The sequence below is a fragment of the Lycium ferocissimum genome, chromosome 1 (genome assembly GCF_029784015.1).
Source record: "Lycium ferocissimum isolate CSIRO_LF1 chromosome 1, AGI_CSIRO_Lferr_CH_V1, whole genome shotgun sequence".
NCBI lineage: Eukaryota > Viridiplantae > Streptophyta > Magnoliopsida > Solanales > Solanaceae > Lycium > Lycium ferocissimum.
Window position 1 is genome coordinate 49,605,894 of NC_081342.1, and position 72,089 is coordinate 49,677,982.

Genomic DNA, 72,089 nt, shown 5'->3' on the forward strand with positions numbered 1-72,089 from the left:
AGAGGAGAGAGCCTCCCGGTTCGAGGGTCCCCCGACCGTATCTATGCACGCGGAATAGACGAGGATGCGAGACCTCTCCCGACGTTGTGACGGGTATATTGGCGATATCTTCTTATGATGTTTATCGCATTAATTGATCCGGGCTCTGCCTTTGTCATATATTACTCCTTACATGTAGTCGTATTGGGATAAAACTTAGAGCCAATCAAACCTTTTGAAGTATCCACTCCGGTTGGTGATCCGGTGATAGCCAAGCAAGTGTATAGAAGCATTGTAATTGTAGTGTGTGGCCGGCCTTAACTTGGTGATTTGATTGAATTGGAAATCTTTGGATTTTGACATACATTATGGGCATGGGCTGGTTAGCTTCTGTTATGCAAATGTAGATTGTAGGGCCAAGGTAGTCTGGTTTGATTCACGGAGAACCAATTTTAAAGTGGAAGGGTAATACTGCATCTCCAAGAGGCAAGTTTATTTCCTACCTCAAGGCAAGAAAGATGATCGCCAAGGGCTATATTTATCATTTAGTTCGAGTTCATGACACAGAAGCAAAACCGTCAACTCTTCAATTTGTTCCGGTAGTAAACGAGTTTCCAGATGTATTTCCGAACGAGGTTCCAGGTCTTCCACCAGAACGAGAGATTGAATTCACTATCGATGTATTCTTTGAATGCTGACCAAATCTATCCTCTCCTACTGGAATGGCTCTGCCCAGGCCAGAAGAATTAAAGGCATAGTTGAAAGATTTACTAGGGAAAGGATTTATTAGGCCCAGTTCATCGCCATGGGGAGCACCTGTCTTATTCGTAAGGAAGAAATATGGATCCCTGTGGATGTGTATTGACTATAGGAAGCTGAACAGGGTGACAATTAAGAATAAATATTCAACAGGATCGACGATTTATTCGATCAATTGCAAGGAGCCAAGTGGTTTTCCAAGATAGATGCGAGAAGTCGGGATACCATCAAGTGAGAGTCAAAGAAGAAGATATTAGAAACGGCTTTTAGAACCGGATATGGTCATTATGAATTTCGAGTGATGTCGTTTGGCTTGACCAACGCTCCAGCAGTGTTCATGAACCTGATGAATGATGTGTTCAGGCTATTCCTGGATTTATTTATAATTGTATTCATCGATGATATCTTGGTATACTCTAAATCAGAGGGAGAGCACGCGGAACATTTGCGTACTGTCCTTGGGATTCATCGAGCTCGCAAATTATATGCTAAATTTTCAAAATGTGAATTCTGGTTGAATTCTGTAACTTTTCTAGGCCACATCGTCTCAGCCGATGGTATTCGGGTTGAAACCCAAAAGATCGAGGCTGTGAAGACTTGGCCGAGGCCTACGACGCCCACAGAAGTCCTTAGCTTTCTAGGTATGGCAGGGTATTATAGAAGATTTGTGGAAGGGTTTTCCTCTATTTCAGCACCGTTGACGAAGCTAACACAGAAAACTGCTAAATTTCAGTGGACAGATGCTTGTGAACGGAGCTTTCGGGGAGGGAAGACGAGTTGACTTCGGCCCCCGAGTCCCCGACACTTCGGAAGGATCGAAGGTTATGTGGTGTATTGTGATGCCTCTCGGTGTCGGAGTTAGGCTATGTATTGATGTTGACGTGGCAAGGTCATTGCCTATCTTCTACAGGCGGCAAATGCGAAAAACATGAGAAGAATTATCAGGCCCACGACCTTGAATTAGTACTTGGTCATTCACGCTTTAAAGATATGGAGGCACTATTTGTATGGTGTCCATGTGGACATCTACACAGATCATAAAAGTCTTCAACATATTTTCAAGCAAAAGGAGTTGAATCTGCGTCAGAGGCGATGGTTAGAGCTAATGAAGGACTATGAAGTAAATATTCTATACCATCCTGGTAAAGCAAATGTGGTGGTGGTGGCTGATGCTCTCAGCTGTAAGTCCATGGGTAGCCGAAGTGATGTTCCATCAGAAAGGAAGGAATTAGCTCATGAGCTCCACTAACTAGCTAGCCTAGGAGTTCGTTTAATGGATTCGGGCGACGCAGGAGTTAATGTGCTTAACCCGAAATTTCTTTCCCCAGACACGAAGTAAAGGCGTCAATACGAGGATCCCAAATTGAGGTATTATAGAGATGCACATTTCCAAAAAGAGAAGTCACCATTTGGGATTTCTGCAGATGGGATTCTCAAGTACCAAAACAGGTTATGTGTTCCGGATGTTGCGGGACTGCGTCGTCAGATTCTGGAAGAAGCTCATTACTCCCGCTATTCCGTTCATCCGGGAGCGACAAAGATGTATCATGACCTCAAACTAATGTATTGGTGGGAAGGAATGAAAAGAGATATAGCCGAGTTTGTAGCTCAACGTCCAAACTGTCAACAGGTAAAAATTGAGCACCAAAAACCAGCAGGGCTCTTACAAGAAATGGAAATTCCAACCTGGAAATGGGAGGCGATCAATATGGATTTTGTTGTTAGATTACCTCGTTCTCGGCATAAATACGACTCCATTTGGGTGATTGTTGACAAGCTCATGAAATCGGCATTTTCTCTACGTCGGATCTACATATTCGGCAGTAAGACTATGCTAGGTTGTATCTCAAAGAGATAGTGCGGCTTCATGGCATTCCTATATCTATTATTAACGACGAGAGCACAATTCACGGCTAAATTGGAAATCCTTTCAAGAAGGATTGGGCACTCCAAGTGAAATTTGCACTTCCATTCCACCCATAGATTAATGGACATAGTTTGAACGCACTATTCAAACCTTAGAAGACATCTTTGCGGAGCTTGTACAGGTTGGACTTTGGTGGAAATTAGGAGGATCATTTGCCACTTATTGAGTTTGCATATAACAATAGTTATCATGCCAGTATTCAGATGGCCCCTTATGAAGCCTTATATGGGAGGAAGTGTAGGTCGCCTATCGGCTGGTTTGAAGTGGGAGAAACACAATTAATAGGTCCAGAATTGATCCAACAAGCGGTTGAAAAGATTAAGCTTATCCGAGACCGGTTGTTAACAGCTCAAAGCCGCCAAAAGTCTTATGCGGACAATCACTGTAGGAATTTGGAATTTCTAGTCAATGACTGGGTATTTTTGAAAGTATCGCCGATGAAGGGGATAATGAGATTTGGTAAGAAAGGTAAGCTCAGTCCTCGATACGTTGGGCCCTACAAGATCGTACGCAGAGTGGGCCAAGTAGCTTACGAGTTGGACTTACCCCCAGAGCTGAACTCAGTCCATCCAGTCTTCCATATATCGATGCTTCGTAAATGTGTTGGAGATCCGACCAAGATAGTACCCGCAAGCGACATTCAAATAACCGAAAAATTGGCTTACGAAGAGGTGCCTGTTGCCATACTAGATAGACAAGTGCGGAAGCTTAGAAACAAAGAGGTCGCCTCAGTCAAAGTCTTATGGAGGAATGATAACAGAGAAGAGATGACTTGGGAAGCAGAAGAAGCTATGAAGTTTAAATATCCGCATTTATTTCCACCCCCAGAGGAGACTCAGGATGAAACATCAGTGCTCCCAGGTACGAAATGTTTTACTTTATTACTTCCGGGTCGTGTGTGGCCATATTTCTTATTGTTAATGTTGTAGCCTTGTGTGGCAATGTTATTTTGGGTTGCTGTGACAGGATGGTAGTGCCAAATTACAGGGAAAACTCTAGCAAAATTTTCACAGGATCCCCGAGAATTTAACATTCGAGGACGAATGTTCTTAGGGGGGGGGGGGGGGGAATGTTACACCTCAGCAATTTCATGTCGTGAATAGAATAACGTCAGTTAAGCCGAACACGAGACCTTCACGACTACAAGAGGGTGATTGGTAGCCTTAATGTATATACGATAAGATTTTTAAGTCATAGGATGTGGTAGAAACTAGGTTCGTCATCAAAGCGAAGTATAAGTTATGTTTGGGAAGGATTTCATGGTTATCGAACTAACGAATATTTAGTAAGGTCTTGAGGATGAGTTATAATGTCCGTTAGATCGTTAAGGATGTGTTACACAAGTACCAAGAAGGTTCCATAAGGATTCGAGATCAAACGAAGCGACGAGAACGAATTCGGAAAAACTGGGGATTATACGGTCATATATACGGACCGTATATTTTATACGGCCCGTATACCTGACCGTAGAACCCTTCCAGTGATGGGTGGTTTTCTGGAGGAAACATACGGTCCGTATAGTGGACCGTATATTTCGGGTCGGGTTCGAACTTCATTTTTATATATGCACGGTTTCTCCTTCTTTTTCTCATTTCCCACTTCTCAAATACTCTCTAAACCTCTAGAACTTTCTCCATATCACACTAATACATATCCAAGAAGAGAAATCAAGGATCAACATCAAAAGTTGGTATAATCAAGGGTGTGAATGCTTCCTAAGGGTTAATAGAAGTTGAAAATCTCTTGGGTATTGAAGTGGAGTTCTTTTCAAGCGGAGTATTCTCATCCAAAGGTTATCTCTACATAAACAAAGGTGAGTTTTACAATTATTTCATGTTAGTAACGATCTTGAGGAAGTATTATGTAAATGATAAGCATGATGTTGTGTTATAATTGTGGTTATGGAGGATCTTAGGGATGGATTTAGGAATGGAGTAACATCTAGCCAAGGGAATTTATGTGTTACGATATTATGGGCTTTGCTATGATGTTTGGGAGCTGTTTTATTATTTGAGGGAAAGTGGTTGAAACAAACGAGATGCTGCCCAATTTTCGTTAGCCTTATTCGCTTTAGTTTAGGTCTAAGTATACCTTCAACAATCTAACCTTCGTATGAACCTCTTTGTGTGTAGAATTGTAAGCCGGAAGGAAAGCTTTTTGTCACACCCTAATTTCCGATAGGGCATGACGGGCACCCGACCCTTACTTAGGGCCGAGCGAACCCGCAGACTCTCGAATACACACAATCATACTGGGCCCGCAAAACATGTAAAAATGCGTAAGGAAATTTTTTTCGGAAAACAAACATGCCTCTCATCTTTTTCAAATCAAATAAAACCTGTACCCACATGAAATTCATAACACAATACATAATGATACATCGGCTTACATAGCCGCTTACAAACAGACATCTCATACACACGACACTGTCTGCAAAGTCTCTACCATAACTCCAGATACCATACAAAAGGACTCCGAAGGAAATGGAGCTCGCCAATCCAGCTGGAGCATCTTCTGCTAGCATCACCTACTCATCGGTGGGTACCTGCGTGGCATGAAACGCAGCCCCCGAAGAAAGGGGTCGATGCGAAATATGTGCGAGCATGTAAAGCATAGCATACATCAAACGAGGTCTTAACCGAAGTAAGAAATGCGAAAGTGAGCACAATAACCGGAATACTAAGGGCTTATATCTGAAACACAAATCGTATCCGGCCCATAACGGGACTGGGTGACACACGCAAATAATCATCATACTCATACCGTACACGTCATATCCTGTCATACGAGATAACATTAACCGATGTGGGATTTGCCTAGACCAATGTGGGATTTGCCTCATCATTGGTTTTGCCCCACCATCGGTGAACAAACTCATCATACATCATCACATATCATATGCGGTCCATAGGACCCGGCGGACAGAACGTGGTCGCCACCCTATCTGGCGCCACAACACAGCATAACACCAGAAGTTTCAAATCTCCGTATCCCCATCACACATCATAACGCCAAACACAGCATAACACCAAATATAAACGGAACCCGGCCCTCTAGCGAGAGGCTCGGTGAACCGTAACACAGCATAACACCGGAGTATATCATAGTGCGCACGATCACATACCGGCCCGGGATCCGGTGAAAGAGGTAACAACGAACGCACGAGCGGATCGTAAGTATCCATAATCATACAAATCATCATTTCAACTCAACCGAATAACCAAAGCGAACTATTAGTTCAAACCAAAACAATGAGTCAAATCGGGTTTTCTTCCGAATCTCTCTCGGAAGCATATTAAACCGAACTTCAAAAACCATAGTTGCGTATCAAAATCATAGGCATAAAATCCTTATTTCCAACTCGACAGACAAATAAATAATCATGCTTGGGATCGGAAAAGTGGTCGTATTAAGTCCCTTTTAAAAAAATAGGTCATTTAAAACCAACATAGAAAAGTCGCGGGACCCACGGACGAGCGTCAACCCAATCCGGGCCCGCCTATAAAAATTTAAGTCCTTACTCGTCATGAAAACCTTTGCGAAGAAATCGAAGCGATCCGAGCTCTCTCTTGAAAGTTACGGTCGTTCGTAGTTTCGAAATCGTTTAGGAACATATCTCTTTTGAAAACAAAACTCTTTTGAAACAAAATTCTTTTGAAAATATAACTCTTTTTAACCTTAGAATTTTAATCATACAAAAGACGTAAGGATCATAACTCGACCGCATTAAGGATACAAATAACAAGGAACATATAAGAATCGTTTACACAACATTTCAAACTCAATCATATCAAAGACATACGAACCATAGCCTGACCATACTAAGGATACCAACATCAAAAGCAAATACGAATCACAAACATACTCGAAACTTAAGAATGGAGTTACCCGAGGCACAAATCATGTCATACCTTAATCCCGTCTAAGACATGCCAAAAGAAAAGAAGGATAAGCTTCACATACCTCACTTGCTTCCTAAGCTAATCCAAACGTAAGTCTCGTCTTCTCAAAATCTACAACAACATCAATAGGCATCGAACATTAGCCATAAGCGTCGAAGAATTCAATTCCAAGCCATTACTTTATTTACGTAAATTTTAGCAAAGACTTCCCCTCATGAAATTCAACAACCCCGAGATTTCAACTCGGCCAAATTCATCAACAACAATACCAACAAACATTCTAACAACATCAACCATTCAAACATGATTCAATAACATTTCCAACAATCCACAAAAATATTCAAACAATCCAAATAATATGCCATAGAACCCAAAACCTTCCCAACTCAACATGACCAACCATAACATATTTCTTCCTTCCAAATTCATAATTTACACCAACAACAATTCCAACAATACCAACATTAACCATAATATTTCCAATTTCAAAATACTTCATAAACATTCCATATGGTATTTGTCCCATATTTCCATCACAAAACCATTTTATAACGATTTTACAGCTCCTTCTCCGTAAATAAACCAATATTAACACAAATAGAAAGAGATTCATACCTTTACCTCGATAATAATGCTATATATTTACTCCTCCACCTTGAACTTAAGCCACAAAGCCTCACTACGCAGTTTTGAAGCCGCAACTATACGCTGTCTGGACCGAAATTTGAGAATTATACCTTTCGGGCTAAAAGTTAGTGGTGAAAGGTTGGGGAATTTTCTAGAGTAATTGGAATGTTTTTGGTCTGATTTTTGGCTGAAAATGAGGGGTTAAGCCCCTTTAAAAAGCTGCCCGAAGTCACTGTAGCAGTACTGTAGCAGCCGACCTACTGTAGCAGTCACTGTTCATCCGCGGAAATTATTTCGAGACCTAAAACTTTTATATACCGATCTCTTTATTTGCATACCTGGATATGTCCAAAACTCCATACAATCTGTATAACTTATTCAACATCCCAAACTTTTTCTTATTCCCAATTTACCCTTAACACTCCATACCAATGAAAAGATGAATATGCAACTTGTGCATTAAAACAAAAATAAAATCGGGAATTAAAAGTCTTATCCACAACTTGTCGCAATCCAACTTAAAATATTCCAACGTGCAAAATACGGGATATAACATCCTTCCCCCCTTTAGAATATTCGTCCTCGAATGTTCAACTAATCGCATAAGGTCTTATAAGGGTCTCGGAGGGGGTTTCCTTTATTACCATAGCATGCACTCTCACCTACCAATCATATTTATTTTTCATCTCTTCTTCAACTTCTCAAATCATTTCCTCCCCGTTATTACACCGCCACGATGCCTTATTACACGCTACGCACCTTAACAAAAGCCATGTCTTTAGTACGTAACCTTCTTATTTTACGAACAACATAACAAGGTCCAATACATATTGGGTTAAACCTTTCCTTCTCGTAATTCCCTTTACTCAACTTGTAACATTCTAGGCACATTATCTCGTGTAGTCTCTTAATCTTTAACTCAAACCCTTCCTTTTTCGTTCCATAGCTTGTTTTTCCCGTTTCACACTTGCTGCGTATTCTAGCTACGCGGATCACATCATAGCCTTGGCCACTTTTTCACTAGACTTCACTTATTTTCATAACAACCCTCATTGTATAACACTTAACCCTTTACTCTTTTCGATCAACTTCTTCCTCTCGTACTCTTGTCTTAATCATACTATTACTTCTTTCTCGAGGTCGCCCATACTCGCAACTTACTCAAATCTTACCATTACGGTGAACGCGGACTTTCAAGTCGCATTACAAACCTACATCTCATTTTTTTTTTTTTAAAAAATTTCGGCGAGTTTCGTCTATATTTCTTACTATCTCAAAACACACACACAGAAATACCAACAATGCCTCACGGGGCCAACATATATATACGCATATCATATCATATCGCAGCCATACAAGGCTCCCAATATCATCAACAGTACACAAATAATAAACATACCTCATATGCCCAACTCAAACGGCACCTGTTACACTTTCTTGTTTACTTTCCCCCTTTAGTCTTCAACTTGCGTTTCAATTGCAACCGCAATATCTTTCCCAACATATATCTTTCATACCTTTGCTTACCTGTGTACTTTGTGACTTCCAACATCTTCACTCACTTTCTTCTATCAGTGTCATTCTTCAGCTGCAATCACAAATCAGGGTAAGGAGTCCCATCTCCTATGACTTGGCTCTATGGCACGATCTCAGATATGAAAGAAGAGTAACCATCCTAAATGCCCCGTAGCCTCCTGTTTATAAATGTGGCGCGCAACACACCATAAACAAGACTCTACTTGACACGACTTTGCGTACAACCCCTAGGACGAAGCTGCTCGATACCAATTTGTCACACCCTAATTTCCGATAGGCATGACGGGAACCCGACCCTTACTTAGGGCCGAGCGAACCCGCAGACTCTCGAATACACACAATCATACTGGGCCCGCAAAACATGTAAAAATGCGTAAGGAAATTTTTTTCGGAAAACAAACATGCCTCTCATCTTTTTCAAATCAAATAAAACCGTACCTTACACGAAATTCATAACACAATACATAATGATACATCGGCTTACATAGCCGCTTACAAACAGACATCTCATACACACGACATTGTCGCAGTCTCTAACTCCGTATACCATACAAAAGTACTCGACTCGACAAAGACTCGAAGGAAATGGAGCTCGCCAATCCAAATGGAGCATCTTACGTTAGCATCACCTACTCATCGGTGGGTACCGCGTGGCATGAAACGCGGCCCGAAGAAAGCGGGTCGATGCAATATGTACCGAGCATGTAAAGCATAGCATACATCAAACGAGGTCTTAACCGAAGTAAGAAATACGTAAAGTGAGCACAATAACCGGAATACTAAAGGCTTATATCTCGAAACACAAATCGTATCCGCCCATAACGGATCGGGTGACACACGCAAATAATCATCATACTCATACCGTACACGTCATATCCCGTCATACGAGATAACATTAACCGATGTGGGATTTGCAGACCACGATGTGGGATTTGCCTCATCATTGGGTTTGCCCCACCATCGGTGAACAAACTCATCATATCATCATACATCATCACATATCATATGCGGTCCATAGGACCCGGCGGACAGAACATGGTCGCCACCCTATCTGGCGCCACAACATTGCACAAGATGCTAGAATTTCTGACGTCTCATGGAGTTGGTCGTATCCAGGCTGATAGCTCCGAATAAAGAAAGGGTAGTGTACCTGAAAAATATAAAGGGTTAACAAATATATATATACGATGGTTGATTTAGTTCATAGCTCCGAATAGAGAGCGGGAAAGCATTAGTTAATCCAGCTCAAGTTGTCTAGTGTTATTCCGGTTCAAGTTTTCAAAGGGAAAAATTACCCGTTCAAGTCATCCGATATTCCAAATATACAAGATTAGGTCCTACTAAGAAGTTTCCCATAATGACAGAGACTTAAACGCGTGGAAGTTAAGCCTAGGAAGGGTAAGGTTTACCAGATTGCCAAAGTGTAAAAGAGAAGCTCGTTTCAATCGGAAGGAAAGGACGAAGCCAAGTTATTTAGCAATGGGAGCCTCGACCGTCTGAAGCGGAATTCCTTTTTAAGGTATGTTTTTTCATTTTAATAAGTTTTTACTATCTATGCACTAATAATTTTTGTAGGGAAAAGTTAGTTTTGTCTTTGCATGGGAGAGAAGAAGAAATATTTGAGGACCGTTCGCGAAATACTGAAAACACGTGCTACATTCTTTTTCCCTTAGACCGGTTTTTATCCCAAAAAAGGTTTTTTCCGGCAAAGTTTTTAATGAGGCAGCAACATAAAATGTTTATTGAATTATACTGTCCTAATTCTAATCCATAAATATCCTTCACCATTCTTCATTTTCCCACAATTCTCTACTTCTCTCTCTCTACTATACTCTACTTCTAAGAGTCGAAGTAATTCTAACTTGCAAGTTCCAACTTTCGACATTTACATGGATAATCCTTCTCCTCCTCCTCCTCAAAGGTATTTTGATAAATCAGAAGAAGATAAGATTCGATGTAGACTTTGTGGTTTAACTAAAAATCATAAGTCCAGATCGGGACATGGACCGATTAATCCTTTGATTCGACACTTGAAGGATAGGCACCCATATGCATATGCAAATCTTCATTAGAATTTGAACTTTCAAACTTCTCTTGTTTAAATTTATGAAGTTTATTAAATTTGTAATGTTAGTCGTTTAAGTTTGTATGTTTTTGTTAAATGTAATTTTTTAGACTCGTTATATTATAAACTATTTTTTTAAACTTTAAGTTTTTAATTTATAAGTTACAACTTACACATTTCATAACATTCATTTAAAAAAAAAAAATTATTTTAATAAAACCCAGCCCGACCCGGACTGGTAGAAACTGGCCACGTGTGGGACAAAGAATTCCCAACAAAACCTAGACTGGTTGGAATTAGTCCCCCCAACACTGACACTGGACCAGACGAGTTGTTTTTTCTTTGAATCGGATCGGTCTGGCCCCTTAACAGACATAGTAGCTAGTGGTGATGACACTTTTGATTCATATTGTTTGTTAATGGTGGTAGTTAGTGGTGGCGGCTGATAATTGTGATGGTTGACAATGATAACTAATGGTGATGGTGAATGACGATGGTGGTTGGCGATATATAATGGTTGCTTGGGGTAGGATTGTCTATAGTGATTAGTGGATGTAATGGTGGTTGGTGGTGAATAATTAAAATTTAAAACATTCACTAAAGTGCAAACAGACTAAAGTTTCAAATTATGTACTTTCTCCATTTCAATTTATTTGTCTTACTTTTCTTTTTAGTCCGTTTAAAAGAAATGTCTCTTTCATTTTTTGGCTACTCTTTAATTCTAACCTTCACATAAATGTTTAAGATTAGAAAATTAAAAATGTATTTTGGAACATTCTATATATCTTTAGTTAATAATCCCCAAATTCAAAAAGTCATTTTTACTCTTTTAAATTAAATATCAAGTTAAAATCAGACAAACAAATTAAAACGGAAGCAATAATGACTTTTTCGTGTGATACTCCCAATTTCACCTTTGAAATTATCCGTGTGATCAAATGAGAAATTGAGAAGGTTTAGTGTTTGACTTCGGAAAAAAGAGAGAAAAAAAAAAGGGAAAAGGAATGGAAAAGATGATTTCAATCCCAAAAGTAAAATCAAAGACCTAAAGAAGAAGACACCCTTCTCTCTCTCACAGAATAATACCTTAATAATCTGCTTTCATCAAATATTCCAGCAAGGAGAGAGGTCAAGGGTTTCCACAAAGCAGCTGCTCTGTGCAATTTTAATGACGTAGGTTGATTTTCCAATTCACTTCTCCTTCCTATCAAAATGAATTACTACTCTTTCTGTCCCAATTTATGCAGTCACCCTTTCTCTTTAATATGCGGCACACATTTTTTGATATTATCCTTGGGCGAAATTTTACTTGAATTAAGAAATAGATTCAGGTTCAAACTGAATTAAGAATTGTTATCTGTTAGGATTGAAACAAACAGAAGATTGAAATAGTCCTTTATGTTTAGGGATATCTGCGATGCACCGTGTAGCAAGTTCAGGCAACACATCCAATTCGGTGAGGGCTCGGAAGGAGAAGAGGTTCACTTATGTTTTAAATGATTCAGATGACACTAAGGTGACTTGTTCTCTTACTCCTCACATTTCAATTTGTTTGTCTTACTTTCCTTTTTACTCCGTTTAATAAAGAATATGTCTCTTTCCTTTTTCGGTAACTCTTTAACTCCAACTTTCCACATGACATGTTTAAGACCACCGGATTCAATTGGTACATTCTACGTATATCATTTGTTTAAGACCACAAGATTCAAAACCAGACAAATAAATTGAAATGGAGGGAGTATATCTTTTCCTTTCTTGGTTGCCTATGTTGCTCGAGCTCTTCAAAAATACTGTTAAGAAATGTGTGTCGGATCCTCCGAAAGCTATGCAATGGACGATGCAACATGGGCGCGCAGAGGCGAATCTAAGATTTCTAGAACATGGATGCACCACTAAAAAAAAAAAAAAAAGAAGAAAAAAATGTATTATGTGAGAATTGATCCCTAGTCCTCTAGGTAAGTAACTCAATCTTCAACCAAGTGTAATATTTAGCCTTCTTGTAGCATGGGTTCCAGCTGATAACATTATACCATATTAAGAAGATATATACATAAAATACCTAGTTTTACAAAGAGACCATGGATTCACGTGCCCCAAATTTAGTGTGTAAATTCGCCCCTGCGGGCCGGCAACATTCTTGGAGGGTTCGAGCAAACATAGCTGTGCAGTAGTAGCTGCAAAAGCTGAACTCAGCAGAGTGGAAATTAGTAGAATAGTGAAGAAACAGTTATAAAATGGGACTTTTTAGGTTTCCCTCAATTTGCTTACCATTTGTTTGTTCTTTTTGGAGCATCACCCATGTGATCATCAATTGTCTTCCTCATTGAAGTTGGATGCTTTTTTTCTGTAGAGTTATCCAGATGATATCTTTTAAATCTTTTCTAGAATTTGTTGATATTTATTGTTTCGATGTGATGAGCCATGACACTACAAGGCGAAGTATCTTAGTTTAGGTTTTACATTCTTAGCAGCTGTCCTATATATATAAAAAACTCAGATCTTTCTTGGTCCGAAATTTGGCAGAGTGGGTTTGCTTCACTAGCCAGGATTCAAACTCATGACATGCACCGCCACTGACCACACATTCCACGTTGTACTACATTTTTATTCTTTAATCAAAGCCTTTTGGGCAACTTCTTATGTTACTTAAAACTCTAATAGCGTCTAGCACCGTTCACGTAAAAAAAACAAATGTGCATCACGCCTCTAGGAACCTATGGGTCTGGAATTTCATTTACAGAACGTAAAACAACATACAATAACTCTTTCTTTCTCTCTCTCTCTTTGCGTGTTCTTATCTATTTCATTTAGACTGATGGCCAATCTCTCGAGGAAGAGAGAAAGAGAAAATGAAACTGTGCAGTAGAACCAATGTAAAATAAGTGGTAACTCCTTGAAGCTGGTTCAAGTTTAGCTTAGGTTATATGAGTCCTTTGCATTTAAGTGTTTATGTCGTTAGTTACTGTTTGTAGGTCTCTAAAGAGGTTTTTCCCCCTCAACTTTAGACATGACTTATTGTAGTAGGTATTGGAATGAATCTTAAGTTGATACGTATTTGGCATTGTGGTAGAGTTGGATGATGTTGACAAGTCAAGAGTGAGTCTGTCATTAGAGGACAAGTGTCATGACCCATTTTCTGATCGAGCCGTGATTGACACTTAGTGCCATTAGGTGTCTGAGCGAACATTCTTAGCTTTTATACCCTCTTTCTAATCATGATATGCGGTGCAATTTAATACAACTCTTAAATTAAAGATTGTTATTTCATATTAAAAACTAAATTATATTCTATCTGTATTTCTGTAAACTGAAATTGTTCTTTAAGCAAAACGTAAAGTTGTTCTCATACCATATAAACTGTATGTGGGAATGTAACCATAATCCCAAAAGTAATGTGAACTGTTTATGAAGCGTTTAGATGAAAGTAGGGCGGAATGCATATGGCATGAATTCCCTGGCTATTCCTCAAAATAAATTAATCAAAGAAATAAACTGGATGAAGAAATAATGAATTTCCACGGGTAGTAAAAGCAGAGCTCGCCAATAATCTTTCTGGAGTGAGGGAGATCCTAGCCTGTAGTATACACGTCTCAATACCTATCCCTACGATGACAAAGTCAACGTAGGTTCCCAAAAAAGTGAACGTAGGTACGACTTCCTTGCCGCGCAGTAAGTATCATTGACTCCCTTACTAAGGCTGGAGCAAGACTTGATAAAAAAAAATGAATACATATTTGGAAATTCTAAAAGTACATGAAAATATGAAATTTGGCGTGCTGTTGATTATGGGCTGGAATAGTGGCAACGTGCTGGAGACAATCAAGGATGCAGTTTCTTCTTGATTTGGCTGTTTGGTTCCATTTCACCCGCTCTTCCAAAAGTTAGAAGAAGTTGGTCAAGCTGCCCAAACTTTATCTCCCCTGTCACGCTTCCTTCTAAAGTAAGTCTTCAAAGGAGGGGTTGTATCAGACTATCAGTGTACTCTCCTGAAAAGACACCTTGTCCTCTTGGCGGAATGAAGGAAACTGTCCAGCAAGTCATAGTCTTCCCAACCCGCTTCTTCAGCAGTATGATGATGCCATGGAAAGAGTAATTCTAGAGTTGGAATCCCATATTCTTTCACCCAACTGTGTGACAACACTTTATAGGTTACACCGTGAATTCCAAATCAACAGAAAGCAGTAAAGGTCCCACATCGGATGAAAAAGGGATGCGTGGTCTCCTTATATGGTCTTAGGCAATCCTCCCCTCATGAGCTAGCTTTTGGGTTGAGTTAGGACCAAGATCCATTTCTTTACATGCCCATCCCAATTCTTGTTTACTTATGCTGGCCCCCATATTAAATTGTCCATGCTCCAGATGTCCAGCCCTGGGCGTGAGGTGTGGTGTTCAAGAGGACCACACCACATCGGATGAAAAAGGGATGGTTGGTCTCCTTATATGGTCTTGGGCAACTTCCCCTCATGAGCTAGCTTTTGGGGTTGAGTTAGGCCCAATATCCATTTCTTTATAGAAGGGATAGAATATCTAAATAGCCATGAATGAGACATGGAAATTGGATGCACCTTTGCAGAGGTAGCTGCAGTTTATAGGCAACATGACCTACTTTGCAAACAATTTTATATGAACCAAAATACCGAGGAGAAAGCTTCTCATTAGGACATTTCACTAGACTCTTCTGACGATTAGGCAGTAGATAAAGTAGAACAACATCACTCACACTAAAAGGCAAATCACAACGCTTGGAATCAGATTGGGATTCCATGTGGGATTGAGCCTTCAGAAGGTTGGAATCCAATAACTATAACATCTGGTCACAGGCCAAGAGTTGCGCTTAAAGATCAGGAATTTAGTTTGACTAGGAACAAACGGATGCAATTGTACACAACCTGGAAAGGAGTCATAATAGAGGAATGGTAGCCCGTGTTGAAAGAACGCATGGAGTGGACTCCTTAGAAATACTCTTCTTCTTGCAAAATTGTGAAGTGCTAACTTCTAACTAAGTTGCTTGAACTCGGTGCGGGTATCCAATACGGTTACAGATCCGAGTGTCGGATTCGGCAAATCTAAATTTTAAGATTCGGGGGTGCGAATCCAGGTATGGATACGGATGTTGGGTTCGGCTAAGAAAATTCAAAATTATAAAAATAGAGCTATAAAGATATTCTAAATTTTGAGAGATATTCTGTGAAAACTTATATGTATATTGTCGAATTCAATCTTTCATCGTCCAAGATGGGCATTCCATTTCCCATGTCTTAAATCTGTTTTATCTTTTATTTTGAGAAATCAAAATCTCAATTTTTTCCCCAAATTTTTCCATGGACTCTTGTCAAAGTATCCGAAGTTGGTTGACCGAATCCGAGAAGTATCTCGCACCCGCACCCGTCCCAGTCTCGTGTCGAGACGGGTTCGGCATCAAAAATGAAGAGTCCGCGCAACTTAGCTTCTAACCATAACTTCTATCACTCTGGTGACTTGGATAAAGACAAAAGAAACTTTTCCCTATTTATTCTTGCGTCTTGTGGAAAATTATTATTTTCATTTGCTATATCTCCCTTGTCTCTTCTCTGCGTCTCATCTTGTTTGTAGTAAAATATCTTTTTTTTTTTTTTTGGGGGGCGGCGGGGGGGGGGGGGGAGTGAAGGTTCCTGAACAAAAGAACCAAATTTTTTTTAATGATATTTCACAGTTGGAGCTTCTGTTGATGAAGAGGTACTTTTAACTTTACCAAAGATGTAGTGCCTCTGAAATATAAGTTATTTTGGCAGCCTGTTGAAGATTGTTCACGTTTGCTTAAGCATTTCTGGTTAGTTCTCATTCATGATTATATCCGTCAGACTTTATGAATTTTGCATCTATCTGTTATCTCAACAAGCCTCCTACTATTCTTTTTACTTGTGGTTCTTGTGAATCACGAACAAGTTCTTTTTAGGTCATTCATTTTTAATACTCTGCTCAGTGATTGCTATCCGTGGTTTCTTTGCATTTCTGTCTCAGCATTGTGCAGGTGTAAATTGTTTGGCTCTGTTGAAGTCATCCTCACCCGATGGGTCTGAGTACCTATTTACTGGGAGCAGAGACGGCACATTAAAGAGATGGGAATTGGCTGAAGATGGTGCCACCAGCTGTGCTACATTTGAGTCCCATGTTGATTGGGTACTGTCCTATTTTTTTCCTCGCTAGGTCTTGTATTGTACTAGCTTTTTGACTCCCGCAGCACTAGTAGCAGTTTAATGACATCTACTAGATAGAGTCATATGCACCATATGGTACGTAAGAATCAGTTGACTTTGACCAGGCTGCACCAGATAGTTTCTTTTGTTCTTTTTGTTTTCCCTCTTCCTCTAATAAAGGTCCCCAAATATTATTTCAAGTAATTTATGCAGTGGCCCGTCTTGGTTTGGATTTCGGTTTGTTAGATGGAAACTTCTCGTTCTCTTGGATATGCCTGGATGTGCTATTGATCAGTCCTCCTAATGCTAAATCTTTTGTTGTGTAACTAGCTGTTGTCATATTTTGTTAGTTATGTTACTTGTGCTTAACTTATCAGTTGTATTGTGATTTGTGTATTGTGCAGGTAAATGATGCTGTTCTTACAGGCAATAACACTTTAGTTTCATGCTCCTCAGACACCACTGTCAAGGTATTTATATTCACTTCTAAATTTAATATTCCTATTTGCTTACAATTTTTTACACGCATTTCTATTACTTTTCATTAAGCAACTTGTTTTCTGAAAATATCTGTTGGACCATCAGGTATGGAATGGCTTATCTGAGGGATCTTGTATCAGGACACTTCGTCAGCACTCTGATTATGTCACTTGCCTTGCTTCAGCAGAAAAAAATGTAAATTCTTCTGCAAATTTTTTTTGCCATTATAAAAATTGCACTGAATCCTTAACTTCAATTGTAACTAGGGCTTCAATAGTCAGGCTGAATGCGGACTTAAATAACTCTACTTTCTGACTCATATGTCATTGTCATGAATGATAGAGCAACGTTATTGCATCTGCTGGACTTGGTGGTGAGGTTTACATATGGGACCTTGAAGGTGCACTTGCCCCTACATCTAAGTCAAGTGATGCAACTGAGGAAGACTGTTCAAATGGTGTCAGTGGTTCAGGAAGTTCATTGCCCATGACAAGCATCCGCCCTAATAGTTCGAGCAATAACATTTCCTTGCACACCCAGTCTCAAGGATATATTCCTGTGTCTGCAAAAGGCCATAAGGAGTCAGTATATGCATTGGCAATGAATGACAGCGGATCCCTTCTTGTTTCTGGTGGAACTGAGAAGGTATATTCTGGTAGTTAGGTTAGTTTTTAATCTTTCAAAATGTGCAGTTCCTAAATTAACAAAGCAGCAGTATTGATAACAACTTTCTGAGTTTCTTTAAGGTTGTGCGTGTCTGGGATCCAAGAACTGGTTCGAAGACCATGAAGTTAAAAGGTCATACAGATAATATTAGGGCGCTACTTCTTGATTCTACTGGCAGGTATGTTGGAAAAATTGATGCTATAAAGATACAAGATATTTTGATTGGTATATTAGGCTCACATTGCGAATCTTTATTCATCTTGAAGCATTTGGCCTCCATCTATTATATGTAGTTGATATACTCTGGTAAGCATGGTGGAAGATGGATTTGGACAGCCAAGTATCTTTGATGCTAGTTGCTTGATATTCGAGCAATCTAAATAGTTGTCCTTGTTAATACCTAGTTTCTGGTTGAGTTGTTAGCTGGCCAGTACATTGAGTGTTTGGCTCTGTGCTTGGTCAATAGTATTAGCTGAGTCCAATTTTGTAAGCTCTGGCTCTAGAGTCCAATAGAGCTGGTCTGTGTATATTTGCATACTTGGTTGAACAAAATCTTTTAGTTTGACCAAAAAAAAAAGGGAGCGAATGCTGTTCATTTCCTCCAACTTATGAGGGTGGCAGATAGTGTTTTCAAAGGCTTGCTTAAAGCGCCTTAACCTTGAAGGTCACTGAAGCTCAGATAGTGCGCTTTGCCTCGCTCAATTGGCGCTTTAGTGTAGACGTCAAAGTGCTAAGGCATGTGCGCCTTCACTAATAGGTGCTTTCTTACACACACACACAATTAATCAGTTGGGCTCTGGACGTACTTTATTTGTCTTTTAGTTAGAAAACTTTGTATAAGTACTATGCTGGCCAGAGAAAGATTGTTTTTGATGCATGTGCCAAATTGCTTTCTGTTTTGTGCTTTATCCAACAAAAGTCGAAACATAGTTCTCATATTTTTTCCTTTCCTTTTATCTTTTGATAGAGACCAAATGTTTTTCTGTTTTCACCTAAGCCCTCAGAAAGTAACATCTTTATTTTATCTCATGTGGGTTATTAGCTGTTTCTTCTTGGTTTTGAGTTCCCACACTTGTTGGCTTTTGACAGTTCATTATTCATATGAAGATTAAGCATTAATGCTTGCTGTATTTTGTAAATGTGATTTGTTGGGTTCTTTTAAATGATGGCCTTATCCTATATTTTTTGTAGGTTCTGCTTATCCGGGTCATCTGATTCGATGATTAGGTAAGGATTGATTGCATCATCCAAGGAGTGGGGGGTGGATAGCCGAATCTTTAAATTCTGCCAAGTTGATGAGAAACATGCAGTAAACCATGCCTGGCTTCACTATATTCATCATATGTGTCATGAGTAGTCACTCATTGCTGTCTAAATCTTGCATTTGTTATTTGCACATTTTGTGTTATGTTAGAATTGAATTTTACTTTGCCTCCAATGATTAGATTATGGGATCTGGGTCAGCAGAGGTGTGTGCATTCGTACGCTGTGCATACCGATTCCGTATGGGCACTTGCCAGCACTCCAACATTTAGTCATGTTTATAGTGGTGGAAGAGATCTCTCTGTAAGTGGGATACAACTTATCGAACATGCTTTCTCTTGCCAATTTCTTTTCCCAACTTCTTAGACTTCTATGCTTGCTAAATCATCCTCTTTACAAAAAGTTGTTTGTATTTGCAGTTGTACTTAACAGATTTGGCAACAAGGGAAAGTGTCTTGCTTTGTACAAAGGATCACCCAATTTTGCAGTTGGCATTACATGGTGATAGCATGTGGGTGGCCACAACTGATTCTTCTGTTCATAAGTGGCCAGCAGAAGTGCATAATCCCCAGAAAGTTTTCGAAAGAGGGGGTTCGTTCTTGGCTGGAAACTTGTCCTTTTCCAGGGCAAGGGTTTCATTAGAGGGATCTACCCCTGTGAGTTAACTTCGACATACCTTTATATCTTTTCTTGTGGTTCAAGCTAATGTTCCTGAATACATGTGCAATTGCAGTCGTGGGTTCAAAATAGTTTCTGTTTTTCTGTATGGCCATTATGATGAATTGAGCTTCTGAGACTTGGAAACTGGCGTCTGTTAAATGAGGAGGACATGTTAAATTTTTTGTTGTCAAATGTTTTATTCATGTGGAAGTTGCCAGGACTCTGAGGACTGAAGTTGCTACGGTTAAATTGAAACAAAACTACCTATAGGATCATCTAAACCTGAGCATCTGTGATTGTCAGGGATACCTAGACGATTCTCAAAACTGAAAAGGTGATGTGATTGTACATGATAAAAGAAAAGGATCACAGGGAAAAGGAGGGGGCTGAAGCTATGGAATTCAGTTGTTCAACATTATTTGTCATATTGTACTAGTTTCCAGCAATAGCTCAGTAATGGAACTAATACATGCACAGTAATGGAACTAATACATGCACTCTATGACTATATTACTGATGCGTGATTGATGGTGCTACAAGGTTTTCAGTGAAAGTCGTATGCGTGGTGTCCATGCTAATCTAGTAAAGTGGGCTTACTCTAATCTTGTCAGTTGGTGTAGGCGGAGGAGCTACTGGGGAAGAATTGTACAATGAGTCAATGAATTAATTTGTCCTTCTTACTCTATTTACAATTTGGGTAATTTTGTAGCCATGTTTCCTTTTCTGCATTCCACAGTTTTACTCTTTGCTTATGCAGATGAGAATTTGTAGTCAGATTATAAGTTGACTATTCATTTTTGATGTGTGCTCCTTTCCAAAGATAATACATTAGTATTAAGAAAATTAAGATTTGGATAATTTTTCAGGTACCTGTCTATAAAGAACCTTCCTTTAGCATTTATGGAACTCCAGGAATAGTGCAGCATGAGATTTTGAACGACAGAAGACATGTCTTGACCAAGGTAAAATGATCTTTTGCATTAAATTGCATTGCTAATGGCGTACTGTTCTTAATGAGGTTATATTATATTATATTTAGAAAAGTATGATTTTGTAATCTGATAGTGGATTATGTCTTTGAAAGGATACTGCTGGTACAGTTAAGTTGTGGGAGATCACAAGAGGGGCTGTAATTCAAAACTACGGAGAGGTTAGAATGAAATGTTCTGAGATCTATTAAGCAACAATGGCATTGTGGAGGCTATATTCTTATTTTTCTGAAATGATGACGATTGTCCTCTTCTGCTTTTAATTTTTTTTTTTTTTTCCTGGTGTGGCCTACCTCTTTGTTGCGTGTTTTTACCATGTCTTCCTTTCTTTTCTTTTTTACCTGATTATTTTTGGTGTAGGTTTCATTTGACAAGAAAAAGGAAGAATTATTTGAGATGGTAACAACTAGAATCCCGCTGTAGCGATTCTCCTATTTGTCGATGAATTTTTCTGATACCTTTTGCTCCTTCAGGTAAGCATCCCCGCATGGTTCACTGTGGACACAAAGCTCGGAAGCTTGGCTGTACATTTGGATACTCCACAATGCTTTTCTGCTGAGATGTACTCCACTGACCTCAACATCCCTGGGAAACCTGAAGATGACAAGGTATTTCCTGACATGAACCTTTTGTTTACAGTTCACTATAGTGGTTCCAGTTCTCATATCCGCATTCATTTATTCACCTTGCTCCCATCTATTACCTGATTTAGGCTCCTCTAGTTCTTATTTCCTGTAAGTTTGTTTATTACGAAGGACTGCGAAAGATGAAAGTCCAATAGGGACAGATACTTTCAGTCCACTTGAGCAATTAGTCTGCATCAAATTGATTTATTCCCTCCGTTTAATTTAAGTGAACCTATTTGACTGGGCACATAGTTTAAGAAACAAATGTAGACTTTTGAAACTTGTGGTCTTAGTCTTAAACATACCATAACATTTGTGTGTTTATAAGACTTTAGAAACATGTGGTCTCAAACATGCCATAAGATGTGAGCTTCTTATTAACAGTAAGATGGGAGTTTTAAATTAAATTGTTTCCAAATTTAGAAAGGGGTTATTCTTTTTGAAACAGGCTAAAAATGAAATAAGTTCACATAAATTGAAATGGAGGGAGAAAAATTGCTACTATATATAAGGGAGACTACCCATTTTTTGTAGTCTTCACATGATATTTTTTTTTTTTTAACTCTTTTTACCCCTAATTAAAATTTTAATAGCTTTGTGAATCTTCACACATTTTGGTAAATTTTGAGAACTTTAAGGACTTTTTCATGGCACTAAAAATGATGATGTTATGGAAAAGGTTATAGAGGCCCCACAAAGCATACTCATACATATTTGAATCTTTTATGTAGAAATATTATTAAACTTGTTTCAAATTATGTTTTTCCTTAAGAATTTATTATAGACACATAAAGAATTATCATGTCATTCAATTCTATCTTAATATAGGCTTAATTATTGAACTAAAATATTATTCTTATAATACTATTTATTATTTATTAATGTTGTTTATCATTTGCTATTTTAATTTTTTATTCGTCCATTTAGTAATTTCTTTTTAATTTTTCCCTACAATCTTATGCCGTACATGCTGGCGAACATAAGTAATTTATAAGGATTTCACTTAAGTTTGGATTAAATTTTAAATTAAGAACTTATATCATTAAATACTTCAAAAATGTAAATTACAGTCCCTCCGTCTCAATCGAAAAAATGAATTCCGAAGTTACGTTTTTACGTGCGCACTCAGGTAACATAAAATTTATTTACTATATTAAAAGAGTAACTATAAAATATTATTTTTATATATTCTGAAATTTTTTGAAAAAATAATTTAGTTAAAGAAAATACAATTTGATTTTCAAATAGTAATAACACTAGACAATTGCAAAAAATATATCTTTTACTTTTTTCTTAAATATTAAAATATTTTGCAAAATATCGCATATTCAATATTTATATAGTTTAGGATAAAATAGTTGTGTTTAACATGAAAAAGGTATTACAATGTAGATTTCATAAAATGGTTTATCAAATTAAGAAAAGGTAAAAAATATTATTTTTTAACATGCATTTTTTGGAAGGTAAAAGAAAGCTTAAAGTCAGATCTATTGACTTTTCAGTATTTTTTTGTGATTAATTTGAAAGAATCTACAAAAATTCTTGTAATATCAAGGCTTTTAATTAGTTATATTTATTTGTGAGTTAACTTTATTGATTTCATCTTGCAACAATATGTGCGCATAAAATATATTTGACATAAATTGAATACTGTAATATCTTTGGTAAAAAAATAAGTTAGCCAATATGGATTCAGTTCAAAGAAACAAATGAAATTAATTGAACATATGAAAACTCAATTTGGATCATTGGACACTTTAATCTCAGAAAATTTAAGTAAAATGGAAATTAGAAGAGCCTTTAAATGTTTTTTATTAAAAAAAAAAAATCTAATATATAAAGTAAGAAAAATACTTTCCTTTAATTTTCAGGTACGCTTTTGTACTTTAATATTTTAGAAGTCTTTCGAAGTATCAGATTGATGTTAAAAAAACAAAGCAGAAAAAATTTAAAAGATACCTACAAATTAAAATTTTAACGTCAGTTTGGGTCCGGGCTTAGCATGGGCCAAATGACACTAGTTATGAAAGATAAATAGATTGGTAGCATGTCTGTATAGATGAAGGGGATAGTTCGTTAAAAATGGAGACGGAGCCACTCATACACTTCCTAATTAGTTTTTGAAACCATCTAGGTATGACATCAATGAAATGACTTTGATTTATCAAAAAAATTAAATTGGTGAAAACTTATCTGTTTTTAACATTTGTTTCGTCATTTGTTGTCAAGCCTAAATTATTCAGATCACTGGAAATATTTTGATATTAAGGTGTTATTTACCTTCTCTTTCCATGAGTATCTGATTACTTCAGTTACCACAAGATAGGTCTGATAAGAACGTTAATTAGAAATTTCTTTTCAATGCATTTAGCTGTCTTGTGTTTGAATGTCAGGGAAACATTAATAAGTTATATTTGCATTTGCTGAAATAAATATTGCAGCATAGGCGCCTTGGAGACATTCTTGCTGTTCCATAAAATGTCAGTAATAGCTTAGAAATCTTGCAGTCCCTAAGACATCTTACCTGAGGCCCTGGAGATAATGCAAATTGCTAAGATTGCTAAGTATATTACAAGGCATTTCTTGAAACAAACCCCTTCTCCCTCCACTGTCCCCCCAAACCAAAAGCTAAGGGAAAAACAGCTACCTTCTCTTGCAGACCCTAAGACATCTTACCTGGGCCCAGGGAGTTCGCAAATTGCTAAGAATACTAAGTAATATACAAGGCATTCATTGAAACAAACCCCTTCTCCTCCGCTCTCCGCCCAAACCAAAAGCTAAGGGCAAACAGCTACCTTCTCTTGCATAACAACCTACCCAGTTTCCCAAAAAAAAAAAAAAAAAAAAAAAAAAAACACCTGCCCAGTTAAAAAAAATGCACTGAATTGAAATTTGAGGATTCCTCATCCTAATTAGTTGGTTTATAACAGTGTTGTGAAAGGCGAGAGGCGTGCCTCTGCCGCCTTTTAGGGCTGTGGCGAGCTCACCTTCAAAAGGCGAGCCAAAGGCGCTAATGGTGTCGAGGCGAGGTGGCGAGGCGACAGTGGGTATTTAAAAAAAAAAAAAAAAGCAATTAAAAGTTGAAGACTTAAATGAAAACACCGGCTAGGGTTTTTTTTGCCTCTCTTCTCCTTCAAGCTTTTCAGGTACGCTCTCTTTCTCCTTCTTCTTCTTCAGTTCTTCTTTCTTCCTCCTCTGTTTTCTTCTTCTGTTCTTCTTTTTTTTTTCCCGGCGACTCCTCTGTTTCCGGCGACTTCTGCAATTTTTTTTTCCTCCTTCTATTCTCTTCTTCTTTTTCTACTCTGTTTTCTTCTCCTCTGTTTTTTTCTTTTTCTATTTTCTCCTCTGTTTTTTTTTTCTCAACTGCCAGTGAGGCAGTGACTGTATTTTCTCCTCTGTTTTTTCTGTTCAATAATTATTGAGTCATTGACTCATTCAAGTTCTAAACTTTTAGAATCTACTATCTACTTTTAATTTTTGAATTGAAATATTTGCTAATATGTTATTGCTAGTGAGATTTTGATTATTTATATATGCAATTAAATATTTTAATTTTTTGGTATTTATTGGCGCCGCACTTCAAAAAGGCGAGCGCCTCGCCGCTTGCTTCGCCTTAAGGCGAGGCAGGCCCTTGTCGCCTTTTGTCGCCGCGCGCCGTCAAAACACTGGTTTATAATTAGTTCTCCTAATTATTGGGCATGTTTGGTCTGTATAGCAGCTATAGCTAAATAACTCCTCTTCATGTATCTTCTTCAGTGATAGTGGATATCTTGAATGTTTTGACTTTTTTTTTTTTTTTTAACATAAGAGTTTTCATCAAGAAAATAGCTAAAAGGTATGTGATGGTACTTATGGACTCTGCAATTATCTTAGAATGACCTGAAATTTTGCTTATTTTGTCTCATTCTGAAGTTCCCGCTTTTGATTTCGGGTTGTTGGTATTATTCCCTTATTTGATTTTTTTGCCTTGTGGATTTTCTAAGTGGTTTTGACTTCTTGTGTACTACCAAATGTCCGGGGGGGGGGGGCGCACATTTAGGTTAAAACCAAAAAAACTGACTGATCCGAAATATTGACTTTTTCGGCCAGTTTCGGTGTGAAATTTTTTATTATTCTTTTAGGTGATTGGTTTCTCAAAAAAAAAAAAAAAAAAAAAAAAAGAGAATTGGGTAACCGAAAAACCAAAATTGTGAACATTTTATTATTCAGATTTTTCCCCACTTCAAGCAAACCAATGCTTCACTTCTTTCCCCACTTTAGACATGCCCATTCCGCACTGCTGCAGCTCAATTCTTTCCTTGTCTAGGCATTCAAGCCTAGTAACGAAAGAACCAAAGACCCAAAGTGATGTAAAGATATTATTATTTATTCATCATCTGGTATATGATTCGGAGGATGGTTGCAACGGTGAGGGATCGGAGAACGGAGATAAAGATGAGAGAGGAGATAGAGGTCGAAGGTGTAGGTAGAGAGAGGACTAGGAGCAAGTTAGGACATTGAGTAAAGAATGAGTGAGAAACCGAGTCCCATTTCCAGTACCAGTTTCTCAAAAAAAAAAAAAATGAGTTGCTATTTCTGGTGCAAAACCATAGCTCTTTAAGGAGAAAATCGAATGGTGAGTCAAAGGGTTTCTGTGGGGTTTACACCAAGTGCCAAACAATTACTAAATGAGGGGCTTTGGGTTTATCAATTGTGGCTGAAGTTCAGTTTCGATCTCCTTAGAGAAATGGTACTTTCATTAAATATGTTGAGCAAAGAAAGATACAATTACCAGTTTCAAAAAAAATAAAAAATAAATAAAGAAAGATAGAATAAGCTATATAGAGAAACACTTTTTTTTACAAGTCTAGGCATCATTTTTAAGCCCATTTTCTGATAAAAAGGTCAAAAATCCAAGTTTAGGGTCTTTAGTGACAAGAAAAACTTGAAAAGAAGATGCTTTCAGCCCTTTCTTTTTGTAGAAAAGTCCAAGTTGAAAAAGCCCAACAGAAACCTTAAAACGAATAATGCAAACAGTCTAACTGAAACTTAAGACAGTGTTGGTTTGTACTTTTCCAAACCGAAAAATCGAAAAGCTGAACTGAATTTTTAAAAAAACCAAACCGGCTAAATGCCGGCCCCTACAAATGCTTGTGCTTTGCATGTTGTATTACACGTGGAATGGATAAATGTTTGAACCAATGTTGTGATTTGTCAGTTATACCAATAAAGTTTGATTGATTCCCTTACACAATTTTGTTCGTTGTCCCGTTTTAATGATAGGTCAATTTGGCACGAGAAACACTTAAAGGGCTGTTGGTGCATTGGTTAATCAAAAGAAGGCGGAAATTTGGATCTCAATCGTCAATTAATGGAGAAGTCCCATCTGGAAAATATGTATCTACAAGGATTTTGACTGCATCTAGAATGGAATTAGATGGTAATGCTGATAATGATTCTGCAGTGTTTCCCCCCTTTGAATTTTCAGCAGCATTTCCTCCATCCATCATGACTGAGGGCTCTCAAAGTGGTCCTTGGAGGAAAAAGATCACCGACTTAGATGGAACTGAAGACGAGAAGGACATTCCATGGTGGGTTATAGACTGCGTGATGAACAATCGGCTGCCTCCCAGGGAAAATACCAAGTAAATCTCCAAAGCTGTATATTTATTTTCTTGACAATCCTTGAATTGCATGTTTGAATTAAATAGTACTTAAGTTTTAAAATCAAGTCTTTCAGGATTGCAATCTCACTTTTTAAAGGAGCAATGTGCTGCTAATTTCCGTTATTTCTTCCAGTCGCTTGCGCTACACATATGCTTAAAGAAGAGCTATTGATATGTTCCTTCTAGCTGTGATAAATTACTTTGACATAACCCCTTTTCTATAAAATGGTTTGCAGATGTAGCTTTTATTTGCATCCATGTGAAGGTTCTACTGCCCAGATCCTTACCCAAGGCAAACTGAGTGCACCTCGCATATTAAGAATTCACAAAGTAAGCATCTTTAGTTTGATATCAATGTGGAATCAATTTACTGTCCTGATGATAGTGAGTCCTTGTTGGCTACTAATTACACTTCGTGTTATTGTCCATACTATTGCGAGACTTGCACTTTTCCTTTTCCTGGACACCTCCTACTAAAACGCCACATGATTTGGGAAAAGCAAATATACCGAAGAATATCTGAAGGAAATCACAATAAAATATGCCCCGAGTTACCCAAAATGATTTTTCAACTTTTATTGGGTACAACCCTGAGTTACCTAAAATGATTTTTCAACTTTTATTGGGTACAAGACCCGTACCATGGTTATCCTTTGAGATGTTGACTCCATATTGCTATAGTCTTTTTTTTTTTTTTTTTGACAAGGTAACATACTGTATTAATAAATCATCAGCATAAAGTGCTGGAATCCAAAAAATAACGGCTTGAATCTACATCCAAAAGAGTAAAAACAAGACTATCTCTAAATCCTATTTCATCTTACAAGGATCCTAGGATGTCCACTATAGAAACAGGGTCATCTATATACTCTGAAATACACCAATAACAAAAACTTATAATGCAATTCATTTTAATCCTTTGCAAGGAGCTGCTATTGCCTTCAAAACATCTAGAATTTCTCTCCTTCCATATGGTCCACCAAATTACTGCTGGGACAGTTCTCCATCTGTCTTTGTTTGTGCAGCTACCTCCCTCAGTATTCCAACTTAATAGAGCCTCTCCTGTTCTTCCAGGCATAGTCCACCTAATACCCCTGAAACTGGTGAAGAGATTCCATAGCTGACTAACCACTTTGCAATGAAGAAACAGATGGTTAATTGTCTCTGCCTTTCCCTCACAAAAAAAACATCTTGAACACATATGTGTGTCCCTCTTCATGAGATTCTCCTGGGTAAGAACAGCTTCTTTCACTAGCTGCCAAGTGAAATCAGTCACTTTTTAAGGGATTTTGACTTTCCAGATAAGCTTCCAAGGCAAAAAAACTGATCTGAGATCCCATCTGATTCCTGTCCTTATAAGCAGAACTTACTGTAAATATACCTTTGCTGTGACATTTCCATCTCAAAGTATCTTCTCCTTCTTGCAGCCCTTTACATTGATCTAAAGTGCCATAAAAATTAGCCAATCTTTCATCTCCCAGTCTTGCATCAACCTTCTATTTGTCAAATTCCATCCTTGATTAGACCATACTTCATGTAGAGTGGCCTCCTGTTGTTGATTCAAAATGTAGATATCAGGGAACAGTTGTTTAAGACTAACATTCCCTAACCAATTGTCTTCCCAGAACAAAATCCTCCTGCCATCTCTCACATTAAAACTAGTTCTTTCCATGCCACAAGTTTCTGATTGATCTCCACAAACTAGTGCCATATGTGATGTTAACTTCTTTGTCTTCCAGAATCCTTCCTTTTCATATTTAGCTTGAATCACAGTGCCCCATAGAGTTTGATCTTTCTTAGGAAGTCTCCGAAGCCATTTCATCTGGAGACTTCTGTTCTGCTTCCTCAGATTTCTGATTCCTAACCCTCCATGTTTCTTGGCCAGAATTAAGGTTTCCCATTTGACTAAATGGTAACCTTTTGTCTCCTTGTTTCCTTGCCACAAAAAATTCCTCCTAAGAGCATCAAACACAGAATTAATCAGTACCAATCTCCCACCCAGATATAAATAATTCGATTTCCATCTAGTAAATCTTTTCTCACATCTTTCCAGTAGATCATTCCATATTTCTTTGGATTTGCTTTTAGCTCCCAAAGGCACCCCCAAATAAACTGTTGGAATCTGACCTATCTCTCCACCCAAAATTCCAGCCAATTGTTGAATCCTGGCCACCTCATTAATTGGAAAAATAAGACTTTTCCTCCAGTTAATGTGAAGCCCTGAAGTGGCTTCAAAGAGTATAAGAATAATCCTCAAATACTTCAACTGACTTTCCTCTGCCTCACAGCAAATAAGTGTGTCATCTGCATATTGTAGGTGTGTTACTTCAACTCTTTCATTCAAATCCTCTGCTACATTGAAACCCCTAATCCAACCTTTATTATGAGCAGTCTTCACCATATTGTTCAATCCCTCCATCACTAGAATGGATAAGGGGTCACCTTGTCTCAAACCTCTTTGAGAAGGGAAAAAAACCTTCAGGAGATCCATTTATCAAAACAGAGAATCTGACAGTGCTAATGCAAAATCTCATCCATCTAATCCATTTCCCTCCAAACCCCATCTTCTGCATAATTCCTAGCAAAAAATTCCAGTTCACGTGATCATATGCCTTCTCAATATCCAATTTACACATATTGTTATAGTCTTATGTCAAGTAAAATCCCAATAGTCTCTGTAGTCTTCGGAGATCTTAGTTAATATTTGACGATGCATCAGATAGCGAAATGAAAAGCTGAAAAGGACTATGGCTGCAAAGGCGATGATTGTTCAGTCAGTTAATTGAGGATGGGATGTGTATGTGAATGAGTAGTTCTTATGGTACCATAAGTTGTTACAGCTTAAAGTGCGATGGGTTAATTATCCTGATAATACTAGCGGTTACCAGGTAATATCTTATCTTCAAGAACATGGTTGATATCTCCAATCTGGGGGAGTGTCATCAAATGGATAAGTGAACTGACTTTTGATTACTACTTGGATAGTTACGTCTTTTGTAGCCACACAAATGTTATGGCTTGTTTTAGACCACAAGTTTCAAAGCTTTCTTTCTTTCTTTCTTAAAATCCGTGCCCAGTCAAACGGTAACACATATATAACTCAAAGTGGTAGTTATTTTCCTTCTCCAGGTTATCAATTATGTCATAGAAAAGATGGTTCTCGACAAGCCTTTGGATAGCGTAAACTCGGATGGAACTTTTGCTCCTGGTATGCATGGAGGTACTGGAGGAGATGGCTCATTCCAGACTGGGCCGAAGCCTTGGCAAAAGCTTAAGCCATCTATAGAGATCCTGTGCAATAACCAGGCAAGTTCAGGTTTCTGTTTCTGGGTTTGAGATGCTTCACATATTAAGATCTTAATTTCACGCACCGTTGTAGTTTTCTGCTTCATCTTTATACTCTAGATCGGAGCTTCTTGAACTTAAATTTTTAGCAAATATTCCGTTACATCAATACTGATTCTCAAAAAAGAAATATTGACTTTGCCACATCAATCTTTGTATATGTTGCCTTCAAACACAATTTCCCAAGTGGGGATATTTTCCAGGTTCTGCTGACACTGCTTTCTGGTTAAATGAAATTTTATTGCCTTACCAGGTTTTATCCCCTGATATGAGCTTAGCAACTGTCCGGGCCTATATATGGAAGAAACCTGAAGATGTTGTACTTAATTACCGTGTGTTGCCGAGCAAGTGACAGGACTGAAAGTTATGAGGTATGCTTGATTATTTTTGTCTGTTTCGAAATGGTTCTGTGTTGTATCTTTTCCTTTATACACTATTTCATCCTTTCGAGCTATTCCTTTTCTTGTGAGAAAATAAGAGACACAGGAGAGAACATCGAGAGTGCTTGAAGACTAATGTCTTACGCCCATATCCTTTTTTTTATTTATTTATTTATTTATTTATTTTTTATTTTTTTTGATTTTTTGAAATTACACCCATATCCTTTTATACACACACTTTACAATATATGTGATACTTTCTACTCAATGTGAACATTAACACTATATTACATCAAGCCTAACTTTCTACAACTAACCATTTTCAACTATCTAATCCTCTAACTATACTTGTATGTACCGAGCTTGTTGTATATGTAACTAATTCTCGAACTGGTGAGAGATTTTGTAAATATATCAGCAATCTAATCATTCGACCTTATGCACTTCATGACATTGTCGTCTTAAAATATACTCTCTATCAAAGTGACATTCAATTTCTATATCCTTGTTTCTCTCATTCAACACTATATTTGATGCAGTGTGAAGTGCAACTTGATACCATTACTAGTTTGAAATGCATTTGGTTAATCTTTTCAATCTTTCAATTCTTTGAGTGGTTGCTTGATCCGTATGAGTTGAAAAGTTTCCACTGTCGTGGCCGGATATTCAGCTTTTGCACTTGAGCTTATAACCGCGTTCTGTTTCTTGTTTTCCAAGAATCCAGATTACCCACAACTAGAATGCTGTTTCTGGAATTAGAACGTCTATTAGAAGGAAACCTAACCCGATCTGCATCCGTTTGTCCAAGTATCTTCTTGTCCTCGAACCTTGTAAAATAGTACTTTTTCTTAAGCAGATTTTAAATATCAAAGGATTTGAACCAGTACGTCCCAAAAACCACCAAACAGACTATCATGTCGAGTAACTGCGAGATAGTTCAACTTTTCAACCAACCTCTTTGATCACCTTGGATCATTAAATGTGTCCCCCTAACCGTTACTTTTAACATTCAGATTCATAAGAGTGTAAACGAGTCCACAAGTGATCATTTATGTCTCTTCAGGAATGCTAAGAGCATACTAACTTTGTGAGATGACAATAGCTAAACAAGATTAGGCGACCTCCATACCTGGAAAAAACCGCACTTTGCCTAGGTCCAACAACAACATATCCTGTCTAATCCCAGTCCCACAAGTGGGGTCCGAGGAGGGTGGTGTGTACGCTTCCTTACCCCTGCCTAGGTCCTTGGTCTAGAATTGTTGAGGAGATATTATTCGAGACTAGGAGACCTCCATGCCTGGAAAATACCTACTCTGCCTAGGTCCTTGGTCTAGAATTGGTGAGGAGGTATTATTCAACTTCAAATACTCGTTTTTCTTAGCTTCAACCAAATATTGTCCAAACGGGCAGTAATCAACTTTTAGTCATGCCAAACTCTTGAATAACCATGCTAAACTTGCCCAACCATGCTTGAGAAGACTAGATGGACAGATCAGTTATGGATTTTTGTCATCAATTTGAGGAAAATTATGTGGGTGATGACAGGAAGCATAAAGGAGGTATTAAAATGCGGGAATAGAGATGGCAATGCAACCAACATGGAGGAGAGATACAAGATTGTCCCACCATGTATTTGGTGGTCTGTTTGGGCAGAAAGGAACCAAAGATGATATGAGAACAAGCAATGCAACATTCAGAAGTTCAAGATGAATTGCTTAGCCCTCTATTATTTTTGGCGTAAACGGGAAATGTTAATACAAACTGAAGATATTTTTGTTCTAGACAGTGTGGAGATCGAGGATCAGGATAGAAGGCTAGTGGTAGGACTAGTATTATTTTCCTTCCCAGTAGGATAAGTATTATTTTCGTCATTCTACTTAGTATTCTCAGTTTTGCCCTATAGTTTCTTGTCCTTGATTTTCTGCTACTATCTGTTATTTCTTGTACTTTGAGTATTTTATTTATCTATTCCTTTTTCCAGATTGTTTATCATGGTCTTTGATCTTGCACTATTTCATTTTCATACTGCTTTGAATTGCTTGTCCTTATCTGACCTTTTTTGCCATGCTTTCTCTTGAGCCGAGGGTCTTTCGGAAACAGCCTCCCTACACGGTAGGAGTAAGGTCTGCGTACACTTTACCCTCCCCGGAAGGGTACGTTGTTGTTGTTGTTTTTGTTGTAGATAGTTTGTAAATTGCTATGTAGATACGATCCCTTTTGTAATTGGCCTTACTTTTGAGGGGCACTGCACAGTTTGTGTAGAAAAGACTACGTCAGACCATATACAAATCAACCTAAGCCAACATACGAGACCACTAAACTTCCCTGAGTAAAAAAACATGGTATTGCTCCAAATGTGTTTTATCCTCAAGATGCTTGTGAATATTGTTGATACTAACTCGTGAAGAAGTCAATGGTCAACAACATCCATGACAAAAAGAAGTGGTTGGAAGCAATTTTTACCATGGGATAGAATGTATCACATAATCAAGTGAGAAGATCTTAGTATGGCCTTCACAAGGAACATGCCTCGAGCTAATTAATTTGATCGCCTACCCCAACTTTGACTGTATACACTCATCAACATGCAAGAACATATTTTCTATAGAGGCATAAGAACAACCGCCCAAGTACCAATAGAGTGTAAAACAGGCATCTCCAATCATAGCTTGTTATTAGCCTGATCTGAATGAGCTACTCCTTTAGATTCAAGAAAATGAATAAGACAAGATCAACACAAAAGCATAATATGGTGATGACAAACAATGATCACCCAAGCAGGTATATACGTGGTGAGGATTATAAGTAGGACAAATACCTTTTTGAACGGTCACTAGAGGGCTATTTGGGGAGACAAATTCGGAACCTGCGAAGGATCTGTTGCAGGGCATGAATCATATGACCCTGGTGTGCGATACCGTGGCAGTAATAAGTCCAAAACGGTGGTGCTCTGGGAGGAGATGTAAAGAGGTACTAATAAGGACGACATTGCTGGTACAAATAAAATAACAAAGATGTCAAGATGGTTAGAAGAAGGTGCATGATCATTCTGCATTAGGAAAAAAGGTGGCACCGACTGACTTAAGGTATTGGTGAAGATCAAGAGTAACAACAATAGTCCTTTTAAACTCTAGAGTAAATGGAAACTACACACTTGAGAGAATGAGGGTCTAGTCTGTCTTGCCCAGGCGTCAGGTTATATAACAAAAGAGGAGCAAGAACGCATGGACGAAGGGAATATAGAAGTGAATATGGAAATAAAACAAAGTTAGTCAAGCGGTGACACAGTGGGAGGAGATGTAGGAGAGGTACTAATAAGAGCCTTACTGTTGGTACGAGTAAACAATAGAGATGTCAAGATGGTCAGAAGAAGTTGCAAGTTAAGATTGAGCTCCGAAAAAGTGCCATTGGCTGACTAAAGTTATCAATGAAGATCAAGTGAGTGGTAATGATATCCCTTCTAAGCTCGAGAATAATCAAAAAACACTCTTGAGAGCATAAGGGTCTAGTTTATCTCGACCAGATGTCAGGTTATAACAAAACACGTGCTATCAAAGACACGAGGAGCAACTGAACATATTGGGAATGGGGAAAACAAACAGAATAAGGAACCTGGTCCTGAATAAAGGAAAGCATATGATTTATCAAAAATATGCTACCCGTGTACTGTTTTGTGTTTAATACATACAACAACCCAGAGGATACTATATCTATCCTACACACATTAGGTTCCTGTTAGAACTGTAGACTGGTTTTACTCTCTTTTGCTCACTTGTATATATGGTTTCAGTACAACCCATGTACTGTTTTGTGTTTAATACATACAAACATGTTACCTTCTCAAAAAAACAAAAAAAAATGTGCTATGAGATGTTCCCAATCTTTTGGATGTACTTCGTGTAGCATTAACTTTTTGCTGACTTACATCGATAATATACTTCTCATTACCTTTCGAAAAAATAAAATAATGTGCTGGGAAAATCGCATCACAACAAAATCGCGCGGAATGGAGAACTTCCCAACTTCTATCTAGATGCAACAGAACCTCAAAGCCAAACAGAAAACTGAGAGTTGGTAAGCCGGATGTCCGGCTTTAAAAGAGGTGGGTGAGAAAGATTCCAATAGAGCATCTCCGTGACATGTAGAGGAACAATGGCACAACCCTTCTTGGGAACTAGAATTTGGAGTTAATACTAGCATTTGGGATTAGCTTTTCGGTTTGTTACGTACCAACACAGAACTGACTGAACTCGGTGTCAAATTGTACAGATTCTTAAAGCATTAACTGGAAAACAAGACAGAAACTCGTAACCCTGCTAAACCAAATAGCAAAAATTACCATATGGGCCTTATATAGCACAGGTAGGGATCTAGTTATTAATAATCCTTTGCTGGACTGGAGCAATTCCTACTGGTCCACCAACCGCAAACGGTTATCCAATCCAAAGCATAAAATGGATGTTAGATAGCTGAATATGGTTACGCATAAATATATATACTTGAAATAATATAGTATTGATGTCTCACAGCTAGTATATAGTGATGTAAATTGGAAGTATGTGTATAAAAGGATATAAGCTTCAAGAACTTTTGGGAGACAGTTCTTCCGACGAGCTACTATTCTCTGTTAAGGTCAACTTCTTTGTCCGAAGCTACACATCATACTTTTGGCTCTATTCAATCAGTGAAATTTTTAGAGGTCTTACTAGTTAGAGTTCAACGTGCTTTTTCATTTTATTAGTTTTTGGGTCAGATTTTCTCATTACTTTTTAGACTCTAAGGATGGACTCGACTTTGCGACCCATCCAACAGGTTTCAAGATTTCCCAGTAAATCTTTTCTAGATTCTTGCCAAAAAATGGGATTTGGTATTTTGAATGGTCGGCGATTCCTCAACTTGACTATATTAGTTCCTTCAAGATAAGACACGTAAGTTCTCAATCCTTAGCTCTAGTTTGGCCATAGATTTTGAAGTTGAAACTTGAAAATTGAAAATTTGAGTTTTTGAAGTTGTGTTTGGACATGCATTTTACTTAGAAATGCTTTGAAGTTTTGCAAGTGGACGTGAGATTTCACCCAAAAATTGGTCTATATATATATATATATATATATATATATATATATATATATATATAAAGACTACACAAAACTGTTTAGTCCCCCCAATTACATATTACAAAAGTGTAAGCATCTGATCCTGTGTCATCTCACAAAGATTCTAATATTTTGAAGATAAATCTTCAAAATATGATAGAATTTCATGACCAAAGAGATATCTGAATATAAATTTTCAAAATCTGATCCAAACTCTATTATCTATGGCCAAACGCTAGCTTAATCTAGGATCCTCGGTCATCAACTCAAGCTCCTCCATATTCGGGTAATAATGTCTCTTTTCTCTACTCTTTTTCTCCTAATCTCTTCCAAGGGTTACATTATCAATGGATCGCAAACCATGCAACTGCAGTAGGTCAAATTACTTCACTTCCTTCTCTGAATTCAGTCCTTGACATCTCTGCATGCCTTGTCAATCTTATATCAATTAGTCGCTTATCCCTCTTAACTATTTTTTATAATAATATTGTTATATACGAGCAGTATGGGACGGATTACTGGCATCCATCATTAATCTCATGGACTAAACTGCCTCGATCTTCTACTATCACCCATAGTTTTGCACTGTTGCCGAATCCCTTGAGATACTTAATAAACGGTTGGACATCCTCATTTATCGAAACTTCAAAAAGGGCACCTAGCACGTCTACATTGTATTTTTTAAAACGTAATCATATTCACCTTGCTAAATACGCATTGTCCCAAGGATCGGGCATAGTTCTCCTTAGTACTTTTAAATGTTAGTGGTCCTAGTCAATTTAGTTCCAATTTGGGATTCCGATATTTGTCACCTTCGTTGATGATCATTAAAAGTATAGTTGGATTTTCTTAATGAAATAGCGTTATGAATTGTTCTACCTTTAACATACCTTCTGCGCTAAAATAGAAAATTAGTTTGGGGCTCACATTCGCATAATCCCTAGGAATAATGAGCCAAATAATCTATCCCCTAAATCTCAGCATTTTATGACTCTAGTGAGATTATTCATCAAATGTCCTATCCTTGTACATCTCAACAAAATGGGATAATAGAGAAGTATAGGAATTCTATTGAGACCATTCGGACCTAACTTATATAATCACATGTTCCGAACAACTGGATTGCTACATGCTTCCCAGCTGCCGCTCCTTGAATATCATATATTTTGGACAATACTGTAAAAGCCTTAAGTAGGGCTCCTATAGCTCTTACCTTCAAATAGACTCATTCTCTCCACCGTACTGGATAGTCTTTCTATCTCCCCTTTCGAATTAAAAAAACCAGCCTTATCTACTGTCTTATTCTATCCATTTTGCCCCTTATTGTCATGCTTATTGGCTATTAGATTAGTTTTATTAGGTAACCTTGCTTCACCTGGCATTAGGGTATTCATCTTTCTCTTTATTTGGTTCTGGGCCAAAACCTGAAACCTAGCCTGAAAGCGAACACTTTGATTTATTGCAAATCAGTTCTGTTGCTTCCTTGGTTTCGATAATTGGTGTTCATTGTCAATAGGAAATGTTGGATTCTTGAGAAGCCGCTAACTGAGCAAATAGCAAACGTAGGTTTTGAAGTGTAGGCAACAAGATATGTTTTTCTACTACATGATCTATGAGTAAACTTTTTTCTGAAGACTAGTGGAAGCCCCGTTAATATGAGATGGGTAATTTTATTTTAATATATGAAGGCCATGCTTGTGCATCTCTTCTCATCCCATCCCTCCTTGTTTCGTGCAGGTTCAGAGTGACTTGAGGTAATGGAGCTGTCCATACAGAATACTTCAGAGGGTATGCAGGTGCTTGCTGCTGGCATTATTTATTGCTTGTACATCCGGGAACCAGGCGGTTGGATTCATTTGCAAAATTTCAATGACAATCCAACTTTTACCATTTGCCTATTGAATGATGGCAAATGGTTGTCGGACCCTTTAGAAGAAATGTAAGGTTTTTATGGCTAGTAGGTCACTGCAAAGTTTATATAAGCTGAGTTTGCATGTGGTACAGGTTGTCAGTTTGGAGGGTACAGGACATGAGATCAGAAAGAATTTTTATAAATTTGTTCTGGTAGTCTTGCACGAACCACAGTGTAGGAAGTGAATAATTTATATGGAAATAAAATGTTCTTTCCAGCTAAAGTAATATACGTATTTCATCTCTTTGCTGTTTCATCTATACTGTAAAAATCAACTCTTTTATCAGTATTCTCAATTTGGTGCTGAGGAATTGGTGCCGAGCTGTTATATAGGCCAATTGATTTTGATGCAGAACCAATGAAACAGTAACAAAGAAGAAGAAAGGAAAACAGAACAGGCAAGAAAATAAGCTAAGGAACTAAGCAAATAAGATTTCGTGCATTGCTACTAATTGTATTGACAAGGACTAGAAAGGAACGCTATTATAAATTGACTTGCCAAATTTATAATTAACGGAAAGGGGCCAAAAGTATCCTTAACTATGAAAAATGGCTCACAAATACCCCCAATCTATTTTTTTTTTTTTTTTTTTTGGCTTAACAATACCCCTCAAACTGGCTTATTATGATTGGAAACATATACTATTATTTAATTTTAAAAGTAAATCCACCCATTCCAAGTTCCTGGCTCAATCCTTTGAATTTTTCGTTTCCAGCAAGCTGTTCTTGCAGAGCAGTTGCTAAGGGGTCCGTCAGCTCCTTGAAAATGCATGAAAAGGTTTTTTTTTTTTTTTAATGAATTTTTTGATATGAGATGAAATTCCATTTGGTGTTTACTTTGCTGACCATTTTTTTTTGTTAGCTTTTATTATGCAGGAGTTTGTTAGATGAAGAACACTTTATTACTAAATAATTTGGATAAAATAAGTAGAGGCGAAGTTAGGGTTAGAGTGTATGAGTTCTGAATCACGATTCAGGATAAAATATATATTCATATTAGCTTTAACAATGGAGCTTGGAACTTGTTTCAATGCCTCAAATGTCAATCGAACCATGTTTGTGGGGCCCAAAACTTCAATCATCTTCAAAGTTCTTGGCTCAGTCGCTTGAATTTTTCGGAAACTAGAAAAAGCTGTTCTTGTTGAGCAATAGCTAAAGGGTCTGTCTGCTCATTGAAAACTCAAGAAAAGGCTACTTTTTTCTTATTGGATTTTTTTCGTATGAGATGAAGTTTCAATTGTGCTTTCTTTGTTTAAACAATCTTTTTGTTTTGTTAGTTTTTAATGCTGGAGTTTTTGTTATGGGTTAGATTAAGGGAAATAATATATGTGGTCAATCATAACAAGTCACATGCCTTTTCTAAATTGAAAAAAGCCGTCGAGTTTAAGGTGTTAGTTTAAGAGGTATTCTTGAGTCAAAAAAAAAATAAAAAAAAAATAAACTGGGCTATTTTTCAGATCAATAGATGGATAGTGGGGTATTTGCGAGCCATTATTCATATGTTCGCGGTATTTTTGGCCCTTTTCCGTTGATCGAATAAAGAGATACCAATTGTATGCTAAACTGTCCAAGTGTGCTTTTGGTGTGCCTAAGAATATTTGAGCCATTTCATTAGTGCCGAAGGCCAGGAAGATTATGGGAGCTGATCAGCAACTAAGGAACTCTCATTAGGTTATGACTTGCTGCCACTCAAGGTGGTCATTCTTGGATGGATGAAACAATTATTAATTAAGAGGCTACAGGTTCTGTTGGAAGACTCTTATTCAAGATACCAGGGACTTCATTACCAAATGTGACATTTGTCAAAGGCACAAGTATGATGCAGCTTCTTACCTTGGTCTATTACTCTTAGAATAGTGCTAAATGACCCAATTCGTTTTGGCATAAACTGACACATCACGTGTACAAAATTTACTTTACTCTTAATGAAAAATGGCTCTAACAACTGGTATTTCCCTCCAAGAAAAAGTAATTATTATGCTTAAGTTTTTCGTTCTTCCAACACCTAGAACCCACAAATTGATCTTGTGTAAAGATTAACTTCAATTTTTTCCTCTAAATTTTTTATATATTTATACACACACCTAGTTTAGCTATACGGTCAACCTATTTATACGGTCTACCAATACAAACTGCATGTTAATGTACCCTATAAATATCTTATAAACAATAGGAAAAAAACTAAATTGCATACAAAAGTTGCCTAATTATTTGACGAAATTCCATTTATTTTAAATAAAAGAAAATTGAATTGACTCAAAACTTAGTAAATTTTTTTACTCAATTATAATATTTAGCTAATTAAAGTAATTCAATATTTCAATTACAGTCAATCATAGTTTTGACTTCTTGTTTCATCCATTTTTTGTTTTTTTAAAATAAATTAAATCAAAACTTGTTAATTGTTCCTCAATCATATCTAATACTTATAAAAAAAATTGCTAAATAAAATATTTCATTCAAAATCAACCATAGTATTGACTATACTTGTTACATCCGCTGTTTTTTAAAAAGAAAATTGATTGAAGTAAATCAAAACTTGCTAATTGTTATTCAATTCTATCTAATACTTAGCTAAATTAAGATAATTCAATGTTTCAATTAAAGTCAACTATAGTGTTGACTAATTGTTACATTCATTGTTTTTTATTTTTTCAAAATTGAATCAATAATTATCAATTTGTTTTACTCAATCTTATCTAATACTTAGATAAATTGAACCAATCTGATATTTCAATTAAAGTCAACTATAGTGTTGAGTACTTGATACATCCACTATTTTTTAAAATTGATTAAATTAAATCAAAACTTGCTAATTGTCACTCGATAATATGTAATGTTTAGCTAAATTGAGATAATTTAATGTTTCAATTAAAGTCAACAAGTCATGGCAGCCATGGCTGCGCCCTCAAGCTTCCATGTAGAGAGAGAAGAGAGCATTAGAGTTTTAGATTAGATTATGTTCTAGTTGATTCTTTTTTTCATCCCAACCATAGTGTTAACTATTTATTACATACATTTTAAAAAAAAAAATAGACAGAATTTAATCAACACTAGCAACTTTTTTTTTTTGTCAATCCTCTCTAATACTAAGCTAAATTGAACTAATTCAATGGTCAAATTAAAGTCAACCATAAAGGAAGAAATTGAAAAAATAAAAGATGAGGAGGAAAGATGATAAATGAAATTTTGGTCATCAAGGTTAAATATGAACTCGTTTTCGTGAGACAATCTTCAAGAAAAAAATCACAAAAAGAAATAAAGAAAAATATAATTTTCTCCGGTCTGTATTTTTATGACATTAAGACATAGAGTTTATATACATGTTAGTATGTACATTTATAAAATAATACGTATAGCTAATGTACAAGAAAAAAGAGGAAAAATTAGGCATGCAAAAATTTATCTAAAAGTGAAGTTAGATGTACACCCCCACCGCGCATAGTATAATTATAAATGTGAACTTAAAACCACAAAATCACAGCTCTAAATCTTTTTTAATAATTTTATTTCTATTTTTACTAGAGTACTTATTTATGTAAACACATATATGGCCCTATATCAAAGGGGACAGAGGTATATAGAGCCGAGAAATAGAAAGAAGACATAATTCACGAGAATGTTCAAAGAAAGGCATGGGAGAATAACGGGACCCGACCACTCACGCCTCATATACACTTTCCAATGAAGACATTTTTGGAGTAGTATTTAAAAACAAAAAAATAGGTATGCAAAAATATATCTAATCAATGTATTGGAACGAAAAACAATAATTACATTAAGAAAGAGAGTGAAATTAAATGGATTGAGAGGAAAAACTATAATTCCCTTTAGGAGAGAGAGAGAGAGCGAAATTTGAATTTTCATCTCTTCTCTTTTCATAGAAGGGTATTTACGAATAGAAAAAATAATAAGTGACTAATATGCCCTCAAAAGTCGTGTGAAGTTACTTTAATGCCCTCATTTACCCCATTTGTGCAAGTTGTGCCAAATATAATTTTTCCAATAGAAATATGATTTCAATATAGTATCCTACGTGGAAAGGATTGAAATATAGTGTCTATGTAGGGTAATTTGTAATAATATAGATACACAATTCACTAATATTTTTCTTCCATAATTTCTCACATGGTATCAGAGCCTGAAAAATAATCACTATGCAATTTACGAGTGATATCAAGCCAAAAAAATGCAATTTCTGGTGACTGCTCACAGCTAACTCTGTTTTCGTTGGGCAGTAACAAGATTGATTCTTTCAATTGGTAGTCTATAAATAAAAATGTAATTGTACATGAAATAAGATCATGCTGTTTCTTCCTCTTCTTCCTCTGTACTTTCTACTCTAGCTAATCTCGGTGAAACCCTGATTTGGCCATCATTTTCTTATCGAGCTCAGCTCCTAGATTAACCATAGTCATCCTTGATCTTTCTGAGTGCATCAGGCAGGGCAAGTGTGGGTTGAAATCATGAATTAACTATTGATGTGTAACACTGCGGACTCGTCCTAAACCCATTTACTTTTATTGAAGCATTATGATCCAAACTTTCTTCTATTACTAGTTGAGGTTTCCCGTGATGTGCATGAGCCCAAAACGACAATCTGCACCTGCTTTGCGCAACACAAGCTCTTGAATGAGAAAGGGAAACAATTTTTGATGTAAAATCATTGTTCTTCATTAACTTTACCGGACAACATATCGTATAACATTATTATTTATTGAAGGAAGAAATGAAGGTGTTTTTCCTTGTGAAAGAACATAATACTTTTCTGACTGCGAGAGAAGGAAGAAACAATTACTGCACCATATCCTTGTATACACCAGACTCGATGACTTTGGCTATCAGCTCATTTGATAAATCACCACCAAAGAGAGAAAGTACCCACTTAAAATTTATGATTAAAATAAAAACTGAACCTTGAAACGGCACGAGTACATCAAGTGGATACAATTCTAAGCTCTCGACAGTCAACATGCCTTTTGATCACACTCAACCGCGTGCTTCCTACAAAAAGATAAAAAAGGATACACATTTTATATAGTTAGATCTGCAATTCTTTTTTCCTCTTTCTTGCTCTTCCTTCCATACAAAGTTCTAAAATGATGCCAAAGAACAATTTGAAACTGGCAGATTAAAGTTCAGAAGTACTATAAAAATAATACTTTACAACTGATGAATTCAAATAAAATATATTGTTAGCAAGATTACAATTAAAATGCACGAGATTATATTCCAAAATGTACCTAATAATTCAAAGCAATTTCTAATGTCTTTAAACTACTTCCTATCTATTTGAAATCCCTTTGTAGATCAAGTACTGAAATATGAACTACAACCTGAATCCATTTTGCAATGGTGTTAATAGTTCTTCCTGCAAATATGGCAGGTTCTGACCATTTAACTACTGCTATATTCTTTGAATAATATCATCCATTAGATATATGCATTTCATAACTTTCAAAAGGAATCCTTGAGTTAAAAGTCATTCCTATATTTCAACCTAAAGCACTGAAAATTAGTAAGAAGTTTGAGTTAAATAACAGCTCAAAAAAAATTTTGAGTTAAAATTGACCCAAAATGACCAGCAAATTAACATTTTCCTTAAAGAGTTGAAGACTGCTCGAAACAATTCCTTTATTTTCTTTTGAGATGTGCTTGGCATTCCCTTCCCTCACAGTACTACTTCGCTTTCGGTCACCCATGAGTATTTAGCCTTACTTGTTAGTCAGGGACCAAGAACCTAAGTTGCTCGGACTCGGGTGCGTGTATCCGATACGTGTACGGATCCGGGTGTCGAATTCGACAAAATCTAAATTTTAAGATTTGGTGGTGGGGGTGTGGATCCGGGTGCGGGGATTCGGTTAAGAAAATTCAAAATTATAAAAAGTAGAGCTATAAATGGTGAGAGATATTCTATGAAAAACTTACATGTATATTCTCTGAAACACGAAACAGCAAAAATGAGACAAAAGTACTATAATATGGAAAGTACGTCATTTCCCTTATCTTAAATCTTTTTTATCTTTAATTTTGAGAAATCAAAATCTCAATTTTCCCCCAAATTTGTCGATGGACTCCGGTCAAAGTATTCGAACTTGGTTGACCGTATCCCGCTCCCGACTCTTGTCGAGACAGGATCGGCACCAAAAACAGAGAGTCCGCGCAACTTAGCCAAGAACTATTAAAATAAAAGTCATAGCAAACTAAAAGAAATAGCAAGAAGCAAAAGATGTTTAATTGAGCTGAAAGGACTTGTAGCTTCAATATTCACCAATACATACAATCAACAAAATGTTACTCCTGAATGTGATCGCACATGTTAAGGTCACCAGCAAATGACTTATGCTGCACAACAATTCATTTAAAAGCACACCTACAAGGAAATACACACAAATTAATTTCATTATGACACAGTATTTTCTTAATATTTGCCAGTTTGTTGAATGCTCTGATTACTTTAACGAAATCAAAATCTTGATCTATTAAAGTCAAAAGTGTTTACTTCATCGTAATATTAGCTTCCACCTTTAGAGACCGAAATGGTTAGATTCACAATTTAAATATGACATTTATCGAGTATATGGTCATTAATCTAAATGGCACTTAAGCTACAGAGGTATACATCAGTTAGATTTAGATCAAATAACCACCTGCCACCGTTTAGTGGCCATTCTCATTAATAGACCATTTACTGTAACATCTGAAATCAAATTAGAGTAGATGTAAAGACTAGTGCCTCTTCTAATAAGTTTATCAACATATCCACAAACACTACAATTCCCCCTGCATCAACAACATGAGGAAATTTAAGAAAGCTGGCAGATGAACCCTACTAAAGCTGGTCTTCATGGAAAATTTGATTTATCCATCAGTAAAGTTTGGCAGAATGACCCCTTCCTGTATTTTGTGGTGCGTTTGGACAGAAAGGAAATGCAAATGTCTTGATGGGATATCAACTCCTACATGCTCACTTAGGCTAGATGCCCGTTATGGTTATATTGTGGGACCAATAAAAAACAAATCAGAGAAAATGAAAAAGTAAACATTGACAACAAGAAATAAAAGAAAAAGAAAAAGAAAATAAAGATATGAAAGATTTGGGGCTTTGGGCGGTGGAACAAGTTGCCAAATTGGCAAAGTTACGTTGCAGAACCATTTTTAAATTGGTTTAGAGGAGAAACAAATTTCCTATAAAAGAGAGCATTACTACGTTCATTTCTTCACACCAAAACAAAGAGTAATACAGAGAGAGTTGAGAGCAGTTTACAGACTGTGACAGAAAATAGTCTGTGAAGAAAAATAAAGTGTGTGAGCAGGTGTTATAGTGAGGTGTCCTAAAATAAAGAGTGTTATTTTCTTTGAGTGTGGTATAGCCTTTTTGAGACTACCAAGTTGTAATATTTCTCATTATAGTGGTATTGTATTGCTCCTCTAGTGTATTGTATTTTTATCCTGTTAAAAGATTTTGGTGTCCTTGTTATTCTCTTATTCTTGCCACTTAACGTGGATATTATTCCTGGGTGGGATTATTATTTCCCAACAACGTGATATAAGATCCATGGCAAATAATAGTCTACTTTCTTTTCAATACCCCCGTCTCACAAAAGAAAATTATGAAAAATTGTGTCTACGAATGAAAGCTATTCCTGGCTCCCAAGATGTTTGGAAAATTGTAGACAAAGGGTATGCCAAACCCGATAATGAGGAGACTCTGTCTCAAAATGAAAAAGATGTCTTGACAAAGACAAGAAAGAAAGATAAACAAGCCTTCACTCTCATCCACCAATGTCTGGATGATGGCATGTTCGAGAAGGGGCCGATGCAGCCACCTCAAAGGAAGCGTGGGAGATTTTGCAAAATTCTCTCCAAGGAGTTGATAAAGTAAAGAAGATAAAACTTCAAACTCTAAGGGATGATTTTGAAGTTTCAAAAATGAAACAATATGAATCCATTTCGGAATTCTGTTCAAAAGTAATGGTTGTTGTGAATCAGTTAAGAAGATACGGGGAGGAAGTAGACAATGTGTGTGTGATGGAAAACATCCTTCGCTCTTTAACACCTAAATTTGATTTTATGGTATGTGCAATTGAAGAGTCTAAAGATTTAGACTCAATGACGGTAGGGAAATTGGAGGGTTCTTGATAAGTCCAAATGCATTCGTGTTTTAATGATTGTCAAACTGTTTCAGAACAAGATAGAGACCTGATCTGTGATCTGCTCTTTGTGCACCTTGCATTGTCAGCAGAGACAGCTGTAAAGCCGAGCTACTCACTGCACACAAGTACAATAGTTGAGCTGGCCTATGCTTTAGGTCAAATATTGAAAGAGCGGTCTCTATCCATCCCACATGCTCCCACTATATATGCAACATGTTGCAATATAATTGGGATCACTTGAAAAGCCTAATCTAACTTGTGCAAAAGCTGCCGCCGCAAGAATTCAAGTGATCGCAAGAACAACGTTACTTTCAAGCTGAAGAACCAGATCCTGATATGAGTTTGGTGTATGTTCTTTAGGTTGTTGTAAATTTTTATTCGTTTATGCTTAAACTGTAAACCTACTCTTCTTGTTTAGAAGCTGTTTGTAGGTATTTTAAATTCTCAAAGTGTGCTTGTTGGAAGTGTGTTTCCACAAGCTTTTGAGTGGTACACTAGGCTAGATTTAGTCTAGGTGTATTAGTTTCCTTGGCTAGAGTTAGTCAAGTGGAGGTGTTTGCAATCGGTGTATTGCAAAGGTTGAGAGACTATGAGAGTTAGTTCCTAGGTTGCAACTATTGTAAGGGTGAGGGATTATGGGAGTTAATTCCTAGTTTGCAATAGGTTGTAATCGCAAGTTGCTCGGTTAGTGGAGTTGAAATCCTATTGGGGTAGGTCGTGGTTTTTAATCCCTTGAGCAAGGAGTTTTCCATGGTAAAATCGTGCTTTCTTTACTTACTGCACTGCATAAGGGAACTGGTACACAACCAAGTCTCTTCGTATTGTGTTTGGTGGACGCACAGCCTACAATAATTGGTATCAGAGCAAGCCCTTTCTAAAAGTTTAACGCCTAGAAACGTTCATTCTAATGGCTGTCTTATCAAACGAAGAAGGAGAATCAGCTTAGCATCATCAAGCCTTATGAGCAAATGTATTTCTACAAAGGAAATATGGGATGCTCGTCAAATGCTCTCCCCAAAATACGATTTTTTCAGAATGAACGTTGGCGAATCAGTTCATGACATGCATACTAGATTCACCTCACTCATAAATGAACTTCACTCTCTGGGGTCAATCATGGAGATAAGGCTTTTGGTTCACAAACTACTTGATACACTTCCAGAATCTTGGTTGAACCAGGTGAATATCATCACTGAAACCAAGGATCTCCAAAATCTGACCATTGAGGAACTTATTAGCTACCTCAAGATACATGAGCTTACGAGAAAGTCAGATTTGGAAGAAAAGGAGGCAAAGGAAGAGAAAATAAATGGTCTGAATAATGAGAGTAGAAGAGATTCAAGCTACAATGATGAATCAGAAATGGAGTATCTCACTCGCCGGTTTCAAAGATTGATTCGAAGAAGTGATAAATCTCTGAAGAGAAGAAACCATGGCAAAGACCTCACGCAAAATCACCGTGAGGACAACAGTGAAACTTCAACGGATGAGTCAGACTCTATTTCAAGTGAACAATCTGACACTGGAAGTAAAAGAAAGAAGGTTGAAGTTAATCCTCTTGATGATCAAGTGAAGCTAAGGGGATGTCCCCATAAGAGATTAGTCTCCTTGATTAAGAAATTGTTAAATGAGCGTCACAAACTCATTGAAGAAAAGAAGGAGATAATTAAAAAACTCAACAGTTCTGACCAAGAAAGGGATGATATGGTGGTGTGCATTATAGATTTGAGAGAACAAGTTGAAGAAGCTACAAGGGAAAATCAACTCCAGAAAAGCCTGAACAAAGTGAATATCTTGCAAGAAACCCGTCCCTCAACTATATCCATGGATCTCTTGAGTACAAAAGATGGACAAGGGCATGGACTTCAGAAGATCGACATCTCTAACTATCTACACAATGAAGACACTGCTAAACAGAAATCGGGAGAGGAGGAATTCTTGCTGCATCAAGAAGTAGTTAACTTCCCTGAACAAGAAAAGAGGAGTTCAACTCACTCCACTCATTATTCCAAGGGACCCAATCTGGAATGTGGTCCCAAGCTGAGTCGATCGATAGTTGTGATGGAAGGCTTGAGTGTGAAAAAAGGGAGGACATCAAGAAAATGAATATTGCTTTCTCACTCAAGTAATTGCCAAAGAGAGGGTGTGTCACTGGAATTAGAAAACATGACAATACACCCTTCTGTGATTCAGAATACGACATACTTCTAAGAGAAAATACTTAAATATTCTCACTAGATACAGAGCAAAGCTCTAAACGTGCGCCGATTGAATGCAGAAAGGACGTTGTTGAAAATGGCTAGGTCAAGAGGAGTGGTACAATCTGGTAAAAAGCATTTTTCAACGATATCTAACTCACTTCTATACTGTTACAGGTATACACGCATGGATGTCTCAGAACAACGTAAGCAGAAGTGACATGGCACATTTCAAAGCCTTTGCCGAAATGATCTCAGAGACCTAGTCTCTGTAGCCTAGGTTAGTAGCCTTTTTAGCATTTGTATAAAATTGAAAATGTCATTTAAGTGCCAAGTCAGCTTTTTGAAAATCCTCCCTAAAACGCTACACCTTCTCTATATCGATCCTACCCATTCGTCCCTGGTCCTTCTCAAATACCCACGACTGCATTCCCCTTCTCCTCACTTGAAGTTGAAAATCCAAACATATCTTCTCACCTCTCCTCTTCGATTACAAACCTGCTCTCTCTCATTCTCTTAAAAATCTTCCCATTCCTTCTCAAATCAAACCATAGATTATGTCAAGAGAAGGATTCACCACTCAAAATCCTCCTGGATCAAACCAACCCATGCTCTCCCTAAAATCCCAAACCTCTATCAATTTAAATCTTGGTACCTTCTCCTCAAAATCCCGTGTCTCCAGTCAAACTCGCAGAAAAACTGTACCCTCTTCAGCCACCTCTGTCCAAATTGAAAAACGTAACTCCGTCAGCAGTGGGTATACAGTATCAGTGTCTAAGTACCTTCAAACAACGGATGAAAGAGAAGAACAGGACAATGGTATAGAAATTACTAGTCAATCCTTCGAGAACAAAGAGAAATTAAATCAAGCTAAAGAGGACCTGGTCTCTTCAGGGTTTGTTGAAAGAAAAGTCACGCATGACAAAGAGGAACAAACCACTCAAATTGACAAAAAAAAAATGTGGAAAAAGGTAACCCTTCTTTTGTTGATCTTGGTAAAGGAGTCAATGGATGAGTCTCCCATAAAAGTAGATGGTACTATTTCTGGGATTGGTCAGGGACATTTTTGTAAGATGAGTAGTGATGTTGCTCTTATGGAAGAACTTGCTTAGACCCTGTGTACCATGAGTGAGTTAGAAAATGTGAGGTCTTCAAAAGAAACAAATGAGAGACCAGTTCCCTCTTCATGAGGAACCCTTAAAACTGGACCTATGACAGCTCATGTATGGGATGAGGCACCAGGGTCATCTAGGAGGAACCTAGACCTGATCCTAAGTCCAGAGCCTGGACCTCATGATGTCGTACCTCTTGCTGAGAAGTTTAAAATAAAGAAAGGTCAAAGGTCAAAGGTCAAAGAAACCAAAGGATCCACATCCTCGGTGAGAACTACCTTTAGTCGAACCGCACCAAGAACCAGGAAGAATAAGCATCCAGCTAAGGCAGCCCTTGAATCAGCTTTTCAAGCAAGTAAAGCCAAGGGAAGAAAAAGAGCTAGGGGTTTTGATACGCTCAAATTAAACCTTTTATTTAGCGTAAAGCAGACGATGTCAAATATAGTAACCCAACAAGGTTGGGGTTGAATCCCACAGGGAATATGGTGTGAAAAGATTACTAAAATCGTAGAATGCTTTATTTAGGTCTAATGTCTTACTCCGATGATTTTGTAGAAAGTTGGTTGTTTATAACTAATTGCTAGCTAATTACTTTGGATTGTAATGTATGGTAAAAGAAACCAAGGTTGTGTCCCCGTCAGATGAATGCAATGCTTAGGGTTCTAATATGATATACTTCTAATGGATCGTTGTATGAGTGCACTTAATCTCGAATAGAGTTCCTAATATTTCCCAATAGTTAAGAACAATATCTCTTTATGATTTTCTCAAATATAAAAGAGTTTATATGAAGAACGATTAAATATGCCAAGTAAATTCCTCTTATTCTTAAGTGAATTTATTAAATAAGGTTTAAAGCCCTGAGTTCTTGTTATTAGTTCTTACCAAACCCTAATTATTTTTCCAAATAAATTAAGGTTTATGGCGTAAGCAAATGTTTGCAATCAACTAACAATGAATAATGAAGAACTAACAAACCCTAACAATTCATTATGCATATATCACAACTAGAAACCCATGCACAAAACACCCATCCTTGGGTCCACAACCTTAGTAGGGAATTTAGCTACTCATGGAATTGATAAAAACGCAAGGCATTGTAATTGTAATTGTTGTTTGAACTTTCAAAGAGAATTGAAGATAAACGAAATAGAATAGCCTTGAAGCCCTTGAAAAGTACTAAGAACTCAAAAGTGCTCAATACAAGTCTAAAATTCAAGACGTCTGAAAAATAAATCCCTATCAGGTATTTATACAAGTCAAAAACTCGGAATTAATAAACTAGTCCTGTCCCAGGTCGGCCTGCAACTCGACGGACCGTCTTTGCACATTGAAGGCACCGTCGAGTGACGACGGTTTACTTGACGGTCTCTACATACTTGTACACTTTCAGGATGTCAAAAGACGATGCAAGTTGACAGTCCGTCGACATGTTCGACCGGTCCGTCGATCTCTCTGTCCTGTGTCCCGTCAACACTACATAGCCTCTAACCAAGTGATGGTATAAAGACGGTAGCAAAGACGGATCGTCTTCATGTTGACGGTCCGTACTTATACAAGAATAATACTTAGCCTAAAAAAATCCTCATTTTCACTTGCCTTTGCATTCACACTTCTAAATACCTGCAACATACACAAAATTCATCAAACAGACACAAACTTACTCGAAAACAAGTAAAACTTAGAGTTAAGGAACATCAAATGTGCCATAATTTCATGGCACATCAGGTTCTCAGACAAAGAGTAGATTGATTAATGAAATTGAGTTAGTGGATGTGGAGACCGAAGTTTCCAAAGGCAATGATAAAGAGAAAGAAGCAGAAGCGGAAGATGTCTCACTTGTGAGGGAAATTGCTAAGAAGAAGGAAAAGAAGAGGAACAGTAAGTCAAGGGTCACGCTAGCTAAGGGTGACAGGTCGACAAATGAATCAAACCCTTCAAAGAAGAGAAAGAGTGAGATGATTAAGGAATCCGGTTCCTTAAACGAGAAAAAGGTGAGCAAAATTGTTACTCAAAGTGAAATTGAGATAAAAGAAACTCTGGGGAAACAAAAGGTGTTGCTGAGAAGGGTGTTTGACCCTGAAGTTGTAGAAAAATATGGAATGAAAGAACTAATTAAAATTGTTGAATTTCAGGGATGGAGTCATCTTTTTGCTCCACCTGTATCGAGTGTGTATGAGGAATAGGTTTCTGAATTCTATGCAAATCTCTGCTTCTCCGATGATCTGAGTACTCTCATTGCATCAGTTAGTGGGACTAAATTTGTGTTGGAGGAAAAGATATTGGGAGAAATTCTGAAAGTTCCTACTAAAGGGTTGAGAACCATAAATGGAAAGGCAGAGGCTTCAAGTGACTTCAAGGTTATGATAGTCAAGAATGGAGTAAAGGATGCCAGGTCAAGGGGTAGACTTTTGAAGAAAGAGCTGAAAGAAGAGTTTTAGCTCATGTTTGAAATGGTGAACAAAGTCATGCGTCCATGAAAAGAGGGTCGCACCAAGACTTGTATTAACGACCTGGTCATCATGGAGGCACTGACTAACTACCAACCTATCAACCTTACTGCTATTATGATTGAACATATCATCAAGGTGAAGAGGGCACCAGGGGGTCAACATGGGCTCCCATATGGTTTTCTTCTGACCAAAGTATTTGCTCACTTCAAGGTCAGGACAGACAACGCTACTGCTGGCACTAAGAAGCATATGTTTTCCATGGGAACTCTGCAGGAGTGTGAGTGTATACCTAAGAAAAGTGGTGTGGGAAGTGTCTCCACAATCTCAAATTGTTTAAAGCTCAAGAGATCACTACTGCTGCACTACAAAGGGTAAAGGCTGAGAAAGTTGTCCCTCAAGCTCGGCTATCTGAGAAAGAGAAAGAAGTTGGTTCTCAGGGTGCTCTGAAAGTTGCAAGACTGGAAATTTAAAGGCTCAAGTTAGACAATGAGAGGTTGACATTGAAGGTGGATGAGCTCAAGGATCAGATGATCGAGGACCAGAAAGTCAACTATGAATGGATGAACAATTTCCTCAAAGCCCTGACCCAAAATTCACAGAAACCCAAAGCTCCTTAGCTTGTTCATGTAAAATTCATCTTCCTTTGCCCTTTTGAATCATATTCCCTATTTTCTATTTCTGTGTGACAATGTTCTAGCACTGATGACAATTTCACCTTTATGCATTTTCTGATTTGGCTAGTATGCTATGTATCTGTATTAATTGTTTCGGATTTCTACTCTGATGTGTGCCAGTCTAACTGATTGCATGTTTCTCTTACTTCTCATGATAGTGTTGGCCTAGTAACTCTGAGTTCGTAATGCTGAACTTCTTTTGCTTGTGTCAACTCCCCTTTTCGATGATACTAAAAGGGGGAAATAAATAAAATAGTGTGCTTGTTGAAAAAGGTGCACATGATGTGATTAAGGGGGAATAACTCGAAGATTGATATGTGCTAATTGAAGGACCCTTCAGTGGGTGACCTGGTCTTCCGGTGTATGTGTACTTTGTTCCTAACATGTTTTGGTCTGCGTCGCAGGGGGAAAAAGCGGGATCTGGCTCTCAGGAGGAACATAGTCTAAAAGTTTTTTCATCATCAAAAAGGGGGAAATAAATAAGTCCAAGTGCATTCGTGTTTTGATGAATGTCAAACTGTTTCAGAACCAAATAGAGACACGGTACGTGATGCGCTCTCTTCCGTGCACCTTGCATCGTTGCGAGGACGGTTGTAAGCGAGCTACTCGCGCACACAAGTACATCGGTTGGTAGCCCATGCTTTAGGTCAAATATTAAAAGAGTGGTCTCTATCCATACCACATGCTCCCACTATATATATAACATGTTGCAACATAATTGGCATCACTTGAAAAACCTAATCTAACTTGTGCAAAAGCTGCCGCCGCAAGAATTCAAGTGATCGCAAGAACAAAGTTACTTTCAAGCTGAAGAACCAAATCCCGATATGAGTTTCGTCTATGTTCTTTAGGTTGTTGTAAATCTTTATTCGTTTATGCTTATTTTGTAAACCTACTCTTCTTGTTTAGAAGCAGTTTATAGGTGTTTTAAATTCTCAAAGTGTACTTGTTGGAAGTATGTTTCCACAAGCTTTTGAGTGGTACACTAGGCTAGATTTAGTCTAGGTGTATTTGTTTCCTTGGCTAGAGTTAGTCAAGTGGAGGTGTTTGCAATCAGTGTATTGCAAAGGTTGAGGGACTATGAGAGTTAGTTCATAGGTTGCAACTATTGTAAGGGTGAGGGCTTATGGGAGTTAATTCCTACTTTGCAATAGGTTGTAATCTGAAGTTGCTCGGTTAGTAAAGTTGAAATCCTACTGGGGTAGGTCGTGATTTTTAATCCCTTGAGTAAGGAGTTTTCCATAGTGAAATTGTGCCTTCTTTACTTACTGCACTGCATAAGGGAACTGGTACACAACTAGGTCTCTCTGTATTGTGTTTGGTGGAAGCACAGCCTACAACAGTTCTTTACAAGCCTATGAAGAAAAGATAAAAAAGAGACAAGAAGAGCCACATGAGCAACTTCTAAAAACTCAGGCACCCTTAAAAAAATTTGGAGGTGAAAAGAGTTATAGAGGAAATGGACGAGGAAGAGGTCGTGGCACTCGTGGAAGGGGACGGAGCATTGGCAACACCTTCAACAATAAAGGTAGAAGCCAACAACCATTTAGAGGTCATTGATAAAGAGGAGGAAGAGGATGTGGCAATTATCAGGGTACCAACGAAACAAGGTATGATAAATCTAAAGTTGAGTGCTACAACTACCATAAAATTGGACATTACTCTTGGGAATGTCACAGTAATGTTGAAGAGAAAGCTAACATTGTTGACGACAAGAAAGAAAAAGGTGAGTCAACATTGTTAATGGCACTCAAAGAAGAAGATAAGGTTGATTGCAGTTCATGGTATCTTGATAATGGAGCAAGCAACCATATGTGTGGATGCAAAGATATGTTTGTTGAGCTAAGAAGGTGACATGCAATGTGTCCTTTGGAGACATTTCAAAGGTACAAATCGAAGGAAAAGGTACAATTCTGATCTCCTGTAAAGATGGTGGCCACAAGTAAATTCAAGATGTTTATTATGTGCCAAAATTGAAAAGTAATATCTTGACTTTGGGTCAACTTCTTGAAAAAAGAATATGACATTCATATGAAGAACATGAATCTTTGGCTTAGATATTCAAATGGAAAATTAATCACAAAAGTGTGTATGGCAAAAAATAGATTATTTTCCTTGAATCTTAAGATAATTGATGCAAAGTGTTTGAAGGCTAATGTACAAGATGAATCTTGGTGTTGGCATATGCGATTTGGGCACTTGAATTTTGAAGCAATCAAATCAATGGGTGAAAAGAACATGGTACATGGGATTCCTTCAATCAACCATCCCAATCAGTTGTGTGAAGCTTGTCTTCTTGGAAAACATGCAAAGAGGACTTTTTCGAAGGAGGCCACGTCAAGACAAATCAAGCCACTGCAGCTTGTTCGTACAGATGTATGTGGGCCAATCAATCCACCTTCTTCTGGTAAAAGTAAGTACTTTTTGCTCTTTATTGGTGATTTCAGTAGAAAGACTTGGGTGTATTTTCCTGAAGCAAAAATCAGAAGCTTTTGTGTCTATGAAATAAAATATTTAAGGTCCGATAGAGGAGGCGAATTCACTTCAAAAGAATTTAATGAATTTTGTCAGTCTCATGGAATTTTTCGCCCTCTAACGGTACCTTACTCACCCCAACAAAATGGAGTTACGGAGAGGAAGAATAGGACAATTCTTAATATGGCAAGATGTATGTTGAAAGCTAAAAATATGCCAAAAGAATTTTGGGCCGAGGCTGTTTCTTGTGCAGTTTATTTGAGTAACAGGTCTCCAACAAGAAATGTTAGAGATCAAAACCCTCAAGAAGTATGGAGCAGAAGAAAGTCAAGTGTTAAGCACTTGAAAATATTTGGGAGCATAACCTATGCTCATGTGCCACATCAAGGGAGAGCGAAACTTGACGATCGGAGTGTCAAGCATGTGTTTGTTGGTTATGCACAAATTCAAAAGGATACAAGTTATACAACCCAAGCAGCAACAAAGTGGTGGTGAGTCTTGATGCTGAATTTGATGAAGACGCGACATGGAATTGAGAGCTCAGGAAGAAAAGACATATGATTTTCTTCCATACTTTGGAGATGACGAAGAACAGGAGACGATGTCACCTGCACAGGGTGCAACCCCACCTCCTTCTCCAGCAAATGTTGCATCTCCTTCTTCTCAAGAAGGTTCAAGTGAAAGGCCACAGAGAATGAGGAGCATCCAAGAGCTCTATGATGATACATAAGAAGTTACTAATTTTGATTTTTTGAATTGTCTCTTTGCTGACAGTGAACCAATGAACTTTGATAAAGCTGTTACAAACAAAAGGTGGAGACAAGCCATGGAGGAGGAGATCAAGGCAATAGAGAAGAACAACACCTGGGAATTAACAACTCTTCCCAACGGTCATCAAGCAATTGGAGTCAAATGGGTATACAAGACAAAGAAAAATGCCTATGGAGAAGTGGAAAGATACAAGGAAAGACTTGTGGCTAAAGGCTACAAGCAAAGGCAAGGCATTGACTGTCACACCCTAACAATGGTAGGGCATGACGGGCACTCGACTCTCATCAGAGTCGAGCGAACCCTTAAACATTCTCTCTATCAAAACCTGTCATTTCAAAAACTTTTAAAAATATGAAACTTTTCTAAATAGAAATCATTATCTTTATAACGATTATGAAAACTTTCAATCAAATAAGTAATTTAAAACAATTGAAATCATCTAAAATACATACTCTTTTAAAATCCACAAATGACTCAACTGACATCACTTTGTCGACATCTCGACAAATATAACACAGGACACTGTCTGCAGAAGCCTTTAAGAAGTAAACTGCACATTATGAGTCAGGACAGGGCCCTGACATACCCATAATCATACATATCTATACACGACTTAGTACAGCTCTCTAGAACAAGGTGGAACTTTCCAATCTGGTACCGACGTCAAGCATCCTAGCTATACACTTAACACGCGAACAATGCGGGCCGCGGGCATGAACGCGGCGTCCCCGAGTAAAAGGACGTCGGTACGGACAATGTACCGAGTATGTAAGGTGGTAAAAAATCATAATCATAATTTGATTTAGGAGAGAAGAAATCACAATCTAACTCAATACACTGCGAATTTCTTATTGGAAGAAACATAAATGTGCACACGAAGTCTCAAAACAATCTTTAAGTAAATAATGCAATTCAACACACATGCCGCTTTCGACATGTTAACAGAATGGTCCCTTCGGAAAGACGCTTCCGGCTAGTATCACAATAGTCCCTTCGGACGGCCGCTTCCGGCATAATAATGATGGCCCCTTCGGGCAGCCGCTTCCGGCTTAATAATGATGGCCCCTTCGGCGGCGTAAATTTTCTTAGGCTTGATATCACCATCATATCAACACAAACTCAATCCACAAATATCAATTTCAATTCATATCATAAGTCACTAATCAATTCATCACAATCCAGTTATTAGCCTCAGTCTTTATAAGAAGTTATCAAATTTGTATCTCACTAGACTTAGGAGGACATACTTCCAGGTTTGAGAATAGAATTGTTATGAAATTCTTACTACTTATATTCTACTCAATTTCATCTTATTTCCCTACCCAAAGAATAAATGATCATATCAATACAAAGGGATGATACTATGGAATGTAAACATAAATCGTAAATGAAATGAAGTAGTAAAATCTCGCACCCCTTCGGAGTGGTTTTGAAAATCAAACTTTATGTTTCCTTTAGTATAAACCTAAATTCCTCAAAATCATTAGTAAAACCATATACACAACTCAACTTGGCACCTTATGGGTGTTCCCTTTGGAACAGAATAGGAATACAATATCAATAAGTCATCACAAGAAACATTTACACCTTACTCGTCTAAGAATGGAATCATATGGAGTGCATATAGAATGAATAGCAACAAGAATCATGCCAAAGAAAGAAAGGTTTGCCTTACATACCTTGTCGCTTACGTGATTAGCTTAACTTATGCTTCCAAACAATGGCCAATATACAATCAAGGTAAAGGAAACCGTAGACAACTTGAAAGAGGTTCATATACTTCTCTAAGCTCGTAATTAACTTCCGTAAATTCGGGCAGCATATTCCCTGAAATCTTCGTTTCCCTCTAATTCCAATTCAATTTAACAACGCAATAAGCAACCAACAACAACAAAAACCATCTCATATAAGCCTCTTTAAACTCAAAACATCAACTCCCAAAGATATACACCAAAACAGCCCAGTATACGCTTTGTATACGATATCTACATTCACTTTATTCTCCCAAATTCAAGAACACCAACTTATCAACAATATCAATAATCATTTTATATCAATATCCAACTAATTCTATCCATTTAATCATACCAAAATAGCCCCCAAGTCATTTGATATCCAAAAATTATAACCGAAATTTCAACGTCATTTTCTCTATTCTAACCCGTCAAATCTATCAATGATCATGGTAAGAACATCATTAACATCTTAAACATACCTTATATGAGCAGCCACCACGAAACCAACATCCCCCAAGTTCAACTTTTAGCTTAAAACGATGACGACAACTCGTACTACACTTTATCCTTCACGAGCCTCGGGATTCGGGGCCTCGAACTTGATCGATTCTCCACTTTCTCTCTCTAACTCTCCTCTCTCCCTCTCTAAAAGTTTTTGGACTGCTTGATGTATAAATTAATGAATTTTTATGACTTTAGCCCTTATATATGGGTCTTGGGTCGGTTCCCACCGACCTTGAGTCGGGTTGGGCCGAGTCCACTGCCCAGCATTACCTTTCTGTCTCAAAACGTCCATAACTTTTATCCCTATGTCACATGCAGGCCCACGACCTATGGTTGGAAAGGTTTTTCAATTATCTACAACTTTTATTTTTGGAGGTTTCCCAAATTCCCAAATAATGATGGGGTTATGGCCTCCCGAAGTCAGATCACCCGAAAACGTAACTTAAAAACATCTTTTTGGAGGGCTTCCACTTGGATTTGGCTCAAGTATCCTTCTTGAGTTGTGTTTAACTTCACATATATTATTCATATAACTTGTCATATGTCCTTTATAAAATCTCGACATGTGGACCCCACCTCAGCTTACAATTACGGGGGCTATATATCTTTTAACGTATCATTCCAATCATACTGTACGAATTCCAAATATCATACTCATGCCATCCTCATGCTAATACAGTAGAATTTCATCCTTTATACTTGTAATATTTTCTCCTCCTTGAGTTCACATTAAGCCGTCTGCAGCCTTAGTAACGCGAAATTTTCTGGGGTGTAACATTGACTATGAGGAAGTCTATGCACCTGTTGTCCACATGGAGACAATCTGTTTGCTTATCTCTTTGGCTGCACAAATGAAGTGGAAAATCCATCAACTAGATGTCAAGTAGGCATTCTTGAATGGATATCTTGAAGATGAAGTCTATGTTGAGCAACCACTGGGCTTTGTGGTAAAAAATCATGAAGATAAAGTGTTGAAGCTGAAGAAAGCTTTATATGGATTAAAGCAAGCTCCACGAGCGTGGAATAGTAGCATTAACAAGTATTTTCAAGACAATGGGTTTACTCGTTGTCTCAGTGAATATTCTCTTTACATTAAAGTTCATACTAATGGAGATGCTCTGCTTGTTTGTCTTTATGTTGATGATCTTATTCTGGCGGGTAATAACCCAAGTTTGTTTGAAGCTTTCAAGAAAGCTATGTCCCTTGAGTTCGAGATGACGGACATAGCGCTCATGTCATATTACTTGGGCTTAGAAGTGAAGTAAATGCAGGAAGGTATCTTCATATCTCAAGAAAGCTATACAAAGGAGATTTTGAAGAAGTTCAACATGTTTGATTGCAACCCTGTGAACACCCTAATGGGGAGTGGAACAAAATTGTCCAAGTTTGATGATGGAGTAAAGGTGGACTCCACTCTGATCAAAAGTCTCGTGGGAAGTTTAAGGTACTTAACTTGTACAAGGCTAGATATACTCTTTGCAGTTGGAGTAGTAAGTCGCTTTATGGAAGCTCCTTCCTCCACTCACTTGAAGGTCGCTAGAAGAATTCTTTGTTACCTAAAAGGTACGATAGATCTTGGGCTGTTTTATTCTTCTTCTAATGACTTTAACCTTGTGGGATTTTGTGATAATGACTATGCGGGAGATATTGATGATAGAAAAAGCACAACTGGTTTGTGTTTTTCTTGGGTGATTGTGTTATTTCTTGGAGTTCAAATAAACAATTCATTGTTACTATCTCGACTTGTGAAGCTGAACATGTGGCAGTAACATCATGTACGTGTCATGCAATTTGGCAGAGAAGATTATTGAAGGAGCTCAATTTGCCACAAATTGAAGCCATAACGATCTGTGTTGACAATAAATAGGCACAAGCACTTGCCAAGAATGATATGATCCTAATTGGAAACTCTAAGAAAATCAATCAAACAAAGCGGAAATTAAAAGGATAGAGTAGAATTGGGGATAAGAAGATTGGAGGATAGAAGCAAGACCCAAAGGATAGTAAAATACAAACAAACTTGGGTATATGAAACCCAAATCCTTCCAATTGGATTCAACCCTACGAACCTATACTATTTGAATTTCAAAGGAAGATTAATTTGAATCCACAAATGAGCAATCCTATGTAAACCCAATGGAAATGTTATTCAAGTAGCAACTAAGAAATCACACTTAGTTAAGTAACCAAACAAACTATATTAGTAACTAAACAATCTCTCAAATGAGTTTTCATCAATATTCAAGCTAAGGTGCAAATGAAATACTATGTACTCTATTTATACTAAGTCTCTTAACAAAGGCCCTAAAGTGACTTTTTGCGAAAATAACCCCACAGGGGCCTTCAATTGCATCCAATACCCCAATGCTTGCAATTATGACCTCCATTTGCAATCTTAGCCTCGAATTGGATTCTTAGCCAAGATTTGCAACATTTAGCCATAATTTGCACTTCTAGCCGCTTTGCGCTCCTAGCCACTTTGAGTAGTAGCCTCCTCATCTACTTGCCAAGCTATCTTTCGAAAGCCATATGCTCTCTTATGTGGGTCAACAAGAGGCTACAACGTCCTTCTTAGCATCCTTGAGTCATTTGTGCCATTTATGCCCTTTAGGATCATATCATCCTCACCTTCTTGAAAAGGATTCGTCCTCGAATCCGTACCTTACAAAATCATAGGGGAGACAAATAAAGATAGTGGCCTCATAGCACGAGGGTTAGTACACAAGATAAAAATCCTATAATCATTCCAAGGACACACAAACTTGTGGTACAACCAAGTATCAATAACGATTACCAATAAAATTTCAACACATGGGGTACCAAGAAGTTGGTCCCTCCAGAGATCATGAAACGAGGACAAAGTATCCTCAATCACAAATGCTTTCATACCAAGTCATGACAAGGGAAGGCAATACCGGGATTAAAGACTAAAACATCTCCCAAGCCATTTAGCATGCAATAACTAACCATAATTTATTTAAGCAGTGGCACAAAGCAATAGTCACATGCAAGAATGTGGTAAAGAAATGTACCACATAAAATGACTTCTTTATCCATAGTGTTATAATCCCTCAAGAGGAGGTTTCTATCACAAGGAAAAGGGTCATTTTCCCATGGCGGGTTCCCATAGAACTTGAGATGTCCAAATGTGACTACATTCTCCCCAACCCAAGACATATAATTGTGCACATCACTATCAATAATCATGTCACTATCAAACAAAACATTATACTTAAGAAGAGAATATACAACTAAAAGATGGGGATTAAGGCAAGCAAATCCACTCTCTAAAGGAACAATAGAAGCACAAGTGCCAACACTAGGTGGACGCAAATCGATCTTGCAAGAAGACTCAATTCGGTCATCATAAGGATCAACTAGTGTGTAAGCACTCTCAACAAGGATATCATTATTAATTAGCAACGACCACCATGTTCTAAAAAATACAAAACTTTATCCTTACTCAACTGGTCGTTAGTCACAACATGTTCTCCCAAGTTCATTAAAGTGTAAGGATTAGCTTTGTTACCTTGTAGCTCATATTCATAACCTTTGTCACCTTAGTCAAGTCCTTTGCATTGGATTTCCTCTTCGGATGAGGTTTGAAATACTTCACTTGCCAAAGGAACTTGGTAACCTTCAAGCATTGTTTCCTTTGGATGATCATCCTCATGAGTACCTACAAAAGAAACAAGACAACTAGAAGAAGTAGAAAGGTTAGAAGGGTTAGCATGAGTTGGTGACAACTTTCTCACATCACTACACATAACCTCTCCACCCAACATGCCCCTCGAACAAAAGTTTGGCTTGGAAACCATACACCATTTTCCCTTCTCTTGAGTTGAACCTTGTCTTCCTTAAGCAACCAAGGTCTCCTTTTCACTCAACTCCGTGCCCCCCTTTCGAACCCTCTGACGGAGTTCCTTCATGATTCTATAGTCTTCACTCACTTCGTAGGGATTCAATGGAGCAAGGGTGAATTTCTTACCATCCAACACAAACGAGTACTTGTTGGATCTTCCACTATGTTGAGCATCTCTTTCAAATTGCCAAGGTCTCCCAAGCAACAAATGACATGCTTGCATTGGTACCACATCACATAAGATTTCATCTTGGTACCTACTAATGCTAAACTTGATAACGGCTTGCTTGTTACCTTCATTTCACCACATTCATTGAACTATTGGAGCTTGTAGGGACTAGGGTGTTTCCTTGTGGGAAATTTCATATCCTCAACCAAGAATTGGCTCAACGCATTGGTACAACTCCCACCGTCAATTATCAATAAACACACCTTGTCCACTATCTTACATCTAGCATGAAGTAGATTTTCTCTTTGATCAAGCCCCTCTCTAGCTATAGCACCCATGGCTCGTCGTACTACAATAGCAAAGTTCAATTTTTCTTCCAACCTCTCTTCCTCACCACCATCGGAATCTCCCTCATGCTCACTCCTTTCCTCCTCATCATCACTACTAACCACGCCCTCATTTTTCTCATTAGTTTGGTACCTATCTCGTAAGACCACAATTGTCCTCCTATTGGGACAATCACTTGCAATATGTCCTCTACCTTGGCATTTGAAACATTTACGGTAGATGGACAAGGGAAGTTAGGTTTAGTATTATTACCTCCTTTGGCTTGGTCATCTCTTTTGACCTTGTAGTCAAACTTGGCTTAAGGAGTTTCAGTGGTGGTCTTGGGCTTCTCCCAAGTGGAAGACTTCCATTTCTCTTTACCATTGCTCCATGGTGAAGTTGTAGTGTTCTTTGCCTTGTACGACCTTTCTTCTTTTAAGTCGGCTTCAACCTTGGAAGCGTCATGAAAAGCTTCCTCTAGACTCCTATAAGTTTGTAGCCTCATGGGTTTGGAGATTTCACGATTCATGCTGGCCACAAATCTTATGAGAGTATAGTTCAAGTGCTCCTCTATCTTGTTCCTTCATGAGCAGTTTGGAGAGCTTCCCAGATCTTATTAGCAGTTGAACATGCTGAGACTTGATTGTATTCATCAGGTCCTATTCCACACACAAGGATCTTCTTTGCTTTATAATTTTTCTCCACTGCCTTCCTGTCAGCATCATTGTATTCTTTCCTTGTTTTGGCAGTAATTTTAACACCATCTTCACTTGTGTGTACGGGAATATGGGGACCATCATAGATGATATCCCACAACTCTGAATCTTCAGCCATGATGAAGTCGTGCATTCTTGTCTTCCACAACCTATAGTATTTTCGGTTAAATCTGGGTGGCCTGGTGAAAGATTGACCTTCTTCCATATTTGGTGGGGCTGCCATTTCACAGATTCTTTCTAGGTGTTAGCCTTTTAGAAAGCACCTGCTCTGATACCAATTGTTGCAAGCTATGCATCCACCAAACAATGTATGGAGGGACCTGGTGTGTACCAGTTCTCTTATGCAATGCAGTAAGTAAAGAAGGCACTGTTTTTACCGTGAAAAACTCCTTGCTCAATTGATTAAAAATCACGATCTACCCCAGTAGGATTTCAACTCCACTACACGAGCAACTTCAGATTACAACTTATCATAAGCTAGGAACTAACTCCCATAATCTCTCAACCCTTACAATGGTGGCAACCTAGGAACTAACTCCCGTAGTCCCTCAACCTTTGCAATACACCGATTGCAAACACCTCCACTTGACTAACTTTAGCTAAGGAAACTAAGGTTGAGTACCTCTAGCCAAACCCAACTAATACACCTTAGACTAAACTAGCCAAGGGTACCACTTAATAAATTGAAAGGTAAATTGCCTAACAACTACTAAGAATTTGAAATACCTACAACAACTTCTTATAAGAGAAGAGTAGGTTTACAAGTTAAAGCATATGAAACAAAGCTTAAAACAAACTAAGAGAATAAAGCATCTTCAAAGTTGGAAACGGATCCTTCAACAGTGATTAGCTTTGTTGAACACTTGGAGAGTCTTGTGACGGCTGCACCTTTTGGGTGATTTTTAGGTTTTCCAAGTGTTGCATAATGTGTTGCAACATGTTGTATATATAGTGGGAAGCATGTGGGATGGATAGAGAACACTCATTCAATATTTGACCTAAAGCATGCGCCAGCTCAACTGCTGTACTTGTGTGCAGTGAGTAGCTCGGCTTTACTGTCTCTCTACCGTGCAAGATGCACAGAGAGCAGATCACAGACCAGGTCTCTATTTGGTTCTGAATCAGTTTGACAATCATCAAAACACGAATGCACTTGAGATTATCACTTATCCAATCAAATTCATAGGGTTGCTTATCCTCTGTGGAAGAACGGATTTTTGTTTAGATGAAAGAAGGACGACTCAAAGCAAACGGACAAGAGCCAATAAAGTTTCAACGAGCTAAAAGAGAAAAGCTTGAAAGAAATTGGCACGAAATGAAATTCGAACTCAAGAACCAGTTAACAACAAGTAAGATCGATTACTAGTTGTTAATTAGTAGGAAGACTCAAAGGAAATGGATTAGGGAAGATTCAAACCGTTTTGGACACTTAGAAAATTTTTTAGAAAATTTCTGATGATCAGGCTTTGCTCATGCATCGCGAGGATAACGCACAAAAATATGCCTCTGACCGTGTAGTGCACGCGCCCCGAATTCTAATTTTTGTCGAATTTTTTTGCCACGTGTGTCTGTGACGCTTGATGTGGCCACGTGCGTTAGTCGTGCCACGCGTAGTAGTCATGCCACGCGCTGGTCTCTGTACCCGATTCCTCCAACTTTGGGCTGAATTTTCTGAATTTTGTTGATGTATTGGGCCCACTTAACCTAGGATCTTTCCTTTGTAGGGTGGAAAACAACTCGCTACCACCTTTGGGAAAAAATTTGGATTAAACTTCCCCTTTGGTCTTCTTTTTCACGTTGAAGATATGAAATTGCTCAAGAACATGAAGAACACCCAAATTTCAAATCAACTCCAATTCAACTCGTTTTTCCTCCAAATTGCAGATCTAGGCTCCTAATGAGTAGGAGAACAAAACCCAATAGTAATTAGGACCAATTAAACCCTCAATCAACAAACCCATTTGAATTTTTTTAAGCTTTGAAGGTCCTTCAATGGTGAAAACCTCAAAACTCTTCCAAACACCATCAAATTTGATATTCAAGGGTTTTCCGCATCAACAAACTCATAGCTAACATCAAAATCAACAAACAACAACTAGTTTTTGGATTATTTTTTTTTGACGTCTGTAGATCAAGGATGAAGAATAGATGGAACAATTCATCTACCTTGCTCTGATACCAAATGATAGGATCCTAATTGGAAACTCTAAGAAAATCAATCAAACAAAGCGGAAATTAAAAGGATAGATTAGAATTGGGGATGAGAAGATTAGAGGATAGAAGCAAGACCCAAAGGATAGTAAATATACGGACAAACTTAGGTATATGAAACCCAAATCCTTCCAATTGTATTCAATCCTAAGAACCTATACTATTTGAATTTCAAAGGAAGACTCTAATTTGAATCCACAAATGAGCAATCCTATGTAAACCCAATGGTAATGTAATTCAAGTGGCAACTAAGAAATCACACTTAGTTAAGTAACCAAACAAACTATATTAGCAACTAAACAATCTCTCAAATGAGTTTTTCATCCATATTCAAGTTAAGGTGCAAATGAAAGACTAAGTACTCTATTTATACTAAGTCTCTTATAACAAAGGCCCTAAAGTGGGCCTTTAATTGCATCCAATGGCCCAATGCTTGCAATTATGACCTCCATTTGCAATCTTAGCCTCGAATTAGATTCTTAGCCAAGATTTGCACCCTTTAGCCATAATATGCACTTCTAGCCGCTTTGGGATCCTAGCCACTTTGAGTAGTAGCCTCCTCATCCACTTGCCTAGCTATCTTCCAAAAGCCATATGATCTCTTATATGGGTCCACAATAGGCTCCGACGTCCTTCTTAGCATCCTTGAGCCATTTGTGCCATTTATGGCCTTTAGGATCATATCAAAGAAGGAGGTAGAACTCAAGTATGTGAAATCTCACGATCAAGTTGCAGACATCTTTACAAAACCTCTCAAGTTTGAAGATTTTTCAGAGATTGAGATCAGCCTTGGAATGAAAAGAAAAAATCAAAATTGAGAGATTTGTGGGACCAATAAAAAACAAATAAAAGAAAATGAAAAAGTAAACATTGGCAACAAGAAATAAAAGAAAAAGAAAAAGAAAATAAAGATATGAAAGATTTGGGGCTTTGGGTGGTGGAACAAGTTGCAAAGTAATTTGCATATTCAAGTTGCCAAATTGGCAAAGTTACGTTGCAGAACCAATTTTTAATTGGTTAAAAGGAGCAACAAATTTCCTATAAAAGGGAGCATTAGTTCGTTCATTTCTTCACAACCAAACAAAGAGTAATACAGAGAGAGTTGAGAGCAGTTCACAGACTGTGATAGAAAATAGTCCGTGAAGAAAAATAGAGTGTGTGAGCAAGTGTTATAGTGAGGTGTCCGAAAATAAAGAGTGTTATTTTCTTTGAGTGTGATATAGTCTTTTTGAGACTACCAAGTTGTAATATTTCTCATTATAGTGGTATTGTACTGCTCCTCTCGTGTATTGTATTTTTATCCTGTTAAAAGATTTTGGTGTCCCTGTTATTCTCTTATTCTTGCTACTTAACGTGGATATTATTCCTGGGTGGGATTATTATTTCCCAACATATATAGCTGCCAGAACTTAGCTCCTTGGCTTTAGCCCAGTTCCTTTGTTTATAGAGCTTTCGTTTTTTTGTTCTCTCTATTGTACTACTTGCATCTTCTTGATGCCGTAAATGAAATTCTCTTACTTACGTAAAAAAAATTAAGAAAACTAATAAAAACATAAATTGTTTCAAACAATACGAAACGCCTACCGGTTATGTTCACAGTTTTGATCACTGCTTTGTCCTTTGCTCCTTTAGAAACATCTCAAACCAAAATAAGAGCCTAGCCACCTCATGCCTCAAATTTGTCGAAAATATTACGATTAACAATCAGTGTATTTCTCCTATTAAGCCACTAAGAAGGAAATTTAAAGTTTATATCGACTACAAAATGGAGAAATGAACAAACATGAAACCATCAGTAATCAAAAGACAGTGCCAAAACTAATACAGTTACCAACATACATGTGAAAATCCAGCAAAACAATGTCCAAAAGAACAGAAATAACTGCCAGATAACTACCAAACTCCCATTAGCAATAACAGGGTGCATTTTTTTTTTTTTTTTCAAAAACAAGGATAGCGACAAGAACAGAACAAAATAAAGTACAGCCCAGAGACAATAAAAGGGCAGGGCAGTCCGGTGCACGAAGCATCCCTCATTAGCAGGGTTCAGGAAAAGGTTGCGCACCCCAAGGGGTGTGAGGTAGAAAACCTACCCTAATGCAAGTATCAGTGGTTGCTTCCACGGCTCGAACCCGTGACCTATAGGTCACACAGAGGCAACATGGAATTCAAATTGAGAAATTTCAAGAAATTGAAAAAAATTACTCAACTATTTGAATCTGTGAGCACACCAAGCAAGAGGAGACAATACTCATATGGAACTCACAGGTAAGGGGAGTAGTAAAAGCAACCAAACCAAGCACAATCTGATCCACAAGTCTACATTAGTTGTATGCTTCTGAAAAAGGTGAGGCTCAATTGTAGCAATTGAGAGGTTTGGATCAGGTTTAAAGATAGCAGCTTAATGATTTTATATTCTTATTTTATTTTCACTTTATGTACTTAGTGTCCTAAGTTTGTCTAATGTCGTTCGGGTCCTTTTGTATTTACTTTTTAGTTCCTAAAGCTGGTCACAGCTGTAGTTGCCACGTGTTGGGCTGGTTAGATTGTTTAGGGTCTTTGTTAAATACCTTGTATTCCCATTTTGCCAAGACATGTTGAATGAAATCCTAAATTTTTATCTGCATTTTCCTTTCTTCTTCTCTTTAGTTTCTCTCAGTTAACATTAATGGCTATTCCCACTTGGGAATAGCTACATCAATACAAATGAAACAAGGAAGAGTAGAGCAGCAGAAGCAAGCAATCCAAAGCACTATCAGAACATAGGGACAAACCATTGCAGGAAATATCAGTAAACGCAGGAAACTTAGTTCGTTTATGGAAGAGATAATAACCATACTCGCAGCAGAATGTAATGGGAGTAGTAGCTGCAAAGGAGTTAACTAAATATACCAAGATCCCTTAATTGACTAGTTAGCTTAACGGGTTTGTTAGTGTACAGTTAATTAAGTGGTTAGTTGGTTAATAGTTAGTTAGCACAGTAACAACTGTATATAACGATCTCCTTATTGTACATAGTAGACACACGGATCAATACAATGAAATTCAGTTCTTCTCTCCTCTCCACCTTGAGACCCTCACTCAGAGGCGAATCTAGGATTTGAACTTTACGGGTTTAGATTCGTAATTCTACCACCTTCATCGAATTTACTGGGTTCAGAATCTATGTTTATACATATTTAGTGGATTTTTTTAACACATATAGATAACCTAAGCCAAAACCTATGGGTTCAGATAAACACATAGCTTATTCATTTGATGCGCCCCTGTCCCCACTGCCATTTCTAATATAATAGAAATATAGAAATTTTAACTATAAATGGGGTGTCTATGTAATTATGCAGTAATGCATATTGACAAATAGATAGTGAAAGATCAAAGTTATACAGTGGAGCTTAAAGTCACGTGTTGAAGATAAATTATGGTGCAATAAATATTATTATGCAATATTTCAACCAACATCTCATGGTTGTATGTCCACAATAAGAGACTCTTGAAGGTAAGAAAATAAAATAAAATTTAAGGAAAACTTAATTTAGGCGGTAGCGGAGCGGGTTGAAAATAATTGGTATGCTGTACGGGGCGGTGCAGGTTGAGTCTTAGCGGGTTAGCCTGAACCTGCATCGAGCCGCCTGCTATAACTTCAATAAATCATTAAGAGCTTTATGTAGCAGAAAAGATGAAATTTATACTCCTTTTGTTCAGCTTTTACCCTTTATTCCATATATTTAGTTGACTGGCAAGATCAACCAGTGTATACACAAGCAGCAAAACAGCTTAGGTGGCACGCTTGAGGAATACTTGTACACTAGATTACCTTTCTTATCCAATTGCGGAAGCCTGGGCTTGTAAAAATATAACGATTAAGCAGTCATCACCCATAAATCTGAGACAAAGACCTTGTTCAATACTTTTACAGTGCATAGAAATGCCTTATCATTTAAAATGCTTGATTTTTAATTCTAAATCAACTTTCCAATGTTTAGCAAATTGAATGAACTTTCTAATAAAGATTCAAGACACCAACTTGCAGAACTGTAAAATAAATGTGGGGCGGGGGGGTGAGCCCAGTGCACTATGCGCAGGGTCCGGGGAAGGCCGGACCACAAGAGTTTATTGTACGCGGCTTTACCCTACATTTCAATAAGAAACTGTTTTCACAGTTCGAACCCGTGACCTCCTGGTCACATGGCAACAACTGTCAACTTTTTAAATCCTGGGCATCCTTAACTAATTTTTTTCAGGTTAGCAGCTGTAGGTTAGGCTTCAGTAAGTAAATTCAGGAATTCAGCAGAAGCAATCAAAAGCTAGCTCGGTCACAACCGAAGGAATGTCACCAATCTTGCCTTGTACCCCTAGAATCAGTAGCTGGTGTTTTGATTGTACCAAGGGGTTCAGTGTCTGATTTATAGAGGGTTAGAGCAATCCAAGTAGTATTAACATAAAGTCAAATCTTTGAGCAGGATGCAAGGTACATGACCATTTCAAAGAAATAATAAAAAGAGGATAATCTATTGATTGAAGAAACTGAAATACACATCATACCAGTCAAATTGAAATCTAAAAGAGAATAATGTACTTCCTCCATTCTTTTAAAATGCATGTCATACCAGTCAAATCTGCAATAGAGTCAAGACTAATAATTATTTTCTTACCAATTGGCTGGCAACTTTCCATAAAGAATTTACCCATGAATTGCTTGTTTGTAACTCTCGTTTTTTCTTTTTGAGAAAGGGTAAATTTAAAACGTATGTTTATACCACAACTTTTTTTCTGAGAAATAAAATAAAGAAAGAAAAGCATGTTTGTAACTCTTGACAAACTTAAATATCTAAGTAACAAACATCTCTCTATTGTTTTACTTTTTAAGGGTTCGAACCCGTGACGTGCGGCTAACCTACACATCACACGTATTGCGTTCTTACCATTTGACCAAAGAACTAGGGGCTGTTTTTTTCCATTCTTTCTTTTGTCAAAAATCTGTGCAGCGACATAATGACAAGTAGGCAAATAACTCTTTTAGTGTTGGGTTTTCAACAAACCTCTCCATCCATCTATTTTGGCAGCTATCACTCTAGAGAGTGAATATAGGGATTAACATAAGAATTACTTTTCCCTCATGCAACAACACATCTATTTTGATCTGTACAATGCAAGAACACTGCAGAAGATAAAGTTAATAATTAAACAATAAAAGAGTACTTAGAAAGATTCACAAGAAAATCTGAACGAAACAAATAGAAGATTGAGTCATTTGATTTTATGAACAAATGTACCAGATAAGGGACCAGGTTCTTCTTCGCCCCTAGACCAATTCATTGTCTATAAGTACAGTGTGGATTCCAGCAATCTTTAGCCAGTCCTCCTCTTTCTTGTTTTGTAAACGAGAAGTGAGCAATGGACAGTCATTAATCTCTACTCGACATAAAGAGGAGGGGAGACCATTTTCTGGTAGTGATTGGAACTGTGGGCAGGAAGAGATTTTTAGTACAGACAGTGAGGAAGGCAAGCCAATTTCTGGAAGTGAATTCAGCTGACCGCAGTCCTCAATCTCTAAAGTTGCAAGAGAGGTGAGGCCTTGAAGACCTTCCGCAGGCAGTGATTGAAGCTGAGGGCAGTGCTTAATTTCCAAAACTTCAAGAGACTTCAAGCCTTCAAGAGCTATCCCCCTTACTGTTTTCAGTTGGGGAAGACACTCTATAGTAATTGTTTGGATGGCACTCGGCAGCTTCCAACTTTCGTCTAGAATTGAAGTTTCACCGGAACCATAAATTCTGAAACATCTAAGATAAGGGAGTCTCAGTAGACCCCACTCTTCTCTACCATTTATCAGTTTTTCACAAGTCGAGATGTCGAGGATTTCTATATTGAAGGGCAATCCTCCATCGGGGAAGGACTCAAGTTCGGGACAGTTGGAAATCCACAGATTTCTAAGAGATGGAAGGAGTTCATGCATAAAATCTGGCAGTGCTTTGAGTTTCTGGCAGTCATAGACCCAAAGATACTTTAAGCTGGCAGCAGCTAGTTTTTGTGGAAAAGATGTCAAATTATCACAGCCTGAGATTTTCATCGACTGCAGAAATTTCAGATGAATTCCCTTTGCTACTATAAGTGCTTCAAGATTCCTACATCTTTCTACTTCAAGGGTGTCAATTCCATCTGGAAATGTAAGCGTTTGAAGATGCCTACAACTGAAGACTATGAGAGTATGTACTCTGGGAGAAAAAGAGAAGTAGAGATAACGTAGAGAGTCACAATTTTCAAGTCTTAATTCTTCAAGGAACATGTTACAGCAGCTTCCAGTCATGCTATTGTCTGGAAACTCCAACTCCAATTTTTCACATTTTGAAATATGCATTTTTTCCAAAGTTATCGGTAGACTCAGAATTGGTAAGGACATAAGAGCTGGACAATGTAGAATAACTAATTCAAGAAGATGCTGCATACCCTGAATCCTGATTATTTCTAAGCTTGCGCAATTAGATATCCTCAACTCTCCAAGATTTGTTAGTCCACATAGTTCTGATGGCAACTCCAGCAAGTTTGGCAGGTCTGAAATTCTCAATATACGAAGAGACATGAAGTTTTGATGGATCAAACTCAAATGGATTCCAAAAATAGCCACTTGACCATCAGGAAGAAACCCAAGCTTTGGGCAGCCAGAAATCTTTAATGTAGCTAAACATGGAAGACTT

General features: G+C 37.6%; 2 protein-coding genes and 1 long non-coding RNA gene across 10 annotated transcripts in view; 1 reads left to right on the forward strand and 2 right to left on the reverse strand.

Moving 5' to 3' along the window:
* The first annotated feature begins 11,751 nt into the window (after positions 1 to 11,751).
* LOC132055102 (uncharacterized) lies at positions 11,752 to 38,253 on the forward strand. Of its 5 annotated transcripts, XR_009414531.1 has the most exons (20): positions 11,752 to 11,972; positions 12,202 to 12,311; positions 16,796 to 16,954; positions 17,376 to 17,441; positions 17,557 to 17,646; positions 17,794 to 18,096; positions 18,198 to 18,295; positions 19,309 to 19,344; positions 19,563 to 19,683; positions 19,800 to 20,036; positions 20,907 to 21,002; positions 21,125 to 21,190; positions 21,390 to 21,428; positions 21,503 to 21,637; positions 26,918 to 27,279; positions 27,537 to 27,630; positions 30,430 to 30,606; positions 30,899 to 31,016; positions 32,571 to 32,842; positions 37,856 to 38,253. XR_009414531.1 is itself a non-coding variant. In XM_059446888.1 (19 exons), exons 2-18 carry the CDS (start codon positions 12,213 to 12,215, stop codon positions 30,995 to 30,997), a joined length of 2,277 nt encoding a protein of 758 aa, XP_059302871.1. In that variant the 5' UTR covers positions 11,752 to 11,972; positions 12,160 to 12,212; the 3' UTR covers positions 30,998 to 31,016; positions 37,856 to 38,253. The 5 variants fall into 5 exon arrangements, 4 of the variants coding, with proteins under 4 accessions (XP_059302871.1, XP_059302870.1, XP_059302873.1 ...); XM_059446888.1 differs by lacking the exon at positions 32,571 to 32,842 and having other exon boundaries at positions 12,160 to 12,311; XM_059446887.1 differs by lacking the exon at positions 32,571 to 32,842.
* A 3,906-nt stretch (positions 38,254 to 42,159) lies between these two features.
* LOC132030018 (uncharacterized) lies at positions 42,160 to 45,147 on the reverse strand. Of its 2 annotated transcripts, XR_009407976.1 has the most exons (4): positions 44,864 to 45,147; positions 44,312 to 44,403; positions 42,947 to 43,034; positions 42,160 to 42,636 (listed from the first exon to the last, which is right to left on the reverse strand). It is a non-coding gene; the product is annotated as an uncharacterized LOC132030018 (long non-coding RNA). The 2 variants fall into 2 exon arrangements; XR_009407975.1 differs by having other exon boundaries at positions 42,160 to 43,034.
* Positions 45,148 to 67,190: 22,043 nt separating this feature from the next.
* Positions 67,191 to 72,089, reverse strand: part of LOC132055153 (putative disease resistance RPP13-like protein 1) — a 9,198-nt gene continuing 4,299 nt past the window's right edge. Inside the window, exons 2-4 of one of the 3 annotated variants that reach the window (XR_009414533.1) lie at positions 70,671 to 72,089; positions 69,940 to 70,013; positions 67,191 to 67,533 (exon numbers count right to left, since the gene is read on the reverse strand). The exon at positions 70,671 to 72,089 is cut by the window's right edge and continues 2,828 nt beyond it. Coding sequence is in view for 1 of the 3 variants with exons in the window: in XM_059446891.1 (XP_059302874.1) it covers positions 70,700 to 72,089 (1,390 nt within the window). In the remaining 2 variants the exon portion in view is untranslated. Of the gene's footprint in view, positions 67,534 to 69,939; positions 70,014 to 70,319 lie in introns of all 3 variants that reach the window. The other 2 variants (XR_009414532.1, XM_059446891.1) reach the window with 2 other exon arrangements.

What these genes read in the sequence shown, in the direction of transcription:
- LOC132055102 (XM_059446888.1), top strand. Translation starts at nt 12,213, where the DNA reads ATGCACCGTGTAGCAAGTTCAGGCAACACATCCAATTCGGTGAGGGCT. An exon ending in GGAAACCTGAAGATGACAAG is followed by an intron (nt 21,638 to 26,917) that starts GTATTTCCTGAC and finishes TTTTAATGATAG; the next exon opens with GTCAATTTGGCACGAGAAAC. An exon ending in GCATATTAAGAATTCACAAA is followed by an intron (nt 27,631 to 30,429) that starts GTAAGCATCTTT and finishes TTCCTTCTCCAG; the next exon opens with GTTATCAATTATGTCATAGA.